This window comes from Petromyzon marinus, chromosome 54, assembly GCF_048934315.1.
Source record: "Petromyzon marinus isolate PM22_M1 ecotype Great Lakes invasive population chromosome 54, UKy_Petmar_22M1.pri1.0, whole genome shotgun sequence".
Taxonomy (NCBI): Eukaryota; Metazoa; Chordata; class Hyperoartia; order Petromyzontiformes; family Petromyzontidae; genus Petromyzon; species Petromyzon marinus.
In genome coordinates, this window is record NC_133720.1 from 1,383,646 (window position 1) to 1,455,734 (window position 72,089).

The following is a 72,089-nucleotide window of genomic DNA, read 5'->3' on the forward strand; positions in this document are numbered from 1 at the left end:
CATAGAGATACACACTCATAGAGATCCAGAGATGAGACCTCGTCGAGATACGTAGAGATATATTAGAGACAAGCCAGAGTTGGGCGACTGTGACCACCCAACCCAAACGATGGGCCCTGTAGTGAACCCACTGTGGTGATCTGTGCTCCTTCAACGGAGGAGGAAGAGCGGACACGAACTCTCTCTCTCTCTCTGCTGAAGCCCTATCGTCGTGGCCACCAGCAGACCTCGCCACTGGCATTTAGCTCCTGAACGTATTTCCATAATGCGTAAAAACAGAATATATATACATGACTACCATTGGATCAGTGCATTATCTTTACATTTTTACAAAAATATTCCATGAAGATTTAATACAGTTGATGAGTGAAGCTGAAGTGGATGTCGATTGATATGAATGCACGACATTGATAAATATGTAATTTCATTCAAGAAAACAAATAGTTTATAATAGCGGTGGATTTAAGAAAACACATATTTTAGCTGCTAATTAAGTTTCACCTACCGAGAAGTGTTTTTAATTCCCTATCGGCATTAGGGTTCTGCCGTGCTCTCTTGATATCTGTAATTGAATTGTTATCAGTAATTTGCCTCCGCATATCGGGGAATCTTTCTCTTGATAGCAACACATTGCTGGAGAGTCTGAAATTAACGATGTGTTCCAGGTAGCAGACTAACGCTCGCGTTCTCAAGTCGAGAATTCACTTGAGCGCTGCAAGTTTAATTACTTGGAACGCTGCAGAGAAGATTCGTGAACGTCGTCGGGGCGACGAGGCCACGCGTGCGGTGCTGAAGGAGGACACCTCACTCAGCCAGGCGCGGCACGCAGCCAGAGGTCGGCACGCCAAGGAGAGGCCCAGAGGCAGGGCCATGGGACCACGTGAGCCGGCGGCTCTTCACATTTTACTGCAGCCTTGCACCCCTTTGGTTTCTAAATCGTAATATTTTTAAAAAAAATAATAATGTGAATAAATGCATCGGGGTTTGATGAAACAAAGCCGTTATTACGAACGTGCCCGTGATTACTTTGTGTTTTCGATTATTTACCTTCTAAAAAAAACCTGGCCGCGTCTCGCACCCCCAGAAAGGGCATCTCGCAACCCCAGGGTGTGCGTGCACCCCGGGTTAAGAACCACTCCTCTGTCGCTTGGGACCACGAATTGATTCTCACGCGCCCCGTCTCCGCGTTGGACGTGACTTGGCAGTGGTCACTCCTTTGGCTGCCATTCCGTCGTTGGTCTCGACCAGGGTCCGCCGTCTTGACGGTCCCATGGCAAGCCATGGGTTCGGCGACTCGACTCATCATCGGATGACTCGAAAGCAGACGGGCAAGTAACAACGTCAGCTCCGTCTCCACGTGTGCCGCTGGACGTGCGGTGATGGACGGAGCTTCGTGCCATCTCTGGCGTCCTCAGATGCGTGGCGCCGGGCATGGCTTACTGGGGGGTTTCCAGTCTTCGCGTCGACAGTGGGCGGCCACGATTTTTAAAGGGGCTCCTCTGGGAATCCCGACTCGAAAGAGAGCGGGCGATGATGATCTTTTGCCGACTGTTCGGCTCAATCACCGGAGCTCTGGAGGAGACCGACAGCCAGAGAGGGAAAGGAAGGGAGGGAGCGACCTTTTCTCCGGGGATGGCAACCGCAAATCGAGCAGAAGGAAGTGACGGCAAAAGGCGCGGCGGTGGCAGAGACAACGCCTCTGGTGTCAACACCGGCAAAGACGTCGCTTTTTTTTCGCATGGGGGAAAAAAAACCCCCACACAAAAATCTAAATCTGCACGCTGCCATTATCGAGGTTTGCGTTTTGGGGGTGTGACCTTGCGTCTCTGCCGGCAACCTGGCCGCCAATTGGCCCCTGCTCATTAAGGCGTGCGGGGAATGGCTGTGATCCGTATCGCAAGGAGAAATAACGCCCGGCAGAACATCAACGGCGGCGGCCACCGTTCTCCGCGCTACTCGCCTGCAGGTGTTGCGGCTTCAGATGGCTGCGCCGCCTTCAAAGTTGGCACGAGAGTCCCTCGCAGTGTTCACGTGGGCAAGGTTTACGCAATTAAATACCGCGTTAGCGCAGTGTTCGCGCGTGTTGGTCCAGTGTGTATGCGTTATTGTGTGATCGTTTCTCTGATCGTCTGTGGTCAATCCACTGCTGGATGAAGGTCTTCCAAGAAGGAGGGTCAGTACCTGAAACGTCACCTAATTTATATATTTTTCCTGACTTCAGTGCAGTTTTGAGTTTTACTTTTTCATTAGGCCTACAACGCGACTATCACTCTCTGAACCTGTCCCGAGCGTTCCCTAGGTTAACTCAACCTGAAACGCGCACACACCTGGTGCAGTGTGTCAAGATGAACCCTGAACGGGCAAGAACAACCGCACGTAGTGCCGATGATGCTTACACCACACATGTGTACGCGCCTTAATAGGCGCTCGCTAACAGAACTTGGCTCAAGAGTCTGCACGAATACATTGAGATTGTATGCATTTTATACTATACCTAGGGCGAGCGTTTGCGCAGCCGTAAGCACACCACACTATGAACCCAGTGAGCCGAGTTCATTCCTCCGGTTCGGGCGAAAACACCAGTGGCAAGTAGAATCTGAATCGATCCTGCTCCGCCCATCCTCCTTCCCACAGATTACCAACCCACACTCACCGGCACGATGAAGGGCGGTGAAATGAGCTCGCACGACCAAACGTATCCTCTAAAGGCCATCAGCCGCGTGCTCTGTGGCAACGCTGCACGTTACTGCTGCCTGTGATCGAGCGGCGTGGAGGCAGCAGAAGCGAGGGGTTGGTGAATCGCACACAGACGGGCTGTGAAACTCCCTTTCCCTGGAGCGTCGAGGAGGAGCCGTGCCCTGGCTCTGTTACGAGAAGTCGGCACAGCAAAAAGTGTGGACTCCACCTGTTCCGTCCGAATGGGATCGAGTGTTTCCCCCCTCGCACGCGTGGGTTTGTCTCCTGGTGCTCCGGTTTGCTCCCACGCGTAAACGCCCATTAATTGGCCGAGAACACCTTCATATAGAGAGGGCCGCAGAGCTTGGGCAATTGTTGGCGCCGGCTGATCGCGCGGCTGCCTTCGCGTTTTGCCCGTGGTTCCTGGTGCCCCGAGTTGTTCACTCTCCACGAGAGCGAGCGAACACTGATGCCACGCATTACAAGTTGACTCGGCAGCGAGATGTTAACTACCTCGCCTGGTTACAGGAGGTCGTGGATTCTGACGCCTGCTGCTGTATATTCGGAGTTTGCGTGTCTCTCTCCCCGTGGATTTTGCCCCGGGTCCTCCGGTTTTTAAATCCACCTCTAGAAATGCGCGTTTGGAGTGTTTGGCTGCTATTAATGTCCACGTGATGATGATGATGATCCACTGCGTCGAGCAATCGCTTGTGGCCAGGTCGCTTCTGAAAAAAGAGCTATAGCTCAGTGGGCCTTATCTGGTAAAATAAAAAAAGAGTTTATATTTTTTTATAAAACAAAGATTTGTAGCATTATTATTCAACAGTGGATTGACAAATGGCTGTAAACAAGTCTCAAATACTCTCCGCCACGTGTATATATGGTGATTGCTGAATATCCTTTTGAAAAACGTCCGTGTAACATTACGATTATTCATCGCATGCAGGCTGCACGTTACGCGTTTATGGGACGGCTTAGGATGTGGAATTCTAATAAATAACAATCACGTTTAAGTGGCAGGGAGAGTCGTGGTAAATCTCGGGTATTTTACCAACTTGCCCATTATCTCTCAACCAAATTATACAGCACAACGCCGACCACGGCTCACGATTGAGTGCTGCTGTGTGGAATTTTCTGACAGTCCTTGTACATTTAATTAAGCCGGGGATATCTTCTAAGGTATGTATGTCACGTTACTACGAGTCATGCGTGGCACTCAACTGCAGTCCAACATTTGATTGCGCAATCTTTTAAAATGTGTGTTTAATTCTGTAATTCGCCCTGTTGATCTGTTTGAGAGCTGCGCGTGCAGACGACGTCTCCACTGCAGACCAAACAGGGACGTGCGCTCTCAGTCGGCACGCGGTCTGCAGTCAAGGACACCACAGTACCACGCGATGGAGTTGAACAACAGCAACAGCGCTACCAGATGTCGGCACAATTCAATTCCTGCCACCCGAACGCAAAGCTGTCTGGGTTAGACTCGGACATGGTGGCAACCCCGACCGCACGCAATAGACAACAACACCAACAACAGGCTCTGACAATTGTTTATTTATCTCCGCAATGTGTTTCGCCTGCGTGGCTTTGCCTCGTCGCGTCGCTGGCGTGACGAGACGCGGCCACGGACCTCGCCGTCCAAACGCCTTCGGGGGAAGGGGGGCTATGGAGTGCGGGGGGGGGCTACAGAGAGCGGGGGGGGCTATGGAATGCGGGGGGGGGGGCTACAGAGAGCGGGGGGGGGCTACGGAGAGCGGGGGAGGGGGGCACGAGACGCCAGGACCATCACAGCTGCCACACGCCATGGCCACTCGTTAGGGGAGACGAGGAAAGAGAAGTTAAATAAATAAATAAGCCGGCGGTGCCCTTTGGCAAACTCACAGAATGATTTCCAGGTGATTATTCCGCCATAAATGAGACAACGTGATCCCCACGGGGCGTCTGAGTCACTGTGCTGGTGGTAAATGAACAATTACGCGTGAGAGTACGCTTTAAATATGTTTTGTTTATGCTAGTTATTTATTTATTTTGCGGTCTTCCAAATGTTTCGTTTTTGCATTTCATTTTCCGAGACGGGGACCATTAGCGGAGAGGTGGCACAGGGCACTACGGCCCCAGGAAACCCCATGGCGATTCCCGACCACGGCGAGCATCAGTGGCGAGTGATATCAGAAACACACACAGATACACACACACAAAGACCCCCCTATAGAGCCCATATGAAGGCCGGAACGGTACACGAGGGGGTGGGTGGCCAGCACAACGCCCGACCGCCTTTGTCTCTCCAGTGGCGATGTTTACACACCACACCAGGTACTTATTTGAGGCTGAATGGACCTAGGGGAGGCCCAGTACCGGTTCCGAAAATTGTCACTGGTTTTGGCCGTTAGCGGGAGTCGAATCCGGGTCGCCAGGTTCATAGCGCAGCGCGCTAACAGCTCCCCACACACATACAGACACACACACACAGACACACACACACAAACACACACACACACGGGGACACACAGACACACACACACAGACACACAGACACACACAGACACACAGACACACACAGACACACAGACACACACACACAGACACACACAGACACACACAATCCGGGTGTTCTCTCTCTCCGTGGTGGTCGCGTGGATTTTTCTTCGGGTACCTCCCGTTCTGCCCCCCCCCCTCTATATTTAGAATCAAGACACGTTTACATGATTTGGCTGCGACCATAAATTCCAACATGTGATGATATTAACCAGATCGCCTCTGCAAAAGAGCTAATAGCTCAGCGCGCTTTGCCTGGTCAAATAAAAACAATAAAAACGTAACGATCCACTTAGCATCTCACACTTGCGCCGATCTCATTGCTGTGTCTCCCCGGCCGAAGTCCGCTCGGGGCGACGTTCCCCTCCGTTGGCTGCCTGCTCTGTCGCCGCTCCCGACTCTCATCCGCGATGTCGCCTCGCGAGGCGTCCTGCCCGTTTGAAAAACCTAAAACGTCGGGACAGGTCCGTCCATAGCAGGGGAGGGGGAGAGGGCGAGGATGCGGGGGCCCGGGGCAGCTCACACCACGTGTCCACCGACCCAAGAGCGTGGGGCCCAGGGCGGTCGCCACGATTCGCTGCACTCTGGGGACCACGACTCCGTGCGGGGATGTGAGCTGAGGGGGTTCATCACAACGCGGTCTCGTCCCAGCGGAAGTGAGATGATTACTTTTTGAAACGTGCAGGAATTATCCCACGATCTGTCCCGAGTGACGTGGTCGTTGGACGTTGAGACAGTAACATGTTGTGTGGTAAGCCCTCTTCCACCCGACACGGGAACAAACGTGGCCCATGTCATGATGCTTCGGCAGCTACACCAGGTCACGTGTGGAGAGCGTTACACACCGTGGCCTGCGTCGTTCCTGATTCATTCATTCCTTTTGGTTCTTTCGGTAAAGTCACATAGGTAGAAATACAATAAAATATTCATTAATTGCCAGTGTCGGGGTGGAGGAGGGCGGACGACACTCGTTTTACTCACGCGGTGATCTGATCCCAAAAGTCAATAATTAATCAGCAAACCGTATCGGTTGCGAGGGCCTACGCCGCCTTACTTTCACATTGAGAAAGTTACGAGTTCAATTTGCAGCTTGGGGCTTGACTCAACTCAATCGCTCCCTTTAAATTGCTCAATTTTGTTGAAGTATTCCTTTTTATATATGTATATAAATATATATTTATTATATATATTTATACATATGTATTTATATACAAAGGAATACTTCAACAAAATTGAGGAATACTTCAACACATATATGCATATTTTTAAAATGATTATTCCTTCCTCCGCACGAACGCGGATGTCGTATTATTTTTTTTTTATTAAGCACAGAAATGTAAGCAAATATTCAAGCGTTGAACAAACCGTGGGCTTGAGATGACCCCGGGAACTCCAATTAATGTGGTCGCACGCGTGCCTCCTTCGAGACGCTGTCACCGCCATCAATCGACTCTCTCCCCCCCCCTCCACCGCCCCCCACAACCGTTCATTTGCGACATATCGACCGCTATCGTTCCACATCCTTCGCGGCCACGTGGCCAACAGCTGATCAACATCCACAGCCTCCAGTGGAAATCTAAATAATAATAAAAACATTGAAATTGCTCCAGGAATAACCCCGCTATCGATCCCGTGCGCCCGCTCTATCTCCACCGGGTCAGAGGCCTGCTCCTCCTGCTGCCGCTGATTTCTTATCAGCTGCGCACCGCTCCACTTTGTGAATCTCCTCTCATGTCGTCTCTCCACTCGCGGCGTCAGGAGAGAGAAGGCCAACATATAAACGATTTGAACTGAACTATTTTTTGTTTGTTTAATTTCACCAGGTAAGGCTCGCTGAGCTATATTGCTCTTTTTTGTTGTTGTCAGAAGCGACCTGGCTATCACAAGTGAAGTGGCTTATCGTCGTCCTCCTGTGGAAATTTACAGCAGCAGCCAGATCGACTCGACACGCCTGCTGACGTCGATTCTCAATGTGCAGGGAAAAAACCGGAGGACCCGGAGAAAAGTCCACGCCACAACAACAACAACCGCAATTTGCCACTAAGTGGCGGTGACGTCGCCACGGCGCTTGTGCCAGGCCATGTGCACCTTGAGGCCACGTGAAGTGCCGAACGCCCGCTGGTAGGAGGTCACGGGACAGGCCCAGGTGGCACGGGTCGACTGACTGAGATGGCTGGCCGCGAGAGAGAAACACCGCAAACTCCAAGTATACAGTAGCAAGCGTCAGGGTCGTGATCGAGCTCACGACCTCTAGCACACCAGGCGAGGTAGTTAACATCTCCTAGCCACCGTGATGATGATGAGAGAGAGGGAGACACGCAAACTTCAAATATACAGCAGCAGGCGCCAGGGTCGGGATCGAACCTACGACCTCCTGCATACCAGGCGAGGGAGTTAATATCTCCTAGCCACCGTGATGATGAGAGAGACACGCAAACTTCACATATAAACAGCAGCAGGCGTCAGGGTCGGGAACGAACCCACGACCTCCTGCATACCAGGCGAGGTAGTTAACATCTCCTAGCCACCGTTATGATGATGGGAGAGACACCGCGAACTCCAAATATACAGCAGCAGGCGTCAGGGTCGGGATCGAACCCACGACCTCCTGCATACCAGGCGAGGTAGTTAACATCTCCTAGCCACCGTTATGATGATGAGAGAGACACCGCAAACTCCAAATATACAGCAGCAGGTGTCAGGGTCGGGATCGAACCCACGACCTCCTGCATACCAGGCGAGGTAGTTAACATCTCCTAGCCACGGCGACGCGCCGAATCCTCTGGACGGCTCTCGCGGGTCGTGGAGGCCGTGCCACTGCCGTGCCACTACCGTGCCACTGCCGTGCCACTACCGTGCCACACGGCAGTGGCACGGGCTGCACCTTGACCCGTGTGTTTATTTGCACCGCCGTCCCCCCAACCCCACACCACCAATCTGAAAAACAAAACCACCCATACGATGAATTTGTTTCATTTTCAAAACTGGAAGTAACCGCCGGCTCGCGGACCGCTCCCCGAGCAAATTATTTATTCATTAAAGGAAAAAAAAGCCATGCTCAGTCTGGGCCCGTTCTCGCGCGACTGGCGGCGAAGAGAGATGCCCCCGCGGATTTTACTTTGTCGCCGCTGGAGCCGTCCGGGTGACAGCTGCGGGGGTGATGACGGTGACACGTGACGGCCGTTAGGACGGTGACACGTGGCAGTGGGGCGCGTTGTCAGCCTCGGCCCAGTCATTGTCACGTGGAGCAGACTCACTTCGCGCGTGGACAATGCCCATTGCAGCTGGGGAAGGGGACTGACCATTGTGTTCGTTCATCAAATGAGCATTCACGAACCCAGTCGATGTGGAACGTCGTTGGTCCGACGGTTCCCACCACGTGCTTAACGTTGGCCGAACGTTGGCATGGTTACTGGGTAGATACTAATTTAAGGCCGAGCTGACCGAGGAGAAACCTAGCACTGTACTACACAAAGGATGACACAAAAAAACCCGGCTGTTGGTGACAAGTTGGTGTGAGCGAGCGGCTTTGAAGGCCGGCACGGAACACGAGGGGGTGGGTGGCCAGCACCACGCCCCGAGTGGCGATGATGACACACCTCACCGGGTACTCATTTGAGGCTGAGTCGACCTAAGGGGAAGCCGAGGACCTGTTCAGATACTCGTCACCGATGGTGGCCGTGAGCGGGTGATTGATCTTAGGTTGCCGGGTTCGTCGCACAGCGCGCTAACCGCTACAACGCTATACTGCTCCCCACGTTACATTTAGCAGTGTATACACACACAACACAAGTATCAATCGGAATATTATTATTTTTTATTATTCTTTTCACTGAAAATACAAGGAGAATCATAACCTGGTGTAACATACTACGTTTTCAATTTATAATTTAATGCGTTTTCCTATGTATTGTTACTTGTTTATTGAAACCACAAGTATTCTATTATGCTTTTTTTCCCTGTGTCTTTAGCAAAACACTACGATTGGTGGGTGGGTGGGAAGGGGGCTTTAACCTGCCCAGAGATGTAATATTCTTTAATCAGAGCACGGTGAACCCAGTCCAAACACATTTCCCCACTAATGAAACGGAAATATCGCAAGGCACACGCACGATGCAAGGACCGCCCTTCACAAGCCGAGGTTGCTTTAACATTTGCTCACTCAAGGATTTTCAGGCGTACGGAGCAACATCACTCGCGGTCAGATGAATGAGTGAAAAATATATTTATATAAAAACATGAAATAATGTATAATAAATACAACTATCTGGGATGATATTGCTTTGTGAATCTCTCCCCCACCCCCCATCTATACCTCCGACTGCAAATCAATTCAATCAAGTTTCTGGCTTTCTTAAATCTGTTTGCGTTTTAGATATCCCATCGCTGATTCCTTCCAATGCTGTTTGCAGTGGATTTTTTTTTTTAAAAAAGTCATTTTATAGTTATCCATGTGTAGTGTTTGTTGGTTGTTATACGGGAAGGCTTTCCAGACTTTGCTTCCTTACTTCCATCACCAACGGAGGCTTGAGAGGGGATGCGATGCTATTATCCGGGAGACACGTACGCTCACTTCCCATAGGATTTTGAGCAAAACAAAACAACAACCACGAAATGAAAAGCAAACTCGGATATTTTTCAACAGGGAGTGGGGTAGCACCCACTTCATCCACCGCTCCGCCATCCCTCCCCTACAGGACGCCGCTTCCACCGGATTCTGCTTGAATTCTAAACGTACGTCATCGTTCGGTGGTTGAAATTGCTTGCAGTTTTAATTCAACGTAACGGCGTCGATGTATTTACTAGGCTGTAACGTCCAATCGCATTGCCTCCACCGCACATCCAAAGGCAGTTTCCGGGGCCTGCGTGGCTGCCTCCCGATGATTCCTTACCCACCGGTCGACATTGCAATGGCTTGAGACGCAGTAGGCTTTCGCGACCAATACTGTCCATTTTTTGAGTTAGATAGCGTAAAGATCTAAATGTGTCGGTAATACCCGGCACCACACGACACAGTCAATTATTAAGGTCTGTCGCGTAAACAAAACGTGCGAATTCCTTACTGATACAGCACACCGGTAGTGTGTTGGAGAGTAAGCCCACAATGTTGTGAATTTACAATGTTGTGGATGTTCTTTGGGTCTTTCGGTAGTCACGGAAGCTTTAAGTCAAGATTTAATGTTGTAGATGCTGTGTATTTACTTTACTAACTGTCTGTGTCGGGTTGGTGGTGGGTTTCGCGACGTATTTATATTCACGCGTTATAACACCCCCCACCCCCCCAAACAAAAAAAACCTCGATTGCGGATTGCAGTGGCCGCAACCGTTTGCCATCTAAGCACGCGGTGTTCATGCTAATAACGTTGAAGAGACGACGATGAATCCCCGTGTACAAGATTCCCCTGGCGTACTCCGCGCTCTTCTCAGCCTCGTGCCTTCTCCCGTGTCAGCCGTTCACGTCCACCAGCGCTGGGCAAACGCCTCTCCCCCATCGCTGTCCTCCACTCTTCACGATCTCTCGCCACGTCACATCCAGCGCGCTCCTCCAAATGTCGGGATTACAGCAGCAGCAGTAGCAACAGCAGCAGTAGCAACAGCAGCAATAGCAACAACAGCAGCACCAGCAGCAACAGCAGTAGCAACAGCAGCAGTAGCAACAACAGAAGCAGCAATAGCAACAGCAGTAGCAACAGCAGCAGTAGCAACAGCAGTAGCAACAGCAGCAGCAACAGCAGCAGAAGCAACAGCAGAAGTAACAACAGCAGCAGCAGTAGCAACAGCAACAGCAGCAGTAACAGCAGCAACAACAGCAACAGCAGCAGTAACAACAGCAGCAGCAACAGCAGTAACAGCAGCAGTAACAGCAGCAACAGCAGCAGCAACAGCAACAGTAACAGCAGCAGTAACAACAGCAACAGCAGCAGTAACAACAGCAGCAGTAGCAGCAGCAACAGCAGCAGTAACAACAGCAGCAGCAACAGCAGCAACAGCAGCAGCAACAGCAGCAGTAACAGCAGCAGTAACAACAGCAACAGCAGCAGTAACAACAGCAGCAGTAGCAGCAGCAGTAACAGCAGCATCAACAGCAGCAACAGCAGCAGTAACAGCAGCAACAGCAGCAGTAACAGCAGCAACAGCAGCAGTAGCAACAGCAGCCGCAACAACAGTAGTAGCAGCAGCAACAGCAGCAGTAACAGCAGCAACAGCAGCAGTAGCAACAGCAGCAGCAACAACAGCAGTAGCAGCAGCAACAGCAGCAGTAACAGCAGCAACAGCAGCAGTAGCAACAGCAGCAGCAACAACAGCAGTAGCAGCAGCAACAGCAGCAGTAACAGCAGCAACAGCAGCAGCAACAGTAACAGCAGCAACAGCAGCAGCAACAGCAGCAGCAACAGTATCGCTCACTACTGCGACGAACGTGGCCAGGGCCCTCCTGTAAAAGAGCCCAGAGACTCACCGGGACTTTCCTGGGGTGAACAAGCGTCATAATAACAACAATAGTGAATTTGCAATCACCTATTACTGCCGGCTCGCGGACGTTTTTCGTGTTGCTGTCCATGCATTGGCCGCGGCGCGCTGTGGCGACCGTGGGAGCGCTCGACTCTAGCGCGAGATGCAACGAGGCCCTCTCGAAGGTGGGCGGGAGGCGCGAATCACGGTTGGCCACGTACGGTGCGAAAGAAGTTCAACATATATACACACATATATACAAACTCAGGCCTCATCACACACACACACACAACACACACAAAACAACAACAACAACCGCCATTCGCCACTAAGTGGCGGTGACGTCACCACGACGCTTGTGCCAGGCTATGTGCACCGTGAGGCCACGTGAAGTGTCGAACGCCCGCTGGCAGGAGGTCACTGGGCAGACCCAGGTGCCACGGGTCGACTGACTGAGATGACTGGCTGATGCACCACCTGTGCCCCCTACTGTGCCAACCTGCTGTGCTTTAGCCACCCGGCGCTCCGCTCGTTGTTGTGAGCGTCGCTCCTCCGCCCTCCGTTGTTGTTGGAGGGCGACTGCCTGCAACTGCCCAGTAGCATCCTTCACGAGCCTCCTCCACAGAGGCCGATCTTGACACCGCTGGTACCAGTCATCGGCAAGTCCACTCAGCTCCACGTCCTCCTGTACCACATCACTCCATCTCTTCTCTAGCCCGTGCCGCGCCCGCTTAGCCCCCTCAATCCGGCCAAACAAAAGCTGTTTCGGCATGCGGTGGCTGGGCATGCGGGCTACATGACCCAGCCATCGCAGCCTTGCCTGCCGGAGGAGCTCACCGATGGGACCCTGCCCAGATCTTTCAAGGATTTGTGAGCTCCTCACACAATCCAGTCTGGTTAAACCCAGGATGGATCGTAGGCAGGCCAGCCTAAATGTTTCTAACCGGCGAAGATGTTCCATTAGGGGGGTCCACGTTTCGCAAGCGTAGAGAAGGGAGGGAATGACCGTGACCGAGAAGACCTGAAGCTTAGTGCGGAGCGACAGACCAGGTAGCTTCCACACAGCGTTACGCAACCGATGAAAAGATATTGCCGCTCGACTGATTCGGAGTAAGACCTCTGCTGTTAAACTGGAGCCAGTCATAAGCACACTGCCCAGGTATGGGAAACTCTTCACTCTCTCCACAACTGCCCCATCACCGATTGGGAGTTGTGGGGGTGGAGTGTCCGATGGTACAAAATACCCAGGCAGGTGCTTAGTTTTGGTGGGGCTGATGGTAAGGCCCCACCTCTTAGTGGCACGCTCCAGTCTCAGCAGCAGCGTCTCCAACTCCTCCTCTGACTGAGCAGCTATTACCAAATCATCAGCATACATAACGTGGTTGAGCAATAGGGAGCCATCCCTTGACCGCACCCGGGCATCGATTAGCCTCCCATTATATCTGTACCAAATGGAGATTCCCCCGGTACAGCTATTGAAGGCTTCACGAACTACGTGGTCAAAATAGATGTTAAATAATGTGGGAGCCAGAGGACATCCCTGTCGCACCCCAAGGTGTACAGGGAATGGCTCTGACTCCCGGCCACGTAGTTTTACCCGGGCCCGCTCACCATCATGAAGGTCCTTAATGATCGTGAGCAGAGGGTCAGGTACTCCAAAAGCACGAAGAACGACCCAGGGCCCAGGCCTACTGATGGTATCATAGGCCTTGACCAGGTCAATAAAGCAGAGATGTAGGTCTTGTTGGAATTCCCTACACCTCTGCTGTAGCAGACGGACAGAAAATATGGCATCTGTGCAGGACCGCCCTTTCCTGAAACCGCATTGGGGCTCCACAAGCCTCTCCTCAGCGTGCCTGGCAAGGCGATGCTGAATAATTTTTGCCAGGACCTTTCCCGGCACACTGAGGAGTGAGATGCCCCTGTAGTTGTTACAGTCTGTGCGGTCCCCCTTCCACCAGGGCATCCTTCCAATCCTGCGGAACCCGTCCAGTGGTCCAGACTGTTGTTATGATGTCATATAGGGCAGTCTGTGCACAAACGCCACCCTCCCTCAGCATTTCGCTTGGGAGATCATCTCTGCCCGCTGCCTTTCCTGGTCTCAGACTCCGGATCGCCTTCAATACTTCCTCAGTAGATGGCACCTCAGCCAGCCACTCACAGGGGGTGACTTCTTCCAATATTTGAGGCACACAAAACACACACTCCCTCGCACGCTACTTGGCCCATGTCTCCCACGTGCCTACCACCAGCCTCGCCTTTAAATTACGAAATCTAGTTTCACATCAGAGCCCTTTTTGGTAATTTAATACTCGGGAAAGTTTCCTGGAGGGGGGGGCTGCCTGCATTTGCCCTCTAACGTGGTGCCGGCGAAAAGTTCCGGAGCAAAGATGAACAACTTTTCAATTGGAAGTCAGCCCTTTTAAGGGAGGGCGGCTTTCAACAGAACAATACCAACTCGGGCGGAACTTCGCAGCCAGTGGGTCATTGAAACGAGGCCCCTGCCACGGGGTTGCGGTGGCAGGGGCCTCCTCTCTCGGCGGGCACGGTGATTGACAACGCGCGGACGATCACACGGCGAGGCGGGAGGCCCGCCACGATGTCCCGTCATCGTCTTCCTCCAAACGCTCGCGAGCCCACGAGATTTTTCCCATTTCTCTTGTTTTGTTGTCGCTCAAAAGCGAACCGGGCTTCTGCGCGCCGTGCGACGTGGCGCCTCTCTCATCATGGCGTGCGCGCTGAGCCCTCTTTGGTACGCCGCGGTGCCGTGCTCGTTTGTTTGTAGGGCTCAGTGAGGCCGAGGTGAGCCGTCATCTCACGTGCTGCTGGTGCTGCTGCTGCTGCTGGTGGTGCTGGTGTTGGTGGTGTTGCTGGTGCTGCTGGTGTTGCTGGTGTTGGTGGTGCTGCTGGTGTTGGTGGTGTTGGTGTTGCTGGTGTTGGTGGTGTTGGTGGTGCTGCTGGTGCTGCTGGTGTTGGTGGTGTTGGTGGTGCTGCTGGTGCTGCTGGTGGTGCTGGTGTTGGTGGTGTTGCTGGTGCTGCTGGTGTTGCTGGTGCTGCTGGTGTTGCTGGTGTTGGTGGTGTTGCTGCTGTTGGTGGTGCTGCTGGTGCTGCTGGTGGTGCTGCTGGTGCTGGTGTTGGTGGTGCTGCTGGTGTTGGTGGTGCTGCTGGTGGTGCTGCTGCTGCTGGTGTTGGTGGTGCTGCTGGTGGTGCTGCTGGTGTTGCTGGTGTTGCTGGTGTTGCTGGTGTTGCTGGTGCCGCTGCTGTTGCTGGTGCTGCTGCTGGTGTTGGTGGTGTTGCTGGTGCTGCTGGTGTTGGTGGTGCTGCTGCTGGTGTTGCTGCTGCTGCTGGTGTTGGTGGTGCTGCTGGTGCTGTTGGTGTTGCTGGTGCTGCTGGTACTGCTGGTGTTGCTGGTGCTGCTGGTGTTGCTGGTGCTGTTGGTGTTGCTGGTGCTGCTGGTGTTGCTGGTGCTGTTGGTATTGCTGGTGCTGTTGCTACACGGTGACACGCCATGCTCGCCAGTGCATTTAATACCCAGTTGTTCTGACGTGAGTGGCGAGTTATATCTGAATAGCTCCTCCCCCACTGACCCACCCACCTGTGTGGTGAGGGATGGTCAAAGGACCCCCCCCCCCGTCCCCCCAAGACAGACACGGAGTGAGGGGGAGACATGAATCTTCTCCCCGGGGTGAGCAAAATGAACGAATGAATACCAGCTGGTGAGTGGGGGCTGCATCGCTTGGCACGTGCAAGTCAACAGTGGGAGCGTCTGGGAAATTCGTTCATCCGATAATGTGCATCCTTTTCAAGGCTCGTGGCTTGCAGTGGAGGGGTTTCCCACCTTCGGGATACATGGTTGTCGGGGCGTACCCCAGTTTTAAAGGGTCCCAAGTAACTAAACACAGAACGTGCCAGGGAAGTGGCGCGTATCGCTGGGGAGTTAATTATCGGCGGATATGTGAGCAGGTCAGACGCGCGACCGTCTACAGAAAATCACGGTCAACACCACGCACGCAAACACTGGGTGCGAGTTGGTGATTCATCGAGCAGGGCAGACACGCGACACTTCACCGTAGGTAGATTGCAACGTTGGGTCGACCAACCCACGCAATGGACCGAGCTACGCGACGTGCGGACTCGTCGTCGACAGGGGAGAGTGCCGCTTCTCTCGAACGCCGAGGAGTGGGGAAGGGGGGGGGGGAAATTGTCTAAGAAGCACACCAAGGGCCAATTCTGGATCACCCCCCACCCCACCCCCGCTACGATCGCCAATCGACCACGAGGCGACATCAGCAGCAGCAGCAGCCCGAGCGGTGCAAACCGTTTGGACATTAAAACGCGAAGGGGTAAATCACCGCGTAAAGCGAGCGACGTTAAAAGGGGCCACGGGTAAAGCCGCGGATAAGGGATAAGGGATTTGCATCCGCGTTCATTTTCATGTCGTCTTTTGTCAAGCGGCGACGAGGAAAGACTCTCGACCGAGCGGCGGGATCGCGCTTGGCGTGGCTTCCAGACGATACAATAAATCGAGATCATGCTAATTTATGATGGAGCCCAAAAGGGCATCGCGTTTATCTCTAGAAATTTAACCTTTGAGAGCGAGCGAGCGTGCGATGAAGCAAAACATACAACGCGCCCAACTCTTAACCCTGCCACCCAGAAACCCACCCCCTCCTCCCCCGGCAAAACAAAACATAAACACGCGAACAGCGCTGTCGTGCCACGTCATTGGCGTCTCGTTATCTAAAAGACAGCCGTGGGGAGGCGAGGACTGTCGGCCAGATGTGAGAGCGGTTTTTGGCGAGCGTGGTCTCGTCTCTCATTAGCCAGCCTGTTTAGCTTCCCGTCCCATGTTCTCGAGCGGCGATGGTGAATGAAAAAAAAAGATAATGCAGCCACCGCTGCCTCTCTAAACGAGCCGGCCAAACTTCAGAAGATCCACACTTTTCAGAACTTATTTTCTCGTGTTTCCCTTGTAGGCCCCGTTAATTGCCTCTGCGAACATTTCTAGGCGATCGCCATCGCCCTCCCACATCTTCCGTGCCGCCTCATTAAAGTCCCAACTAGATCACTGAAGTAAAATCAAACCATCGGGAGATGTGTCGTCATGCTCGCTTCAAATTTATCGCGTATATGGAAATGCCACGCGTGGGCCGTTAAAGAGAAATGAGAGCAGCAATTATAAGTATCGTTTAAAAAACAAAAGCCGTTAGTTTTTCATTCGATTCAGTGATGGGGGAAAAAGTAAAGCTGATTAAAAAAAAACAATTAATGTCGTATTGGTTCAATTTGCATCTTAGCGGTTTTTGTTCGGTTCGGTAAGCCGCAGGTTTGGTAACATTGACTATCGTGATGAGCCAAGAATTTCCGTGTGTCCCGCGCGTGACGTCTCTCCACGTCGGCCAGCCCCCCTCATTAATAATCATGAAGAGGTTACGTCCTCCACATGGACATCTCCCTCATTAATAATCATGAGCAGGTGACGTCACTCCACATCGAACAGCCCCCCTCATTAATAATCATGAAGAGGTGACATCTTCGAAATGAACACCCCCCCCCCCCGCCATTGATAATTGGCGAGTGACGTCACTCCACATGGGGGGGGGGGCGCCTCCTCCCCCGCCCTCGGCGTCAACCTACAACCTTCACGACACAGGCAGAGCCCTCACGTCACGTGATCTCCGTAACGCTGTTGAGACATCAAAGTAAAAAGGACGTCATGATGAACAAGGGGTAATAACCTGTAAATGAAATAAGTCTGCGTCACCGCGGCCTTACAAACTGCACACGAATTGATGCAATGAATATCACGTCACGGTCTGCTTTTCGCTTGCAAGGTTCAGATTTACTGCAATGCACCCGTCCTTGGACGGGCAAAAGGCGAGTATTTATTATTTACACACGCATTAGGAGCTGGGATATTCAACGATTGAAATCAATCGGAGACACCTCGGAGGAAAACCCCACCACGTGAAAAAGAGCTTTATAGCTCATCCGATTCCTCCAGTATAAATCAATATTCTGATTGTGAGTGGTGGCACGCAGCACCGCCATCTCTTGGGCGCCTTGCAGCCTCACATCAGCAACAGAAACAACAGCAGCAAGCAAGCAAGCACCCTAGCGATTCCTGGCCACGAGATTTCCAATCAGATTTGATAAAGGGCAGCCTGCCCTGTTTTCCATCACGGAGCCTTCAGCTAAAACAATAATGGGTACCACTGCAGTAGAGGGTTCAGTTTAAAACGAAAACAAAAATCCCTCCCCCCCCAAAAAAAAATAGAGGGATGCTCGTTTAAGGGCAAGCGAGCCTTCTCTCAATCTCTGCGCAGGCCACTGACATTTCGTCAACCACGGGCGGAAGAAATCCCGTGGAATCCAATATAACTGTTAACCTTCTCCTGAGTGGCAAGCCCGAAGCACGGGGTTTGAGTTTGGCTTCCAAGAGGCCACAGGACAGCGGATTCTGACTTGCGCCTTATTGCAGCGCGTGTTGTACGCGGAGTGGCGGCGTAACGGTTGTCGTGCCGTACGATGAACGCCGAGGCCCGAGTTCGATTCCCGCTCAGGGCCAACACGGGTGCAGGTTATCTGAGCCGGTCGCGAGCCTCTCTGAACAGGACAGGTTGCACGGCTCTGGGAGGATTCTGGGATGGAATTCGTCATGACAGCAAGAGCACAATCGGGATGCAATTCGTGGAAACTTAAAAAAAAATCAAGAAAAGGTTTAACGCATGCTAGGTTTAGCTTACACCAAACTAATATTTATTATTGTATTAATCCAACCTGGGCACAAACCCTGGGTAACAAAAAGCTCAACGCACTCATCAACAACACTGTGACCTTAAAATGATGTGTAGCAGAATAAAATAAATATATATTTGGCAACGTTTTTGTATCAGGGTCTCTCGTTCATAGCGCATGAACAGAGGCCAGAGGGACAGAGTGAACGGCGCTTGGAGTCAGCACTTAACGCAATGGAGCCTGATGAGAATCTAATTAAAAAAATATTAAGCAGCTCTTGAGTACCGAACGATGTACGCAGGTCGAACTTCTTTCGCACCATACCTAACCGACCGCGCTAATCGGAGATGCGGCAAACCCTTCCAATCAAAACGCATGATGAGACAACTTAATTTATATTCAGTCAAAATTTTCGTTATCCATATATACAAATGTTTGCTGGCACGATGCATTGGGTAGCAGAGACGTGGCTACTGGCGTGGTTCCGCGCAATGAAAGCAACGGGGAGCGGACGCGTGGGCGTTCATTGGCACGCAGGGGCGCGACTGTTCATGTTTCTCTTGTTCAATGTTTTTTTGTTTGTTGCGGTTGCACGCGATTCAAGAGCCGAATGGCTCACAGGGCTATACCTAATAAATGAAACTATGAAACTATAAATGAACTATGACTGCCGCTCCTCGCCATATCCCAGAGGGCATCTCATAAACCGCGGTTGCAGGCAGCAGGCCGCCACGAACTCAACAACTCCCACGGTGGCTGTAGCGCGTGGGTGCGTAGAACGACGTCGACCATGACAACACAGTCGATACCGCCACCATCTTCGAACCGCAGTCCACCACACGTCTCCTCCCTCGCTCTGTGCGGCATCTCCGCTGGACTTAGGGGCCGTCCATAAATGACGTCACGCACCTAAAGGGGGGGGGGGCGCAGACATGTGTGACGGGGGAGGTGGGGGGTTGAGAAATATGACGTCACATCAAAATGCTCAACTTTAAATAAATATAGACAACACGTTCTACTTATATTCTTGGTTCTTTCGGTAAAGTCACGTAGAAGGGAAACAATAAAATAATAAAAATATAAAACAATATTATTTTATTGTCTCCCTTCTACGTGGTGACTTTACCGAAAGAACCAAGAATATGAATCCCTGCAGTCACGAAAGCTTTAAATCAAAACGTTCTGCTTAATTAAATAGACTTTTTAATAAATGTTTTCTCCTATAACATCAGAGTGCAGCGCCACATTAAATACGCACTACAATGACAATAGTTTAAAGCGATTTGAAGCATGTTTTATTTTTTTATTGGGGGGGCAGAGCTTTGTGACGTCATATTTGAGGGGAGGGGGTCTGACTTTTTGTGACGCCGTGTGACGAAGGGGGGGGGGGTTCAAAAATCGTCAAAAATCGCGTGACGTCATTTATGGACGGCCCCTTAGAGCCGGGCATTGCTGAGCTGGTAACGGCTGCCTGTTTAGAAGGATGGGCCGAGCTATTGAGCGCGCAGGCGGCGCAACTGCGTCGGGAAGCCACCGGCCAGAATAACCTAGGATATAAAGTGGCGGGGGGGGGGGGAGTCGCATGCAAAGGAGACCCAGGCACTCACACAGGACCCACGCGCGTAGCGTGTCGAGTGCGGGCTGCGGTGCAGCTGCACGGAGCGCCTCGGGCGCAGAGGTGCGACTCGGAGGAGTAATTGGACACTGGGGCCCCGATTCCGTTCCGTGCAGCTCATGCCAACTCCGCGATGGCCAGGACCCCTGTGGCAGCACGCGATCGTGGCTAGGTCGCTTCTGAACATAAAAGTTCATGCCTCTGTGGACTTTACCTGGAAAGATACAAACGAAAAAGTTGAGTTTCGATGTGTATATTTTTAAATGAGTTTTTGGTTTACTATTCGTATGCTTTGCGCTCCTGGGCGTCTGGCGAAAAAGAGCTGAATAGCGCATCGCATTTACCTGCAGAAGACATATTCTGATTCTGAAGGTCGGACAGACTGGCATTGTTTATATGTATGCGATCAAACCCCTAAACATGTCTATTCTGGATGGTAGTGGTCGCGAGTGGTTGTTTTCTCGTCGAGAGATTGGCCCTGCTGTAGACATACATTTAGAAATTAATACAACTGGCTCAATTATCACCAATAACAATGATCCCTATGCATTGAGCTTTGAGGGGGGGGGCGGTTATTTGAAGTCGATGTCTCTCACGATGTAGATTGTTTTTCTTGTTACAATCGAGAGGGATGTGCCGCCGTTTCGATCTACCAGCGCGCCAGTTAAAACCCTGGGGCAACGTTTCGTAGAATCGCTGCCCACTGCCTCTGTCCACCCGCGGCAGGGCAACACGTGGATGCTGCACAGTTGGTCGATGGGCAGGTCGGCGTGGTGGGGTGAAGTGTGGGTACCTTCCACCTCTCTCAAGACGTCCGGTCAGGGGGAACAATTCATTCAGAAATACTCAGAGGCCTTCCGCCAGCAGTGGCGTGAGCAAGCTGTTGCAGGGCTGTAGTTCTACGGGCTGCGTGAGGAAGAGCCATTGCTCGAAACGTCGCCGATTACGTTTTTATTTTATGGCCACAGTGTTGTTGTTGTTGACGAGTGAGTTGTTGTTGTTGTTGACGAGTGAGTTGTTGTTGTTGTTGGTTGTGCATCATTGCCAACGCGGCAACAACACGGTAGGAAGATATTAATAACGTCGCCTGGTTCACAGGAGGTCGTGGGTTCGATCCCGACCCTGACGCCTGCTGTATACTTGGAGTTTGCGTGTCTCTCTCTCTCCGTGGTCGCGTAGATGTTTCTCCGGGTCCTCCGGTTTTTTCCATCCACACGCGTGATGCTGATTCTAAAGAATCAACATCACTCGTTTAGAGTATTTGGTTGCTGCTATAAATGTACACATGATGATAAGCCACTTGATTGAAATATAATTTGTGGCCACGTCGCTTCTAAAATAAATGTCGACATAAATCAGTGGGCCTTACCTTTTAAATAAAACAAATAGTTTAGTAACAGCGGCAGTGGCATCCCCAAATAATTAGCTTTAAAAAAGTTATATATTGTTGTTATTTCCAGAAACCTCCGTAAAAACTTCCGCTTCTCCGTGAGAGTAGTTGCTGCAGTACTAAGAAGTACTGCGTCGTATCTCTGCCCCTGGTGCATTGGTTGGCGAGTTTCGGATCGACAGACACGTGGCGAGATGAGACAATTCGCACAGTGTGTGTTACAGAGAGGCCGAGATTGCCTTCTTCAAGGAATTAATTCAGAAAGCTTAAACAAACAAGCGCCGTGCTTATGCCGTTGCCTTGAATGTAATCACAGGAAGACTTTTGGGCTGTGCAAGCTATATCCAGGGCCAAAAGTTCTGTGCTGCAATAAAATGTGTAACTCCTCTATATAAGAACAAACACCTCAAAGTTGATGAAATTATAGTTTTTTTCCCCGTTTTCTCTTTTAAGGCAATCGGATAAGGGGGTGGTAGCAGCCCTGTGATGAAATGTAGCTGGACGGACGTTCTATCCACAAAGGCTTTTTCATTGCAGAAAAAAATCCACGCAATGTGCCCTCAAGGAAGCCGTGTAAATTCCACATTCCCGTGGCAGGGACTATATCCATAGACCAAGCACTGTTGACTCCCGCAAAGCTGTGCTAATTTTATCGACCCCACCCTAGAGCATGATGGGTTGAACCAACCTGCAAGCAGGAGTTGTGCTCCCAGCCTCCAAGTGGAGGCTGGGAATGGGCTCCTGGACGGCCACGCGAGGGGAGATTCACAACGTTTACGTGACCCACCAACCCCCGCCTCAGTGCTGGTGATGCCCCAGCCACTGCCCGGCTACCAAATATGCAGAAGCAAAGGCACGGAATTAGTCATCAGCGTCGTTGTGGAGAATACTCGTGCATGAGCTAAAAAAAAAACGGGCTAACATTGTGGCTGCATTATTTGACTCCAGCCTCCATGCACTGTTATATCTTATGAGGCGTTATAACGTGTGTATATTAAAAAAAAACTAAAATCGTCTTTGTCTACGCTCGCTGCCTGAGCAGAAATAGAGCGAGAGACAGAGACGGGAGATGGAGAAAAAAAGAATACAACGGAAAACAGCTCCGAGTTTAGCATTCAGGGATAGCGACGCCTCACAGCGGGCCAGCGAATTGAGGCTACTTATTATCCTCGGGCCTCGCAAGAGGCCCTGCGCGCATTGCCGCCCGCCTCTCTGTCCCGTGGATATCAGTCGCACCACTCAATCCTGTCCCTGCAATTACGCGTGCCCTAACAAGGCCCTCTGCGCAATGCGCTCCAATATGGAGCCCCGTAATGGCTCTCTTATTTAACGCTTTTAATGACCACGGGCCGCCTAAGTAGAGGGCTTATCAGTGTGAGACGCAGTAAATATTGTCCCCCTTAGCCATTTAAATGTGCACACGGATACAGCAACGCAAAGGCGATTTGGAGTGCGTGACGTTAATGACGCGCGCACACTGGGTCGTGGTAAAGGTACAGCCCTGCAAGTGCCCGCTGACGCCACCGCTGCCTGAAGATGCCACCACTGCAGTGAGCTCTAGGGAAATCTTCTAGAGGGTGGGTATCTTTGGCCTACTCTTCTCTGCGGGCCGGACGTCTTGGAAGCGGTGGAGAGCACCCACACTCAACTCAGTACACGCGGCCTGCCGATCGACTCCATTGTATGTGCCACACGTATAGTCGTGTAGAAATATACCGTACATGATGTGTCTACATGTGGGGAGCGGTGATGCAGTGGTTATCGCAATGCGCCGTTAGACTCCAGGCCATCATCAGCGGTGATTATCTGAACCTGTCATGCCGGGCCGGCCCTAGGGCGACTCAGCCTTAAATGTGTATCTCGTGGGGTGTGTGTGGGTGTGTCAACAGCAGTACTGCTGGGGAGCGGTGGTGTGGCGGTTAGCGCACTACGCTTCGCTGTGACCCGAGATCGATTCCCGCTCACGACCAACACCAAGTGACGAATATATCTGAACCGGTCCTGGGTCTCCCCTAGTTCGACTCAGCCTCAAATTAGTACCTGGTGCGGTGTGAAAACATGGCCATTGGGGAGACAAAGGCGATCGGGCGTGGTGCTGGCCACCCATCCCCGCGTGTACCGTTCATAGGTGCTGGCTAACAGCACTTGCCCCTACAGTCTGTTAAGGCTACACGGGGGATCTTTGTATTTTTAAACATCAGTGTATGGAGAGACAAAGGGCACGATGGATCCGACCACACCACTCACTCACTCCGTTGCTGGCCATGTCGGCTCTTCATAGACGTGGCACCAACAGTCCGTGTCGGGTACACGAGGGAAACTTTGTCTTCGTGTCTAAATGCGCACAGTCTAGATACCACCCCCGTTATTAAGTTGTGCATATTGCTCAGACGCGCGCTTCTTTGCGAGTTCCTATTAAGGCCGAGGGGGGTGGTGGTGGTGTTGGAGTAAGCGCGTCGTTGTCTTCCCAAGTGCTGCTGACGCTCACAAAATGCAAGCGCGGTGCCCAATTCGGACCGAGTTCACCAGGGGAATGATGCGCAATGCTTGGAGGCTCCGATGTCATCCGTCACTGGCGTTGCATCGTGCAGTGTGGAAATGCCCCTGGCTTTGATACGAACGCATCGCTCTCTGTGTGTACCGCTGTCCGTGGAACAATATTGCGGAAACTTGCTGTTAACGTGAAACTACTTTTTTTTGGTTTACTGAAATTTAACATTTTATGTTGGCAATATATTTTCTGATTTACAGAATAAAAACAAAACAACAACAACAACCCCCCTCCCAGCACGAATGAAGCACAATTGCGAAACAAAAACAGCATGAAATAACGATCCGATCAGCGCGCGCGGTGTTAACCTTGTTATATCTGTCGCGCCGCTACTTTGCGACCAATGCAGCATAGGGCAATGAGCGTGTCTCTGCTCAATCGTTGAGCTCTGGTCCAGGCGATGGGCGCTCCGCATCCCTAATGGCAGATGTGCATTGTCTACACAGGACACCTCCGATTAACACGGTTGGCTACGTACGGTGCAAAATAAGTTCAACATAGATAGATTATTGAGAGTTACTGGTTAAGGTTCCGCGCTTGCATTTGTGACCTGATGCCACTACGGGCAGGAGAGCCCTGGCTAGGACCAGCGCTATGGAGTCCCTCTCGACCTGACAGGGGATGCTTGGCCTACTCTTCCACGCCGGCCAGCCATCTCTGCAAGAGGTGTAAGTGCCCGCGCTTGACCCCACCACACGCCACGTGCCTCTGCACGAGTCGCAGGGAGGCTGCTAGGAGTTTTATGAAACGTGTTCATCGTGTTAACTGCGCCGCAGGAGATCGAATCGGACCGTGCAGCTGAGGATTGCAAGTCCCGTGCGCTAACAATTGCGTGCCAATCCCTTGCAATATATAGCACACTTCATAATAATAATAACACAATGTATTATTATGTCAATCATTATATCACTATACCGGGGGAAGAATCAATTAATAAAGCAGGCGCCATACCAAATGTCTCCCGCTAACGTCCGCACAACCACATACGGATGTATAACAATAGCTGTTACCCTCTCTGGCAATACAAGAGGTGTTGCGATGTTAAAACAACCAACATGTTTCTGTTTGCTGCGCTAACATATTAACACGTGCTGTTCTTATAGTTTTATACCGGCATGAAAGTTTCCATGACGTGCGCACGCGTCACGCGAACAAAACATTCGCACCCCCCCGCCCGCCCGATTTTGCAGAATGGTCGAGTCCGCTCCGAGTGCGCGCCGCCGCAGAGGGAGGGGGCCGTGCCAAGGCGCGTGCGGCGGGGGGGGGGGTGAGTTAGGGTGCTCACCCCACTTTGTATTTGTGCTGCGCCCGCGATGTCTCAGCCGAGCTCGGCCTGGCTCAAGACGCAGAGAGGGCGGCCGCCGCCATCCACAGCGCGGCCGATTGTTCGCCACTTGCGCGCGATGGGTGCGAGCGACTAATGGGGCCACACAGCCGCGATTGGCATGGTCGCTGATAATTGGCATTCGCTAGAGCGGTCGTATTCCGCGTTAGTTTATGCTCGTTTGTTATTTTGCAATGCAAATAGAGCAATAACAATGTTTTTGTTCATAATCATTAACAAGTTAGCAGGTCGGCCTGCCAATTGGAGTGTGCATTATTAATTTGCGGATTTGTTTACATGAGACGTTCGCCAAAATGTGCAAATGCGATGATGATATTTCATTTGCGATGTTGGAGACCTGTTGTCATCAACTCGCTTGGACGCTGGAAATTATAGATGCCTAATGTAGTGCGGTTGCTCGGGAGAGGAGCGGTGGTGCAGCGATTCGCACACTGCACTCATATAACCACACACACACACCCCGTGAATTGAGCGAAAATAAATAATTCCCAGTCACGGCTAACACCACCAGTGGCCAGAGCCGTCCCTAGGGTACGGCGAATCGGGGCGACTGCCCTGGGCCCCAAGTTTTTTTTTTGGGGGGGGGGGAGATACATGGTGGGATTGGCCCCGCCCCCCACCACAATTTCCAACCCTGTCCTGGTGTGTCCTCTTGACCAACGTGAACTGGACCACCCCATGACCGACGTAGCATGGGGAGACATTCATCCAACAGTAGACTGACACAATGTTCCACATTACGGCAACAATTTGTATTTGTTCAAAGTTGTTGCGGTGTGCTTTTTTTACATTCACGCAATTACTTATAATATATACACTCGTCAAGTAAGTGTTCATTTCAAATTACAAGGGGAGAGTTGTCGAGGTGGTAACAAATCCTTGGCTTGCAAGGTGAAGACGGAATGGACAAATGGGGATCAAGGTACAGATGCACATGCTGCGAAATGGTGGGATATGGGGACATGGACACAACAGTGCAGCTGTTGCATGCGCCGGTCGGTTGTGGGCCGTTAATCGGTGAGTGTGGATATGCGACGCTGTATTCTGTCAGCGCGTGTCCTCGAACATGCTGGGCACGAGACAGAGGCGGACGGGCGTGGTGCTGGCCAGCCACTCCTCTAGTGTGCCGTGCCGGCCTTCATAGGTGCCACGCGCTAACAGCACCTGCCCCGACAGTCTGTTGAGCCTTTACGGGGGACATTTGTCTTTAGCGCATGCCCCGATGTGGCCCCCGCGTTCGTGTCGGGTGAGCACGTGTGTGAGTGTGGGAGGTTGGTGGAATCGGTCTGGGTTTGTGTTGAACCCCCCCCCGCCCCCAAGGTAATACACAAATTGCCCCGTGACATACAATTTGGCAAAGTGACCGTTACGCTTTAGCCGAGGTCTCGTGCTGCTCGACTCGATTTACCTTCACCCAGCCGTGCTAAGGTGCTCTGAGCCGTGCTAAGTCGTGGAACATGTCATTGGTTAACATTTCTCTCCAGGGAAATTCATAGCCGAGGTTTATGCGGGGAAAGCATACTTAACAACAGCGTTTCTTATCCTTACATTTTTTTAATTATATACATTTGCAATACGTTGAGACGTAATTGACTAATTTCCAACATCTTTCACGATCATTTATCCACAGTCAGTCGGCAGGCGTTCGCATCGCAGGGATAGGTCCCGGGGAATGACGACACAGAGCTACTGTGTGACGTCACGCCGGTAGCCTGTGTCGCCCCCACACCGAAGCAGTATACTCTGAAGCACGTGCATCGCACTCCAATCATCCAGTAACATACCGAGCGCGATCACGTCTCTCCCGGGACACCCTGCAACAACACAAATACAACGAGATGTTGATTTTTGCAAAGGTTTGCTGTTCGAGCCACGGTGGCAACCCTGGTTAACACTGCCGGTGTATTAAACCATGAATATCACGCGCCGTCTGCGTCGCAGTGGACTTGGAAAGATCCTTGTGATGTCATTAAAAAAACGTTAACGGGCCATGTGTCTTCAATGTTCGCAATGTTCCTCTGGGAGCAGCATCGGACACTGATCGCCGTGCGAGTCCGTGAGTCCTAACGAGGACTCGACCAGGCCACAGTCGTCTGTCGGGATAGCCACGTGGTCTCGACTCTTTCAGTTGGTGGCCTGAACGACGAAAATGGCCCTACAGTTCTTTTGAATTGGTGGTCTAGCGAAGCGTTTGTATACGCAACGCTGCACATCTTCGTGTGCCGTTACATCTCCTCGTTGTCTCAATCCCATTGTGGAATGTGACTTATGGCAATTCTTATCTTACACAATTTCTTGAGATTCCTAAGCCGTCCTGAAACTCAGCAACCCTGGCCAGAACATAATGTTGCTGTATACATAATAATACAATAATTACTCATTCACATCCACTGCTGGGGAAAGGCGTCCCCCAGGCACCTTGGTCACGCGGACTGTTCGACCATACTTCACCACACTGCTCGGAAGTGATCAGTCGCCGCTGACGTTAGCCGTGGTCAAAGAATCGAACTCAGGATTCCAGGGGTCATGGTACAGTGAGCTAACCACTGCACTACCTCCTCATACCGTTTGTGAAATCCGTCTTGGCGAAAAAATAATGATTTTATGGGTGGTATAATCTAGAAATGATTAAATTGTACATACTTGGTTGCATACGACATCATCCCTTCATCTCACACAGTAAATTATGCACAATATATTTTTCTTGGAAACTCCAGTTTCCCCCCCCCCTCCCCCTTCAAATTAATACAAGTCGTCATGAACGCATCTTTGCAGTTAGAATTTACATATTTCAACGGTGCTCTATGTTCATCTTACGTCTCGATAGCAATCGCATTCTTGTTAGTTTACTGAACGTCATGGCCGAGTTTATCCTTTCCTTCATGAAATAATTACAGGACTTGTTTTCAGATTTCATCATCATCATCATCAGCTGTGATCGATCTACTAATCACGAAGCAGCAGCTAAGGCACGGAACGCGACTCTGATGGCACCTCCACGCGGGAGATGGAACGGCGATTAACTCAGCTGCCCGTGTGTGCGGCAGGTGGCTCGGATGGATTGTCCAATTGCAGGATCGTGAGTGGTGGCTGCGGCATGGGCAGGGAGGACTTCATCCAGCAGTGGATTGACCACGTCGGCTGCTTGATGCCCAACTTTAAACCGTTTTAAGTTATAGCGCTCCACAGCCCAATAGCTGTCACGTTGTTTAACTCTGTGCAGCATCATCATGCTCAGCCATGATCAATCAACTGCCGGATGCAGGCGTCCACCAAGCCCCACGCCACCTCTCACGCTTGCAACATTCCCCTCGCAAGGTGCACACGGAGCCGATTCCATCGCTCCGTCTCCGTGGCGGGGGTGGATCGCTTCTCCGGAGCGGTCGATCCGTTGGCTGCCACTGTCTAGGCTTGGTCTGGAGCTCGGAGCGTCGTCCCTCCCTTCTCAGGGACGCGTCGCGCCCAAGCCCAACTTCAGTTTCGTATGGAACTTTTGTGGCCTTAAAAAGAAGACGTTATCGGTAAATAGCCCCTCTTCGTGTTTGTTGTTGTTGTGTTGTCTTGCACAGCGTCGTGAGCTGCAGTTTTGCATGAACGACGTTATATATGTGTATGTGAAAATAATTATATTATAGTATTATAATACACATTAAAACAGGGGCATGTGTCCATAACGTCGCCTATTTTGTATTTTTCCTTTGAAGGCCACAGTGTTAGAAAGTAATGTTTTAAATTGTTGTTGTTTGTTAGTTTGTGTTTGTGCACCAATGCAGCAGCATCGCCGAAAGTTATTTGTCGAAGTTTTGTCAACATGCACATTTATTCAACCAACTTAGGGGCGAGAAATAAGTAGTAAATAATCATTAAATCGGCTCCTTTTCGTTGCTCAGTCAGGAACACAACAAATACCTTTTTTTGTCCCTAGATTTGTGAAATGTTTCGTTCTAAAACACGCGCTTTGTTTAAATAATAATGAGAGGCTGTGAGCTTAAACCGAACCGGAAGGAAGAGATGTGTCTGGGAACAGAGCAGCAAAGGCATCATTAATCCGCGATGGTGGAAGCTCAACATTAGGCCTTGAACCCGCCAGCCAAAATAAAAGTGTCAAGGGGGAGTAGAGGGTTCCAAATGTAATACAAATTTACAATTTTGGTGACTTTTCTACCCCAACACTGAAACTTTCTTCTATAAAAAAATAATGATGATGATGATGGTAACAATAATTATTATATTAGTTCACATTCTTATGCGAGCATCCCACTCCCCCTCCCTCCTTCATTAATTGCAACATGTAGTGGCCAGCGTTGTTAAGGGTCGGGTTGTGGTGACCTTTTGTCTAGACATAGTTGTACAAAGACAAAACAATCTTTGTTTTTTTAATTACAGCATATAACACATGTCTAACGAGTCCCTCCTTAAGGCGTGCAACCTTCGTAATCAAGAGCTAATACTTCATTGCTATACTGCAAGGGAATTGTCATAGGAATTCGGAAGGAAAGTCAAAATTGGCAGACGCACAGCGTTTGAAGGTGATGCTCCCGCGTAGTTTGTGTGTGTAAGAATGTGCCAGATGCCACCGTGATGTGACGCTGAACACACCGGATTGGCAATGCAGAGGGCCTCCGTTCGCTCTCCCGACACGGCATATTAAACAATGGTCCAATTGTCGCCTAAACCGCCCTTGCCTGATTCTGTTCACCCAGCAGGATGCTCAGGTTGCGTGTGGTGGGGTAAAGCGCTGGGTAACCTCCAACCTAAATTTTGATTTAAAGCTTTCGTGACTGCAAGCATTCATCTTCTTTGGTTCTTTCGGTAAAGTCACGTAGAATGAGAATAAAATAATACATTGATAAAATTAAATAACACAATAATATTCTCACGACGTTTCGGCCACAACACAAGCGGCCTTGCCGAAACGTCGTGAGAATATTATTGTGTTATTTTAGTTTATCAATTTATTATTTTATTCTCATTCTACGTGACTTTACCGAAAGAACCAAAGAAGATGAACCTCCAACCTGTTCCGATATATCCGGGCCAGCGTAGAAACTTTGGGTCAAAATCGGCTCAAGGGGAGGCTCCCGTCTGCCAGCGGTGACGTGGGCAAGCAATTGCGGGTGCTGCTCCTCTACCTTGGACGATCGTGCACGTGGCGCCTGCGTGCTAAAGGTCACCGCGGATGTACCAACCTGCAGACGCCGAACGGGAAACTACAGATTTTCTTTTTTAATTACCAAAACTTATTCCTGAAACAAAGCTTTTGGCTTGAACTGCGAGGGCAGTAATTGTTGTGCGCAGGCCACTGATGAGAGAGAGCAATGTAATACAGCGGTGCTTTATGTAACGATACGACATAGAGCCATGCCACGGGAACATATAATGAGGGTTAGGCAAGGAACAAGCATACAATTCTATAAATACTGCAGACTATGAGACAATATTGGTGGTGATTGTGAATACACGTATACACACGCCAACAAAGACACAGATCTCCCCCGCACACAGAGCGTTGGGGGAAGTGCTGTTAGCGAGCACCCATGAAGGCCGGCACGGCACATTTGTGGCTGAGTCGACCTAGGGGAGACCCAGGACCGATTCAGATCATTATCACTGTTGGCTGTGAGCGGGAATCGAACTCGGGTAGCCGGGTTCGGAGCGCAGCGCCCTGACCTCGACACTATCGCTCCCCACACACGCACACATGTACACACACGTACACACACGCGTACAAAGACAAAGATTCCCCGTATAGCCTTAACAGACTGTAGGGGCAAGTGCTGTTAGCGAGCACCTATGAAGGCCGGAACGGTACACGAGGGGGTGGGTGGCCAGCACCACGCCCGACCGCCTTTTTTCCCCAGTGGCGATGTTTACACCGCACCAGGTACTAATTTCAGGCTGAGTCGACCTAGGGGAGGCCCAGGACCGGTTCGGATAACCGTCACTGGTGTTGGCCGTGAGCGGGAATCGAGCCCGGGTCGCCAGGTTCATAGCGCATCGCGCTAACCTCTACACTACCGCTCCCCACATGTACACACACACACGTACACACACATGTACACACACGCGTACACAAAGACATGTACACACACGTGCACCAGGCCACCAGGGACCGCCAGCGGCCCGCGGGCCTTGCAGCAGTGAGCAGCACTGATCTCCAGGAGCCTGCCAAGGCGAGTGTGAATCCTCGTGTTCGGCGCCGTGGCAAGGCCTCGGCCACGCCGCTGCAGATCATCGGCGGTGAGGCCTCGACTCGCGAGGGCGCTTCCCCGGAGTGAGCGCGCAGACGACAGAGTGGATCGCCCGCCTCGCTACGGCACCAGAGGCGGGGATTCAGCCGGAGCTGTCCGGGGCTGAGCTGCAGGAGTCGGGTCCCGGTTAGGAGTCGCCTCGGGGATACGCTGCATGAGCAATGAGGCCCGGGCTGTAATTGTATTCAATCTACGCATCCCCCTTCCCCCACTGGCTATGAGGCGTACAATAAATCACTCTAATCTGAGCTCCTTCAAGGGAGGAGGAATAGCAAATCTGCACCAACTCTGACTCCCGAAGCCCTCTCGCCGTGGCCAGCAGGCCTAGAGATTGTAATTTAGCGCTCTGAACTAATTGCAATCGCACGCAAGAGTTGTCAAGAATCTCGTGGCTACGACCAACTTGACTCCTTGCTGACTCTGCCTGCTCGTGCACTGTCGTGGACGCGCAAAGGTTTCGCCATCAGCGTGGATGCCACCTCGGTGATGGGGGCCACAACCGACGAACTGACCACGACAGCGGTGCAGTGGTCGGCACGCACGCTGGACACGCAATCCAATCCAGACGATGCCGAATCGGTTCGATCTTCCCAGCGCGGCGGCAGCTGAAACAATGGCGCAAGTCCCTTGAAGTCTGTCGACGTGCTTTGCACTTTGGACCACGTGCCGTTCGCCACGAATGTCCGACGTTTCGCTCCGCGTGCTGGGAGCTTCTTCGACGGCGGGACCCACGTGTCCGGGCGCCGTGATGGTGACGTCGTCGCGTGTCACGAATGACGCGGCCGGACACGTGCGCATCCTCTTCTGGGCAGCCAGCACCGGCAGAGCAGCAATCGGCAGCACCCTTGCCAGCAGTGACAGATTATAAGACGGCTTTAAAAAAAATTATTCATAAAAATGCAAAACATAATAACGTCATAAAAACATAATTAGTTTTTGGAAAGCTGCGGAGAAAGACCTTCAGCCCATCTGGCCTGCCCCTTTTTTTTACGTCTAGCATCTCCCCGTTAGACGTCCCGTGGGATGTACACACGCACCACCTGCATTCCCCAAACCATCCGACTCAGAACCCAATCAGCACCGGTGAATTCCTCTACCCCCCCCCCCACGGCCCCTTGCATACTGATGCGTTCCTTCCACTTGTGACGCAATCGTGTTACAGTCGCCCTATCTCCTTGGGAGCCGTCCATAAATGACGTCACGCGATTTTGGACGATTTTTGACCCCCCCCCCCCCTCGTCATACGGCGTCACAAAAAGTCAGACCCCTCTCAAAATATGACGTCACAAAGCTCTGCCCCCCCCCCCAAAAAAAATATAAAACATGCTTCAAATCGCTTTAAGCTATTGTAATTGTAGTGCGTATTTAATGTGGCGCTGCTCTCTGATGTTGTTGGAGTAAACATTTATTAATAAGTCTATTTAATTAAGTAGAACGTGTTGTCTATATTTATTGAAAGTTGCCGACATCACATTTCTCAACCCCCCCCCCCCCCTCGTCACACATCGTCACAAATGTCTGACCCCCCCCCCCCCCCGCTAGCTGCATGACGTCATTTATGGACGGCCCCTTGGGTTCCAGAGTCTCCGTGGCATAACTCGCCGAGCGATCTGCCCTCGGCGGCTCCACAGTGGCTGGGAGATGTTAACTACCTCGCCTGGTATACGGGAGGTCGGGCTTCGATCCGGACTCTGTTGCCTGCTGCTGTATATTTGGAGTTTGCATGTCTCTCTCTCTCATCATCATCACGGTGGCTAGGAGATGTTAACTACCTCGCCTGGTATACGGGAGGTCGGGCTTCGATCCGGACCCTGTTGCCTGCTGCTGTATATTTGGAGTTTGCATCTCTCTCTCTCATCATCATCACGGTGGCTAGGAGATGTTAACTACCTCGCTTGGTATACGGGAGGTCGGGCTTCGATCCGGACCCTGTTGCCTGCTGCTGTATATTTGGAGTTTGCGTGTTTCTCTCTCATCATCATCATCATCATGGTGGCTAGGAGATGTTAACTACCTCGCCTGGTATACGGGAGGTTGGGCTTCGATCCGGACCCTGATGCCTGCTGCTGTATATTTGGAGTTTGCGTGTTTCTCTCTCCCCGTGGGAGCGTGGACATTTCTGCGGGTCCTACGGTTTTTGCCCTCCACACTGAGAGTGAACATCCACACGTTTAGATTATTTCACTGCTCTACATTTTCACACGATAAGCCACTTCATGGAGCTATCATGTATGGACAGGTCGCTTCTGAAAACGAGCTTGAGACCTCGGTGGGCATTATCTGCTAAAATAAAAAAAATAGTTCAGTTTACTTTAATAGCGGTCTATCATGTGACAAAAATTACTGTCATATGCCGAGTGGGTGGGGGAAGTGCTTCCCTCTCTGTTGTGTGTGGACCAGAGATCACTTGAAGGGAGTTCAGACGTAGCTCCGTGATGTCCGCTTCCGTGGGCCGTTGTCGAACGCTAAGAAGGGTCGCAACTGCACTGCGAGAGATCCCAATGGAGTCTCCGTCTGATGTCGTGATGCCGATAGCACAATCGGATTAGCATTGGAATACAGCAGCAGTAGCAACAAACAGATGTCTATCTGTTCTTATTCTGTAGTGATATAACAATGTGTGGTGCTACACAACACGAGTACAACGAAGCGATGGGCATCGCGGGCTTCGCTCGTACACGCTGTAAGCACGAGATCTCAGAAGGCAGTCACTCATTCTGCTCTCGCCATCATTGCCATTTGTGTAGAGTTCGCTCAACGCCGACTGTGCCCCCCCACCACCCCTGCCCTGTTTGTTTGTTTGTGTCTGCAGCCCCTACCCGCCGTGTACAAGGCCACGCAGTGGGGCTTACCCACGTGGCCGTTGGGCAGTATGGAAATAACCACGTGCTGATCTTCACTCACCCACCACAGCCACCCCTGCTCTTCAGGAATTTATCACCGGAAGGCAATTACTTCAACCCTCTACGCCCGGGTGAATTACAGGTGTCCTTAGATATAAATGACAGATGTCTTCTGGTATAAATTAGAGGTATCTTCTGATATAAATTAAAGGTATCTTCTGGTATAAATTACAGATATTTACTGGTATAAATTACAGGTGTATTCGGGTATAAATTACAGGTGTCTTCTGGTATAAATTACAGGTGTCTACTGGTGTAAATTACAAGTATCTTCTGGTATCAATTACAGGTATCTTCTGGTGCAAATTACAGGTATCTTCTGGTATAAATTACAGGTGTCTTGTGGTATAGATTACAGGTGTCTTCTGGTGTAAATTACAGGTATCTTCTGGTATAACATACAGGTGCCTACTGGTATAAATTACAGATGTCTTTTGGTATAGATTACAGGTGTCTACTGGTATAAATTACAGATGTCTTCTGGTATAGATTACAGGTGTCTTCTGGTATAAATTACAGGTATCTTCTGGTATAAATTACAGGTGCCTTCTGGTATAAATACAGGTGTCTTCTGGTGTAAATTACACATGTCTTCTGGTATAAATTACAGGTATCTTCTAGGATAAATTACAGCTATCTTCTGGTGTAAATTACAGGTGTCTACTGGTATAAATTACAGGTGTCTTCTGGTATAGATTACAGGTGTCTTCTGGTATAAATAACAGGTGTCTTCTGGTGTAAATTACAGGTGTCTTCTGGTATAAATTACAGGTGTCTACTGGCATAAATTACAGGTATCTTCTGGTATAAATTACAGGTGTCTTCTGGTATAAATTACAGATGTCTTCTGGTATAAATTACAGGTGTCTTCTGGTATAAATTACAGATGTCTTCTGGTATAAATTACAGATGTCTTCTGGTATAAATTACAGGTAGCTTCTGGTATAAATTACAGGTGTCTACTGGTATAAATTACAGGTGTCTACTGGTATAAATTACAGGTATCTTTTGGTATAAATTACAGGTGTCTTCTGGTATAAATTACAGGTGTCTTCTGGTATAAATTACAGGTATCTTCTGATATAAATTACAGGTATCTTCTGGTATAAATTACAGGTATCTTCGGGTATAAATTACAGGTATCTTCAGGTATAAATTACAGGTATCTTCTGGTATAAATTACAGGTATCTTCTGATATATATTACAGATGTCTTCTGGTATAGATTACAGGTGTCTTCTGGTATAAATTACAGGTGTCTTTTGGTATAAATTACAGGTGCCTTCTGGTATAAATTACAGGTGTCTACTGGTATAAATTACAGGTGTCTTCTGGTTTACATTACAGATGTCTTCTGGTATAAAATTACAGCTATCTTCTGGTATAAATTACAGGTGTCTTCTGGTATAAATTACAGGTGTCTTGTGGTATAGATTACACGTGTCTTCTGGTGTAAATTACAGGTATCTTCTGGTATAAAATACAGGTGCCTACTGGTATAAATTACAGATGTCTTTTGGTATAGATTACAGGTGTCTACTGGTATAAATTACAGATGTCTTCTGGTATAGATTACAGGTGTCTTCGGGTATAAATTACAGGTATCTTCTGGTATAAATTACAGGTGCCTTCTGGTATAAATACAGGTGTCTTCAGGTGTAAATTACACATGTCTTCTGGTATAAATTACAGGTATCTTCTGGTATAGATTACAGGTGTCTTCTGGTGTAAATTACAGGTGTCTTCTGGTATAAATTACAGGTGTCTACTGGCATAAATTACAGGTATCTTCTGGTATAAATAACAGGTGTCTTCTGGTATAAATTACAGATGTCTTCTGGTATAAATTACAGGTGTCTTCTGGTATAAATTACACATGTCTTCTGGTATAAATTACAGATGTCTTCTGGTATAAATTACAGGTATCTTCTGGTATAAATTACAGGTGTCTACTGGTATAAATTACAGGTGTCTACTGGTATAAATTACAGGTATCTTTTGGTATAAATTACAGGTGTCTTCTGGTATAAATTACAGGTGTCTTCTGGTATAAATTACAGGGAGCTTCTGATATAAATTACAGGTGTCTTCTGGTTTACATTACAGATGTCTTCTGGTATAAATTACAGCTATCTTCTGGTATAAATTACAGGTGTCTTCTGGTATAAATTACAGGTGTCTTGTGGTATAGATTACAGGTGTCTTCTGGTGTAAATTACAGGTATCTTCTGGTATAAAATACAGGTGCCTACTGGTATAAATTACAGATGTCTTTTGGTATAGATTACAGGTGTCTATTGGTATAAATTACAGATGTCTTCTGGTATAGATTACAGGTGTCTTCTGGTATAAATTACAGGTATCTTCTGGTATAAATTACAGGTGCCTTCTGGTATAAATACAGGTGTCTTCAGGTGTAAATTACAGGTGCCTTCTGGTATAAATACAGGTGTCTTCTGGTATAGATTACAGGTGTCTTCTGGTGTAAATTACAGGTGTCTTCTGGTATAAATTACAGGTGTCTACTGGCATAAATTACAGGTATCTTCTGGTATAAATAACAGGTGTCTTCTGGTATAAATTACAGATGTCTTCTGGTATAAATTACAGGTGTCTTTTGGTATAAATTACAGGTATCTTTTGGTATAAATTACAGGTGTCTTCTGGTATAAGTTACAGGTATCTTTTGGTATAAATTACAGATGTCTTCTGGTATAAATTACAGGTATCTTCTGGTATAAATTACAGGTGTCTTCTGGTATAAATTACAGGTATCTTCTGATATAAATTACAGGTGTCTTCTGGTATAATTTACAGGTATCTTCTGGTATAAATTACAGGTATCTTCTGGTATAAATAACAGGTATCTTCTGGTATAAATTACAGGTATCTTCTGATATAAATTACAGATGTCTTCTGGTATAGATTACAGGTGTCTTCTGGTATAGATTACAGGTGTCTTCTGGTGTAAATTACAGGTATCTTCTGGTATAAATTACAGGTGCCTACTGGTATAAATTACAGGTGTCTTCTGGTGTAAATTACTGGTGTCTACTGGTATAAATTACAGATGTCTCCTGGTATAAATTACAGGTGTCTTCTGGTATAAATTACAGGTATCTTCTGGTATAAATTACAGGTGTCTTCTGGTATAAATACAGGTGTCTTCTGGTGTAAATTACACATGTCTTCTGGTATACATTACAGGTATCTTCTGGTATAAATTACAGGTGTCTTCTGGTGTAAATTACAGGTGTCTACTGGTATAAATTACAGATGTCTTCTGGTATAGATTACAGGTGTCTTCTGGTATAAATTACAGGTATCTTCTAGTATAAATTACAGGTGTCTTCTGGTGTAAATTACAGGTATCTTTTGGTATAAATTACAGATGTTTTCTGGTATAAATTACAGGTATCTTCTGGTATAAATTACAGATGTCTTCTGGTATAAATTACAGTTGTCTTCTGGTATAAATTACAGGTATCTTCTGGTATAAATTACAGGTATCTTCTGGTATGAATGACAGGTGTCTTCTGGTATAAATTACAGGTGTCTTCTGGTATAAATTACAGGTATCTTCTGGTATAAATGACAGGTGTCTTCTGGTATAAATTACAGGTGTCTTCTGGTATAAATTACAGGTATTTTCTGGTATAAATTACAGGTGTCGTCTGGTATAATAGATGCGCTGTCCAGGAAGCGCATGAATTATTTAGCTCGACGGACCTGGGTCTGCCCGTGGATCGCTTCTGATTGCTCGAGCATCGATCGCCCTGTTTTAGACGCCGCCCCGTGCGCATGCACGCACGCACGGCTCGGGTTGTGCAGGTTCGAGATTTTGCACAGAGTGGAATATTACAAACCCTCTCCCGGCAGTGTGCAGGCACTGTGGTCACCACCAGAACAGAACCGTGGAGCGTGTCACGTGGACTCAATGCCCGATTCGCAAACATGAAGGAGGAGACCGGATCGTCATCATCACGGCAGAGATTCATCACTCCGTTACTCCTAACGCAATCATCCGGCTCAACCACCTCAGTGTATAAATAATAGCTGTGGCTCTAACATCAACAATGCCAACCATAGGAAAAATAAGGTCAGAGCTGGGGCAATCCAATTAATTATTTAAGCCATCGTTTGCTCTGCCGATCAGAGTACACGTACGGATGGCGTGAATATAGCTGGGGAAAAAGAGCCCCACGTATGCCGCTGGACAGGCTGGTGATGGGCCGATGTAAAACTAAACTATAAAACTTTATTTTTTTTATTTTAGCAGGTAAGGCCCACTGAGCTATGTAGCTCTTTTTCAGAAGCGGCCAGGCCACAAATGACAGCTCCAGGAAGTGGCTCATCATCATCATGTGGAAATGTATAGCAGCCAAATACTCAAAATACATGTTTCTAAATGTGAAGGGATGAACCGGAGGAACCGGAGAAAATTCCACGTGACCGCGGAGAGAACAAGCAAGCTTCAAACGGAGAGTCTATTCTACTTATGAACGAGTTAGGTTCCCGAGGTCTGTTCGTAAGTCCATTTGTTCGTAAGTCCAACTTTACTCCTGTAGATTCAAAACGTGTTGTACGGCATGTACACTAAACACGGGGAATGGATTTAAAAGTTGTGTTATCTCCTGTCGATGTAGATGCCACTGATTCTTCACGTTATGCAGATGTAGATGCAACCGCCGCCATCGATTGCACGGTGGTTGAACTTACGCCTCTCGATCCGAGCAGGCTGCTGGTTTGTTCGTATCTCTGAAATTTCGTCAGTTGAGTGTTTGTAAGCGGAGGAGTCCCTTATAAAGGTGCGAGGGTCGGGATCGAACCAACGACCTCCTGTATTCCAGGCGAGGTATTTAACATCTCCTAGCAAGTTGACTAAATGTGGTGCCCTCATTCATACTGTTGGATGGACAGAGGCGTTGGGGGTGAGGGTTGGGGTGTGAGGAACGTAATGGGCATAGAACAAACAAATAATAAGCAATTAAAACATTTGGGCGAAACCTTTTAAGATCCATAAGTATGTAATACATCAGAATGTGATGCTGAAATTAAGCACATTAATCAATTATGATTCCAAATGTGGACTCGGATGGTTATCGGGCGTATCACGAGAGAACCAATCGCAATGATCTCTTGCATCGTTGTTGTCATTTTTTCTCTCTCTCTCAATGTTACTCCGACTTTTGCGATGCGTGTCGTGTCAAGAGGCCCAGCATCCATTCGGGTCTCTCGCAGAGCAGCCCAGCCCTTCATTGGCCCACGGAAGCGGATATCGAAGAGGTACCTCCGAATGACCGTCAAGTGACACTCTGCTCCACACACAGTAGAGGGCAGCACCTTCCCACCCGCGCTGCATATGAGAGTGATGGTTGTCACGTGACATTCAAACCCGATATTTTCATTGTCAGAGGTGGAATTCAGCCACGTTTAAATTCGAAACCAAATTTCATGTTATGGGGTTGTCTGTGTGTTTGTGTGTGTGGTGTGTGTGGTGTGTGTGTGGTGTGTGTGTGGTGGGTGTGTGTGGTGTGTGTGGTGGGTGTGGTGTGTGTGGTGTGTGTGTGGTGTGTGTGGTGTGTGTGGTGTGTGTGTGGTGTGTGTGTGTGGTGGGTGTGTGTAGTGTGTGTGGTGTGTGTGGTGTGGTGTGTGTGGTGTGTGTGTGGTGTGTGTGGTGTGTGTGGTGTGTGTGGGTGGTGTGTGTGTGGTGTGTGTAGTGTGTGGTGTAGTGTGTGTGTGGTGTGTGTGGTGTGTGTGTGGTGTGTGTGTGTGGTGTGTGTGTGGTGTGTGTGTGGTGTGTATGTGTAGTGTGTGTGGTGTGTGTGTGTGTGGTGTGTATGTGTAGTGTGTGGTGTGTGTGTGGTGTGTATGTGTAGTGTGTGTGGTGTAGTGTGTGGTGTAGTGTGTGTGTGGTGTGTGTGGTGTGTGTGTGGTGTGTGTGTGGTGTGTATGTGTAGTGTGTGTGGTGTGTGTGTGTGTGGTGTGTGTGTGGTGTGTGTGTGGTGTGTATGTGTAGTGTGTGGTGTGTGTGTGGTGTGTATGTGTAGTGTGTGTGGTGTGTGTGTGGTGTGTAGTGTGTGTGTAGTGTGTGTGTGTAGTGTGTGGTGTGTGTGGTGTGTGTGGTGTGTGTGTGGTGTGGTGTGTGTGGTGTGTGTGTGGTGTATGTGGTGTGTATGTGTAGTGTGTGTGTGTGGTGTGTGTAGTGTGTTGTGTGGTGTGTGTGGTGTGTGTGTGGTGTGGTGTGTGTGGTGTGTGTGTGGTGTGTGTGTGGTGTGTGGTGTGTATGTGTAGTGTGTGTGGTGTGTGTGTGGTGTGTGTGTGTAGTGTATGTGTAGTGTGTGGTGTGTGTATAGTGTATGTGTGTGGTGTGTGTGTGGTGTGTGGTGTGTGTGGTGTATGTGTAGTGTATGTGTAGTGTATGTGTAGTGTGTGGTGTGTGTATGTATGTGTGTGTGGTGACCGGGATGAGACCGTCAACTCGCTGCCCTTGAGACCCCTGTTGAATCACAGGGCGTGGCTGGCTACCTGGGCTTGAACTCAGCTACCTGGGCTTGAACTCAGCTACCTGGGCTTGAACTCAGCTACCTGGGCTTGAACTCAGCTACCTGGGCTTGAACTCAGCTACCTGGGCTTGAATTCAGCTACCTGGGCTTGAACTCAGGTGCCTGGGTTCGAACCCAGGTGTCAGTGGCGCCGGTTTCGGCCCTCTGATCGGCCCCGTCGGGTCCCTTGAGACGGCTGAGCGAAGTTGACGACCCACAGGAGGCGCTCTTCCTGTTCTGTGTTCAAATTGTGTTTGTCGCGGTTGCACCCGACTTAAGAGCCGCATGGCTCACAGGGCTATACCTAATACATGAAACTTGAAACCCACACTCCTGCACACAGGGGGGGGCGAAGTGGCGCCTGCACACCCCCTCAGTATCCTGCGACTTCCCAGCGGATTCCTCTAATCCCCTCCGTCTCCTCCTTTACACAAATCCAGTCCCTTGGCCTCTTGCTCCACCTCTCATTCTGACCCTCCTCCCCTCTGCCTCCTTTCTCTGCCCCCACCCCCCTCCTCCCAGTCATCAGCCAATCCGTTGCCGCCTTCTGCCCGGCCGTGTTGGAGGCGCAGTTAATTATTTATTTAGTGACGTTGCAAGCTACCTTGGCTTGACACCACCCGAACGTGTCCTTAGTGCCACCTTTAACACTTGGGAGGAGTCTGTAATGGCTTCTCAGATTGTCAGGTGCAGTTCGCGCTTCTCAAATGAGCTTCCTACTCCTGGTTAGATCACGTGACGCAATGACGACACGTGGACATGGGTTACCTCGATCGCGTAAAATGACATCACGGGATAATTTATCAAATGACATCACAGGATAATTCAACAAATTACATCACGGGATAATTGAACAAATGACATCACAGAATAATTAATCAAATTACATTACGGGACAATTCAACAAATGACATCACAGGATAATTAATCAAATGACATCACAGAATAATTCAACAAATTACACCACGGGATAATTCAACAAATGACATCACAGAATAATTCAACAAATGAAATCACAGGATAATTCAACAAATTTCATCACGGGATAATTCAACAAATGACATCACAGAATAATTAATCAAATGACATCACAGAATAATTCAACAAATTACATCACGGGATAATTCAACAAATGACATCACAGAATAATTCAACAAATGACATCACAGGATAATTCAACAAATTACATCACGGGATAATTCAACAAATGACATCACGGAATAATTAATCAAATTACATCACGGGATAATTAATCAAATGACATCACAGGACAATCAGCGGCGGTGTGGTGTGTTCGCGCTGTGCCACATGAGGTCGATTCCCGACTACGGTACAGCTAACATCAGCGGCATGTAAGGGGCCGTCCATAAATGACGTCACGCGATTTTGGGCGATTTTTGACCCCCCCCCCTCCGTCGTCACACGGCGTCACAAAAAGTCAGACCCCCCCCCCCTCAAATATGACGTCACAAAAATATAAAACATGCTTCAAATCGCTTTAAACTATTGTCATTGTAGTGCGTATTTAATGTGGCGCTACACTCTGATGTTGTAGGAGAAAACATTTATTAAAAAGTATATTTATTTAAGTAGAACGTGTTGTCTGTATTTATTTAAAAATCCGTGGAGGGAGCTGAAGGTTCGAGTTGCCAAACGTCAGCCTCGAAACCTTAATAACTTGGAGAAGATCTGCAAAGAGGAGTGGGACAAAATCCCTCCTGAGATGTGTGCAAACCTGGTGGCCAACTACAAGAAACGTCTGACCTCTGTGATTGCCAACAAGGGTTTTGCCACCAAGTATTAAGTCATGTTTTGCACATGGGTCAAATACTTATTTCCCTCATTAAAATGCAAATCAATTCATAACATTTTTGACGTGCGTTTTTCTGGATTTTTGTTGTTGTTATTCTGTCTCTCACTGTTCAAATGAACCCACCATTAAAAGTATAGACGGATCATTTCTTTGTCAGTGGGCAAACGTACAAAATCAGCAGGGGATCAAATACTTTTTTTCCCCTCACTGTAACATCTCCTAACCACCGTGACACCCACGGTGGCTAGGAGATGTAGCGTTGCCAACCGTCCCGGATTGGCCGGGAATCTCTACTGAAATTGGCGTCGATCTTCCTGTGACCATTGAAAGCAAACCGGAAGGTTTGAATCATAGGATATTTTAAGAAAATAAATCGAGACTATTTTTTGTAAAAAAAAATAATTCCGGGGAGAGACTTCAGTCGGAGTTGTAATGTTGGAGAGAGAGAGAAAATAAACGACACTTGGTGAACGCGGCACGGGAAGACCTTTCTCAATGGGTGGATTGAGCGAGCGAGCGAGAGAGCGTGCGAGAATGTGTGAAAAACATTTTTTAATGGTTACATAGGGAACACCGCTCTCAATGGGGTTCGCGCTAATGCAATATAGCGCGTAAGCAAACCGGTGAGGCGACGTCAGTTACACAACGGGCGTTCAGGAGTCGTGAATGTCAGCGGCTTGTGTGGACAGTCAGAGGGCACACTGTAAGAAGAGAGGAATCCACCTCAACAGGACCACGTCAAGAACGAAGACGCCGGGATGGTGGCGTCGTGTGTCAGTGAAGTGTGTCAGTGAAGTGTGTCAGTGAAGTGTGTCAGTGAAGTGTGTCGTGTGTCAGTGAAGTGTGTTAGTGAAGTGTGTCAATGAAGTGTGTCAGTGAAGTGTGTCAGTGAAGTGTGTCGTGTGTCAGTGAAGTGTGTTAGTGAAGTGTGTCAATGAAGTGTGTGGTGTGTCAGTGAAATGTGTCGTGTGTCAGTGAAGTGTTTCAGTGAAGTGTGTCAGTGAAGTGTGTCAGTGAAGTGTGTCGTGTGTCAGTGAAGTGTGTCGTGTGTCAGTGAAGTGTGTCAGTGAAGTGTGTCAGTGAAGTGTGTCGTGTGTCAGTGAAGTGTGTCAATGAAGTGTGTCAGTGAAGTGTGTCAGTGAAGTGTGTCGTGTGTCAGTGAAGTGTGTCAGTGCCGTGTGTTAGTGTGTCAGTGTCGTGTGTTAGTGAAGTGTGTCGTGTGTCAGTGAAGTGTGTTGTGTGTCAGTGAAGTGTGTCAGTGAAGTGTGTCGTGTGTCAGTGAAGTGTGTCAGTGAAGTGTGTCAGTGAAGTGTGTCACGTGTCAGTGAAGTGTGTCAGTGAAGTGTGTCAGTGAAGTGTGTCAGTGAAGTGTGTAATGTTCGCAGTGAATCCAAAGAGGGGCGGGGGCGAGGGTGGCCATTTGACTCTTTTGTAAAGGACTGCTTCTGGGAGTTCTGTCCACATTTGTGGAGATGGAGCGATACAATAACACAGAAGCGCTCGTCAGAGTTGTTACATCGCTGGGTGGTGAGAGATGGCGAGACGGCATGCAGAGGCCTTCAACCAGCAGTGGATTGATGATGGCTGCTGCTGATGATGATCATTCCGAATGGGTTCACGTATGGTTGGATCGATGACGTGTAGGAATTATGAATCTCAGTCGCATTAAACCTGCTAAATGAAGCGCATGCATCACAATACCATGGCACGGTCACATGAAGGGCACTAACACAATAGGGATACACTTGATTCAGTATTTTGTTTTAATATTTGTAAGGTTCCACATAGTGAACATTTCAAAATATATATTTATCTCAATGGCATTAATTTCCCCCGATGATTTTGCTGATAGTAAGAAGTAATCTAATTGGGCTCTCCGAAGGTTAAAGGGCAATGGGAGAGTGAATCTGGCTGGCCACTTAGCTGGTTAAATAAGGGTCGTGAAGAGTTATGAATGGGAATTGGCTGCCGGGATGGGTTAAATAAAGGACGTGCGTGCATAATTAATACCAGTGGGCTTTCGCCTGGTAAAATACAGAATGTGGCAAAATAATTAAGCTCGATCGGGTCTAACTTAGTTAAATAGCCTGAATATAAAACACAATCGAACGGGCCCTCTCTCTGCTAGTAAGGTACAATTAGGGGGTCACGGTGCAGGTTTTGCATTGCATCGCTCAATCACCCACCCACGGCTGGAGTGAGGGCCTCTCCAAGGCTCTTGTCGTGCCCCCCTCTCTCGTCCACGCCTCACAGACGTTCTCGGAAGAGGCGGGAGCTCCCTCCACACTTTACCACAACAACCACCGTTACCAAAAACAAAGATCCCCCCTTCCCCGGTATAGCCTCAACAGACTGTTGGGGCAAGTGCTGTTAGCGAGTAGCAGCATCCTATGAAGGCAGGCACGGCCAGCACCACGCCCGGCCGCCTTTGTCTCCCCAGCGGCGATGATTACACACCGCGCCGGGTACCCATTTGGGCACCGAATGAGACGTGTGATTTTGAAATCTGTGCAATTGAATAATTGGACATTCAAAGTGCGGACAATGCGAAAGACGTTGAGTTGTCGCAGTGGCGTGCAATGGTTATCAGCACACCGGACTTGCAATCCATATGCAGCCAGATGAATTGCATCATCTCGGCGCGGCAGTTGAAAGAATGTGGGCACGTTTCTTAAATCCCCAGCCCCTACCCACCACCACTACCACCTATGTGTATCCAGTTGGCCAGCTGGTCGTGTGGTGGTGGGGTAAAGTGTGGGTACTCCCACCTCTTATAAGAAGTCTGGGCAGCATGGAAGAGTAGGCCAGCTGTCCTCCACTAGAGGGGATCTCTAGGGTTCCCTGCAGTGGAAGCCGTTTCCCTCAGCAGTGGTATGAGCAAGCAATTGCAGGGCTGCGCCTTTACCATTTTAACTTTTCTATGAAAGATCAACATTTTGTATTTGAGCTTCAGATCGCACGATGGCTGAAAATGAATAAATGATAACTGATGTTTTCGTGCTGTGTTCATGCACCCGTTAAACATAACACCAAACGGGGATAAAAAAAAATACCTTGGAAGGAGAGAATATGAACGGAAGAGTTGTGTTTTATTTTGCTGCTGCTGCTGCTGGATAGATAGGTTTCCTTACAACTTACAAATATTAGGGGTCACAAATATATTTCAGAGTCCACAAGTGGAAATAACCGGCTGTGCGGGAAAACCGACGATTACAAAATCCATTTTGCACCGAGGAGTCCAAGCTAAAGGAACCAATTTACGGGGCTGCCATCACGCTTCGTGTGCCAATCAGCCGCCTATCCGTCTCCGTTGCACGTGCATCTCAAAGTCATTCTAATAATACAATCGCGTTATTTATATATCCACGTGAGCACTTAGCTGTTCAAGGCAATGCAAGACTGCGCCATAGCCGATCCACCCAAATGTTGCCGATCGTGGTGGCGGTGACCCCAATGGCTTCGCTGTCAGTGTGCATAGCCGGGCGACTCCTGACATCCTGGGTTCGAATCCAGGCTTCAATCACCCACCACTATAACTGAGCTCTACGGTGTTTTGAGTTTAGAGTCTCAGCCTATTCACCAATGATTGCACGAGATTTTTTTTTTTTAAAAACACCCCGCCACCATTTTACTTTATATTTTCACTTTGGCAAGATTCCAGCTCTGAGATTGACGTTGAATTTTTGGATGACTGCCTTGTGACGAACACTTCTCTGTTCGCGGGGTAGGCGTGGCAAGTTGCATCGTTGCCCCGTGTGTCAATTAACGATGTCACTTGAACAACAACAAAGAACATTTCTCGGCAGTAGTTCTGCGATGTCTTCTTTCGCGGGGCAATTTTCGAACGCGGGGGGGGCGATGCACTCCGTCTCGCGCCGCGATGCCGACAGCAAAGTTGGGAGACACAAAGAGACCCAGCATCTATAGGGACGCAGCGATGTGTGTGTGTGTATTTTTCCTTTCTCCTCTTCCCATACAAGGCGCGCATTGCCATTCCAGTCACGGGTGCTTTAGCCGTGGGCATTCTGGTGTTAACCCAGAAGTGGTGAGTGATTCTCTCCTCGTTGAAACGCGCCGTTTCAACTCGCCATGTCGGTAAATTACCGCGGCGCTCACAACCCAAGGCCAGTTTGAAGATCCATAGAAATATCTCCGAACAAAGATCGCCCTCCTGAGAAATTGCATGCTGCTGCCTTTTTAAAAAGAAGAAAAAAACAATGCAATGCAGTTATTGAGGACATCGTTTCTCACCGAAACCGCGTTTGGGCACCCCCACGCGTTAAACAGAAGCAGAATCTTCAGTTAGTCTGGAGGAATCCGATGAGCTACAGTGAGGGAAAAAAGTATTTGATCCCCTGCTGATTTTGTACGTTTGCCCACTGACAAAGAAATGATCAGTCTATAATTTTAATGGTAGGTTTATTTGAACAATGAGAGACAGAATAACAACAAGAAAATCCAGAAAAACGCACGTTCAAAGATGTTATAAATTGATTTGCATTTTAATGAGGGAAATAAGTATTTGACCCCCTCTCAATCAGAAAGATTTCTAGCTCCCAGGTGTCTTTTTTACAGGTAACGAGCTGAGATTAGGAGCACACTATTAAAGGGAGTGCTCTTAATCTCAGCTTGTTACCTGTATAAAAGACACCTGTCTACAGAAGCAATCAGGCAATCAGATTCCAAACTTGTCAGGGACAAGATTGTAGACCTACACAAGGCTGGAATGGGCTACAAGACCATTGCCAAGCAGCTTAGTGAGAAGGTGACAACAGTTGGTGCGATTATTCGCAAATGGAAGAAACACTAAAGAACTGTCAATCTCCCTCGGCCTGGGGCTCCATGCAAGATCTCACCTCGTGGAGTTGCAATGATCATGAGAACGGTGAGGAATCAGCCTATAACTACACGGGAGGATCTTGTCAATGATCTCAAGGCAGCTGGGACCATAGCCACCAAGAAAACAATTGGTAACACACTACGCCGTGAAGGACTGAAATCCTGCAGCGCCCGCAAGGTCCCCTTGCTCAAGAAAGCACATATACATGCCCGTCTGAAGTTTGCCAATGAACATCTGAATGATTCAGAGGACAACTGGGTGATAGTGTTGTGGTCAGATGAGACCAAAATTGAGCTTTTTGGCATCAACTCAACTCGCCGTGTTTAGAGGAGGAGGAATGCTGCCTATGACCCCAAGAACACCATCCCCACTGTCAAACATGGAGGTGGAAACATTATGCTTTGGAGGTGTTTTTTCTGCTAAGGGGACAGGACAACTTCACCGCATCAAAGGGACGATGGATGGGGCCATGTACCGTCAAATCTTGGGTGAGAACCTCCTTCCCTCAGCCAGGGCATTGAAAATGGGTCGTGGATGGGTATTCCAGCATGACAATGACCCAAAACACACGGCCAAGGCAACAAAGGAGTGGCTTAAGAAGAAGCACATTAAGGTCCTGGAGTGGCCTAGCCAGTCTCCAGACCTTAATCCCATATAAAATCTGTGGAGGGAGCTGAAGGTTCAAGTTGCCAAACGTCAGCCTCGAAACCTTAATGACTTGGAGAAGATCTGCAAAGAGGAGTGGGACAAAATCCCTCCTGAGATGTGTGCAAACGTGGTGGCCAACTACAAGAAACGTCTGACCTCTGTGATTACCAACAAGGGGTTTTGCCACCAAGTACTAAGTCATGTTTTGCAGAGGGGTCAAATACTTATTTCCCTCATTAAAATGCAAATCAATTTATAACATTATTGACATGCGTTATTCTGGATTTTTTGTTGTTGTTATTCTGTCTCTCGCTGTTCAAATAAACCTACCATTAAAATTATAGACTGATCATTTATTTGTCAGTGGGCAAACGTACAAAATCAGCAGGGGATCAAATACTTTTTTCCCTCACTGTATGAAGTTATTTTCTTTTTTTCTTCCCCCCACAGATGCCCAGCAAACGCGGTCGCAGATCCTCTCGTTCCTCCGTTTGAAAAGGGAAACCATGGTCCGTCTCGCTCACCTCGTTTGTCATCCACGGGGGTTATATTCTGAGCTATTTCCTCTCTCTGCTCTCTCTCTCTCCCCCTCCACTCTCCTCTCTCTCCCCTCTCACTCCCCTCTCTCCCCCCCTCTCTCTCTTCTTTTCGCTGTCTTTCGAATTCCCCTTCCTACGTCAACCTTTAGCTCCCCCCCCCAACATCCCCTTTCATTTCCGCTCGTCGCGTCTCGTTAATTGAAAAGGAGCGTGAATTGAGCGGCCCTGTTCCCTGCCGCTGTCTGACGAGGCATCCGCTTAGCCGATCGTTATCACCGCGCGCGGACACCAAATCTATGCCATGGGGCTCTGATATTCAGAATTTAAATTTTCCTCCCCCCCCCGCCCGATTACCGCCACCACCACCACCATCGCAGCCAGTCAGACAGGTTTTGTTTAATCGAGGCCTCAAGTGGTGAGAGGTGAAGCTGGCTCGCTGAGCAGGCAGTCTACAGACAGCCTGTTGCATCTCCAGCCACGACACAATCTACACAATCTACAGAGTCAGAGCGGTAGTCTCTTGTCACGCGAAAAACAGGCAGGTTTGTCATTTTGTCTTTACTGAAAACTATTAAAATAAACTTTATAGTTTTAACCAAGTAAGGTCCACTGAGCTACGCAGCTCTTTTCCAGAAGCTACCTGGCCACCACAAATGATAGATCAACGAAGTTGGCTAATCATCATCACGTGGAAGTGTATTGCAGACAAATACTCTGAACGCGTGACGTGGAATCTAAATGTGGAGGGGAAAAAAACGGAGGACCCGCAGAAAAATCCACGCGACCACGGGGAGAGAGAGAGACACGCGGACCCCAAATATAGCGCTTGAAAATATAAGACTAGGTTTGACCCTTTCTGGCAACAAAACAGTTGCGTTAAGGTCTGCAGCAGCAGGCGTCAGGGTCGGGATCGAAATCGCGACCTCCTGGATACTAGGCGAGGTTGTCAACATCACGCCACCCTGGCGTCTACAATACTTACTGTGGGTTCGATCGCAGGGCGCGGCGGTTAGCAAATGGTGCGAGTTTCTTAAACCTCCACCCCCCCCAGCGACGACACTCCCCAATGGCGACTGCTTCGACAGCTTGCACGTGGTCATGGCGAACGGCGACTACTCGCACATCTCTCACGACGATGCATTGGCATGCGTGAAAGAGTAGGCCAATTACCCCGCGGGTAGCGCGGCTCTCTCTGGAGCTCCCTCTTAGCGGAGGCCCCGTCCGACAGCAGCGGCGTGACCGAGCAATTGCGGGGGGCGATGGCGTCAGGCCGGCCGCGGCCACGACTCATCGAGCCACAACGAACGCGCGTTGGCGGGTGGACCCGCGGCGGCTCGGGCGTTCGGGTGTCGTGAACCTACCGTCAGCAAACTCCCGAGGTCGTGGGGAGAAGGCCCGAAGGGGAGAGACGCGAGATCGGCCAGAGGCACGTGCGGCAAAGAAGCAGCACTTTTTGTTGTTGTTTGGTGTGGAGGGCAATTTGAAGGTCCGCGTGGTTATTCACCAATGATTTGACGAGGGCCGACGCCCACCGTGGAATGAGTGGAGGTGCATTCCCTGGCGACTGCTTTGCGTGTCGCGACGTCAATGACACAATAGGCGATGGTGAAAGCGCAGCCCCTGCAAGTGCCCGCTGACGCCACAAACTGGCAGGACCACCGCTACACCGCGTTCTTGAGATCCTCTGAAGGGCGGCTTGGCCAACTCTGCATCAAATCAGCGGGAAGAGGAGGAAGAAGGAGAGGAAGAAGAAGAGGAGGAAGAAGAAGAGGAAACTCTGCAATTGATTGAATCATGGGAAAGTGTCGTCTCAAAATTGACGCTGCGCATAGTGGAAGTCCATGAGAGCGGTGTGAATCGTGATGTCTCGTTTGTCTTCAAGGTACATCGCCTCTGACAGGGGAAAGCGCGAGAAGGAATCGAAAACACTCGACGCACTTGTCTGAAGACATGCGGATTCGTTTCATTTCAACCCACGCTATATCGCAGGCCCTAAACTACTGCATTTGTTTTGATAGAATCACAATTGTGTCCGCGATGGCCTTTGTTTGCGTTTAAGCGCTCCCTCGGCACGACTGCCACCCGCGGAGTGTCGCGGCTGTTTCCAGCGGCCGCTCCTTCGGAGCGAGCCGTGGGGCCGTCCGGGAGGGGTTGTGGACACCCCCGTGAGCCATCGTGTTCACGGACACCCAACAGCATTTTGGATTAAACAAAAAAATGTAATCAACTAATGGTGTTCTTAAGTCTGCGTTTTGTGTGCCCCAACCCCCCGCATTTTTTTAAATTTAACACTGAACGAATCCGATAAGCTATGAAGCCCTTTAAATGGGCGGCAGCGCGCGAACCGTCGGCTCGCGATTTGACCAGTCGCGCGGCTTTAATGTGACTGGTGAGCACTTTAAATTTCGTTGTACTGGTGACAATGACAATAAAGGATCTATCTAATATAATCATCGTACGGGCAGTTTAAAAACAAAACGTCAGTTTAGATACAAATATGTTACACAGGCTGTGTCGGGGGGATGTGCGTAGCGTGCCGGGGGTAATTAATGACAGCATTCGCCCGAAGAAGGAGGTGTTTAATCAGCGCCGACTACCTGCGACGACATATGGTTCGGAAACGCGGCCATTAGCGGAAAAGTACTGAGATTAAAATGTCACGGTGACGCTGCCGAGAGATGCGTGCCGGGGAGTACAACGGGAGAGAAGGGAAGCGAGGAGGCACACAGGATGATGACAACCGCGTGCGTCTAACCACATCCTTCCCCTGGCCCTCCACCGTGCTCTTCAATGAGCCCCACCAGACCTCTTGCCCCCCCCCCCCCCTAGCACCCTTCACCTACCCTCGTCCATGCCCAGCCACAGCACCGATCTATCTTGACGCTTCACGCGTCTGGGCCCCATACCCCGCCGTCTCTCGTTCACGTTGCGCCCATCTGTCACCCTCATTCACCACCACACTCCACGTTAACGCCTTTCCCAGGCCCTGTGCCTCCTTCATCCCCTCCGTCACCTCCCTCACTGACAGCCCTTCCACCCCCCCCACCGCCCTCTCCCGTTGCTCCCCTTCTGCCCCGATGTGTACCGCCGTCGGTTCGCGGTGTAAAGCTTCCTGCAAAGGGCGCGAATGATGGCAAGGAACGATTGGCAAGGAACGATGACAAAGAAGGAAGGACGAGTTCGCGAGGTGCAGTTGCATCCATGGACTTGGCCACGATGGCATCTTAATCCTGGAAATTCCACATTCCCATGGCAGATTGAAATTCTGTGAGGTTGACCGCTGTTGACTCTCCGCAAGTTTACATCCCGAATGAAATAATAATGAGCGAAGTTGACCCATGACCAGGATGTGTAAAATGCAGTGGCCTACACACCCCTCCAGGTAAAATCAAGAATCCTGGCAGCATTATAGATTATTTAATTTAATTATGAGGGTGAAGGCGCAGATGCCCTGCGATGTCTCTTGCTCGGGCCACCGTCTTTGTCTCCCCAATAGCTGACGATGTTCACAGGCCACACCATGCACTGTGCTCACAAATATTCGCCGCCTCAATTGGCTGGGTTCGCCACGCAGTGCGCCAACCACCACGCCACCGCTCCCCGCAAAGTACTCACGTGTCAACGAAGACACCCCCACCCCCCCGCCTCCCTCCGCATAGCTTTGACAGACTGCTTGGGAAAGTGCTGTTAGCGAGCACCTATGAAGGGGGCGGGGTCGCCAGCACCACACCCGACCGCCTTTGTCTTCCCAGTGGCGATGTTTTTACACACCGCACCAGGTACTTAATCGAGGCCGAGTCGACCTAGAGGAGGCCCAGAACCGGCTCAGATAATCGTCACCGGTGTTGGCCTTGAGCGGGAATTGAACTCGCCGGGTTCGTAGTGCAGCGCATAATTACTACGCATATAAGCAGCTTAAAAATACATGAGTTGTACGAATGAAATTGAAGACGTTTATTTTACTAAGTTGTGACTGAATGACATGCGGGGAGATGGGGAGTCCGATTTGTATTAATTGGGAGATGAGAGACTTCGATTTGTATTAATTGGGAGTTGGGAGAGTCCGGTTTGTATTAATTGGGAGATGTGAGAGTCTGGTTTGTATTAATTGGGAGTTGGGAGAGTCCGGTTTGTATTAATTGGGAGATAGAAGAGTCTGGTTTGTATTAATTTGGAGTTGGGAGAGTCCGGTTTGTATTAATTGGGAGATGTGAGAGTCTGGTTTGTATTAATTGGGAGTTGGGAGAGTCCGGTTTGTATTAATTGGAAGATAGAAGAGTCTGGTTTGTATTAATTGGGAGTTGGGAGAGTCCGGTTTGTATTAATTGGGAGATAGAAGAGTCTGGTTTGTATTAATTGGGAGATGAGAGAGTCTGGTTTGTATTAATTGGGAGATAGAAGAGTCTGGTTTGTATTAATTGGGAGATGAGAGAGTCTGGTTTGTATTAATTGGGAGATGAGAGAGTCTGGTTTGTATTAATTGGGAGTTGGGAGAGTCCGGTTTGTATTAATTGGGAGATAGAAGAGTCTGGTTTGTATTAATTGGGAGATGAGAGAGTCTGGTTTGTATTAATTGGGAGATGAGAGAGTCTGGTTTGTATTAATTGAGAGATGAGAGAGTCTGGTTTGTATTAATTGGGAGATGGGAGAGTCTGGTTTGTATTAATTGGGAGTTGGGAGAGTCTGGTTTGTATTAATTGGGAGATGAGAGAGTCTGGTTTGTATTAATTGGGAGATGAGAGAGTCTGGTTTGTATTAATTGAGAGATGAGAGAGTCTGGTTTGTATTGATTGGGAGATAGAAGAGTCTGGTTTGTATTAATTGGGAGTTGGGAGAGTCCGGTTTGTATTAATTGGGAGATAGAAGAGTCTGGTTTGTATTAATTGGGAGATGAGAGAGTCTGGTTTGTATTAATTGGGAGATGAGAGAGTCTGGTTTGTATTAATTGGAAGATAGAAGAGTCTGGTTTGTATTAATTTGGAGATTAGAGAGTCTGGTTTGTATTAATTGGGAGATGGGAGAGTCTGGTTTGTATTAATTGAGAGATGAGAGAGTCTGGTTTGTATTAATTGGGAGATGGGAGAGTCTGGTTTGTATTAATTGGGAGATGGGAGAGTCTGGTTTGTATTAATTGAGAGATGAGAGAGTCTGGTTTGTATTAATTGGGAGATGAGAGAGTCTGGTTTGTATTCATTGGGAGTTGGGAGAGTCTGGTTTGTATTAATTGGGAGATGAGAGAGTCTGGTTTGTATTAATTGGGAGATGAGAGAGTCTGGTTTGTATTAATTGAGAGATGAGAGAGTCTGGTTTGTATTGATTGGGAGATAGAAGAGTCTGGTTTGTATTAATTGGGAGTTGGGAGAGTCCGGTTTGTATTAATTGGGAGATAGAAGAGTCTGGTTTGTATTAATTGGGAGATGAGAGAGTCTGGTTTGTATTAATTGGGAGATGAGAGAGTCTGGTTTGTATTAATTGGAAGATAGAAGAGTCTGGTTTGTATTAATTTGGAGATGAGAGAGTCTGGTTTGTATTAATTGGGAGATGGGAGAGTCTGGTTTGTATTAATTGAGAGATGAGAGAGTCTGGTTTGTATTAATTGGGAGATGGGAGAGTCTGGTTTGTATTAATTGGGAGATGGGAGAGTCTGGTTTGTATTAATTGGGAGATGGGAGAGTCTGGTTTGTACTAATTGGGAGATGAGAGAGTCTGGTTTGTATTAATTGGAGGATGGGAGAGTCTGGTTTGTATTAATTTGGAGATGGGAGAGTCTGGTTTGTATTAATTGGGAGATGAGAGAGTCTGGTTTGTATTAATTGGGAGATGAGAGAGTCTGGTTTGTATTAATTGGGAGATGAGAGAGTCTGGTTTGTATTGATTGGGAGATAGAAGAGTCTGGTTTGTATTAATTGGGAGATAGAAGAGTCTGGTTTGTATTAATTGGGAGATAGAAGAGTCTGGTTTGTATTAATTGGGAGATAGAAGAGTCTGGTTTGTATTAATTGGGAGTTGGGAGAGTCTGGTTTGTATTAATTGGGAGATGAGAGAGTCTGGTTTGTATTAATTGGGAGATAGAAGAGTCTGGTTTGTATTAATTGGGAGATGAGAGAGTCTGGTTTGTATTAATTGGGAGATAGAAGAGTCTGGTTTGTATTAATTGGGGGATGAGAGAGTCTGGTTTGTATTAATTGGAAGATAGAAGAGTTTGGTTTGTATTAATTGTGAGATGAGAGAGTCTGGTTTGTATTAATTGGGAGATAGAAGAGTCTGGTTTGTATTAATTGGGAGATGAGAGAGTCTGGTTCGTATTAATTTGGAGATGAGAGAGTCTGGTTTGTATTAATTGGGAGATGGGAGAGTCTGGTTTGTATTAATTGAGAGATGAGAGAGTCTGGTTTGTATTGATTGGGAGATAGAAGAGTCTGGTTTGTATTAATTGGGAGATAGAAGAGTCTGGTTTGTATTAATTGGGAGATAGAAGAGTCTGGTTTGTATTAATTGGGAGTTGGGAGAGTCTGGTTTGTATTAATTGGGAGATGAGAGAGTCTGGTTTGTATTAATTGGGAGATGAGAGAGTCTGGTTTGTATTAATTGGGAGATGAGAGAGTCTGGTTTGTATTAATTGGGAGATAGAAGAGTCTGGTTTGTATTAATTGGGAGATGAGAGAGTCTGGTTTGTATTAATTGGGAGATGAGAGAGTCTGGTTTGTATTAATTGGGAGATAGAAGAGTCTGGTTTGTATTAATTGGGAGATGAGAGAGTCTGGTTTGTATTAATTGGGAGATGGGAGAGTCTGGTTTGTATTAATTGGGAGATAGAAGAGTCTGGTTTGTATTAATTGGGAGATGAGAGAGTCTGGTTTGTATTAATTGGAAGATAGAAGAGTCTGGTTTGTATCAATTGGGAGATGAGAGAGTCTGTTTTGTATTAATTGGGAGATAGAAGAGTCTGGTTTGTATTAATTGGGAGTTGGGAGAGTCTGGTTTGTATTAATTTGGAGATGGGAGAGTCTGGTTTGTATTAATTGGGAGATAGAAGAGTCTGGTTTGTATTAATTGGGAGATGGAAGAGTCTGGTTTGTATTCATTGGGAGTTGGGAGAGTCTGGTTTGTATTAATTGGGAGATGGAAGAGTCTGGTTTGTATTAATTGGGAGTTGGGAGAGTCTGGTTTGTATTAATTGGGAGATGGGGGAGTCTGGTTTGTATTAATTGGGAGATGGGAAGTCTGGTTTGTATTAATTGGGAAGCCGAGCGGAGAGAATGTGAGAGATGGATTCTCCCAGAATGAGGTCTGCATGCAATTACCCCCTATGAATAATAACGGCCAAAGTAAGTGGTTGCATCACTTCACAGTCACCCTTTGGTTATATGTAAAGATTAATGCAACATGCACAGGTAATTATAAATCTCTAACTCTCAGCGCTGCTAAATTACAGCATTTCAAATTACTTTAAGAAATCATCTCAAATTAGTTCAATTGAGCCTCTGCGCATACCCTGGAATGCCTAAATGGTGTTTTATTCGGGGATAATGCTCTGAGGGTAGTGTCAGGCAGTCCGCCGCACAGCGGCGACATGATTCAAAGGATCCTCCTTAAAACTTCGGCGTCCACTTCACGTGCAGGAGAAATATTTCTTAGAGCACCATTAATTAGTCCTTAATTTTATTTTGTCCCTGAGCAGAATTATAAGTGCTATTGTTCGTCTTATAGGATAATGTCTCTCCCCCCCCCTCCCCTGCTATGAAATGCCCCTTTGGAAATTGATGGGCAAAAAAAGTAATTACTTGTTCCTGCATTTTTAATGGCCGGTCGTTATTTTTACTGATTTCTCTCCGTACGACTCTTTAATTGGATCGTTACGTTATGGGATAGAGGCCCGCATTCCCATCCCTTTAACCTGAGGCTGTGCGAGATATTTCCTTTAGCTGCGCTTCGCCTGTTCGGCAAATGCGAAACAACAACAACAACAAATTGGTCCTGGGCTGATTTGTACGAAAGCTAAATTTTTTTAAGGCTGCGTTTCTTTTCTCTTTTTTTCAATATTCGTCGTTTTGCGGCGTTTGCTGCGGCTTCACGGCACGCCGCCCTCTGTAAGCGTGCGGTGGCGGCTTCACCGCGGAGGGGCCTCGGGGCCGCACGCCTTCGAGCGTCGAACATTTCCCCGGGATCGACGCGAACGTCGTGGGCGGCAGCCGGCGCGTTACAGGGTTAACGAAACGGTTGGAATGCTGCTCCGTGACATCCAGGAAATGTTTTTCCAATTTAAATGCAAGGGGATTTTTTTTTACATGTATATCTTTGTATATATATAGTTTTGCAAAGAATATATGCGTGACACGTAGAATTATTTACCAGTATATATATTTTTTTATACTTGTATGAAACCGATCTCACGCTTGAATATGTTTGACTAATCTTTTCAAGATTTTTCGACAAGTGTGGTTCACTTTAAGGCCAGCCTCGCTTCAAGCAAGTTGGTTACAGTCAGTGTGAGCAGTTGGAGGCTCATTTGAGACACAACCATCGCACCTCCTGGCTTTGACCTACTGCTCGCTGGTTCAGCAATTCCACTGCTGGATTATTTTTTCCGCCTGAGAACGACCGCTTGTGTTGCGATCGAAACGTCGTGATATTTTTTTCGATTTAAAGCTTTCGTGACTGCAAGGATTCATCTTCTTTGATTCTTTCGGTAAAGTCACGTAGAATGAGAATAAAATAATAAAATAACACAATAAAATTCTCACGACGTTTCGGCCACAACGCAAGTGGCCGCCTACAGGTGAAAGGTACAGACCTGTCGGGACGACAGAGCTTCAATGTCTGTACCTTTCACCTGAAGACGGCCGCTTGCGTTGTGGCCGAAACGTCGTGAGAATTTCATTGTGTTATTTTATTATTTTATTCTCATTCTACGTGACTTTACCGAAAGAACCAAATAAGATTTTATTTTTTGTTTTATTTTATTTTTATACCTACGTGACTTTACCGAAGTAACTAAAGGGTATGGATTCATGCAGTCACGAAAGCTTCAAATCAAGATTGGACTTATTATTATTATTACTACTTCGGCCCTTCTCTCCCCTTGCGCTCCTCCACTGGAAACAACTTCCTCTGTGCATTGCGCAGCCCCACTCCTCAACCCCCTTCCGTTCCTCTCTCGAAGCCTCGCCGCCACTTCTCCCTCGACCATTCCCTTCCCCTGCCCTCCCCTCGCCCCTCCACTCCTTCGCGTCCCTCCCCTGCCCCCCTCTGTTGCGGTCACTCACTTCCTCAACCCTTGTCGCACGCCCACCCTGACGTCTGAATCAGCCCACTCCGTCACCGCTTTAATTGTGTCAAGCGCCTTGAGTGAAGGTGCTCCGTGAATGTAAAACGTGATGAAATAATTATTATTATTACGAGTGCCACAGCTCTGCCACGATCTTTGTTGAAATGTAGACTCTATCACAATAGAGGCTTATACCCGGCGTGTAAGTGTTGTGTTCCATCAAGTCTGGTACATTGAGCATTCGAAATTGGCCCAGCACCGGTTACCATTTAAAGACGTCTACGGTTAATTAATGCCCCGACTGAAACACAATTTCCCTTTGTTTCTTCTCGCTATAGAGTAATGAATTTATACCTTTAAGTGTAACACCGTTCGCCACCCATTACTTACGATTCCAGAAAGCGCTTAGTTGGAAGCGTAAACCGCGCTGTTCACGGGAATACAAATTACATTTAACGGCGGTGATCACATCCGATGGCAGCGTTGGAAGACGCGCACGCGATACCCTCTGCAGAGGAGGGGGAGGGGTTACCAGGCGTTTATTTTCCGCTATCTTATTTAATATCAAGTTGCAAACATGACCCTTAAAACAAGGAGCCGACGGCACCTTATGCGGTGTTATTTAGACTTTGTATGAATGTAAATGTCAGCGATGGCAGGGTAATATTTGGTGATTTGCAGCATTACACGATTTTTATAAATTACAGCCCAGCTGCACCCGTAATCGCCATTTAAAATAAAATGCTGCGAGTGGTTTTTGCGAAAATAAAGAAGAATTAATGACTTTTCACAAATTTTTACGTGTTTTTTTATTTTAACGCGGCAGTGAAATGTGACAATTATAGCCGATATGAGCTGCGCGTTTTTTCCTTCGCATTCTCGCATGAGCTAAACAAGTTGTTTTTATAGATTCTGTGAGTGTTGGCGATAGTTAAGGGTCGTCCGTGTAGACCTCGAGCCAGACGAAGCGAATCGCTTTCCGTTTCATCACCATGACACCCGTAGCGATTGACCCCCCCTGTCCCCGTTAGGAATTTACAAACTGCAGGTGTGGCCCCGATTTACAACGATTCGTGATTACACACTGCATGCATGGTCCAGATTAATGACGATCCATGATTATGAGCTGCAGGCGCGATCCCGATTTACGACGATTCGCTACGACGATCTGCAGATGCTGTCTCGATTTACGGCAATTCGTTTTCACGAACTGCACGTGTGACCCCGATTTACGACGATTCGGTATTGCGAACTGCAGGTGTGGTCCCGATTTACGACGATTCGTTATTACGTCCATCAAATTGACGCTTTTAATTTTTCGTTTTCATTGGTTTCATTATATATGTAACAAAAATTAGAGATTGTATTTTTTGGGGTAGAGAAAATAATCTTAATATGTACCTAAAGTGAATGTCGTTTGTCCGTGTATACTGTCCCTCTGCCGTTTTGCCTGGTCAAGCCGCGTAGTTCAAACTACCGTATTGTATTATGTTGTATGTATATCGTATGTATGTTAAACTTCTTTCGCACCGTACATAACCAACCGTGCCAATGGGAGTTGCGGGGAAGGGCAATAAACTAAACACAAAACACAAAAAGCAGTTCTAAAGAAATTCGTTTTCAATCGAGATGACTTGAAAGTGCATCATAGCTCCCAGTGGCTAATATCGGAAGGAAGAGCGTTCCAGACGGCCACAGAAGCGCATCTGAAAGCGCCGCGGGATGATGCGGTGACCGCCGCCTTTGTTCGACGGTCAGCCAAAAGATGCTGCGAGGATGATCGGAGTTTGCGTGATGGTGGTTCATGTTCCTGGACGAGATCAGCGAGCTATTGTGGTTCGCTTTGCGGCAAGCACTTTTATATATATACAATACCGTATGCAAGTTACACAAATGCACATACTCGAGGCAATTCTTTGATGCGCAAATTCCGTGGGTCTATAGCACGGTTAAGCGATTAATCATCAGGTGGCGAGCAGATGCTGGCATCGCTCCGACGATGCGAGACGACTCCGTGGCCGAACCGCAGGTGTTAAATATCTGCGGGTTGTGCAGAATTTTCCGAGCGCGCAAATGAGCGAATCCTGCGAGTTACCACGGCCTAAGTGAGCTGCGTCTTAGGTTAACTCGGCCTGAAAACCAAGCACACATTGTAGCCCCTCCGGCGAAGACGAGACGGAGTAAGGCAGCAAGTGACGAAGCGCCACCTGTATCTTGTAAACCGGGAGTGTTGCGCGTCCCATTCCGTAAATAAATCACGTGGGTGCACTGCTTTATTATTATTAGCAGTAGTATTATTATTTTGACTGCATCTGCATTTGAATTGATTCGATGACAGTCGTGAAATGGGTTTTTTGTTGTTGTCTTTTTGGACTTGCCTTGGGGGGAGGATAAGGAATTCGGTTTGGCAAAGTAGTGGCTCGAGGTTACACCGACGGTGATTTTCACGCGAAATCTGCTGGGATTAGCGGGTGCCACTCTGTATAGCGGCGCTGGGAGAAACCCCGTTTGACAGCGCACAACACTTGGCGTTTTCGTCTTATTCCTTCTGCATCTCATTCCATCCGTTCATTATTATTGTTGGCATGAGGCTTAAATGTGGTGACCTTCACAAACAACATATACGACACGCTGTGAAAAGCATCGCTACCTGTGCAATTAACTGTTGATGCAATTAAGTGCTGCGTTCATTACACGCTCGACAAGAATGAATAGTGGAGTAAGGTAGTTAATGTAATATATATCCAGCATCAACCTTTCCCAAGAGAAGGAGTGATAATTGCAAGACAGCAGCTGTTGATGTACAGCAGAGGAATTCAGAGCAAAGAATCACTGCCTATTCCCCAGCACCCACAAGTATCATTGTCATATATCAGACTTTTGTATTACAATAAATGCTTTTTATTTTATTTATTTGACGTTTTCTTATCCCCCCCCCCCCCCCCTTTCACGATACTGCCGTGAAATGGCTCGCACACCGTGCTTGCAATGCAGAGTTCGCGGCAGTTGAAACAATGGTGTAAGTATTAAACAATGGTGTAAGTATTAAACAATGGTGTAAGTATTAAACAATGGTGTAAGTATTAAACAATGGTGTAAGTATTAAACAATGGTGTAAGTATTAAACAATGGTGTAAGTATTAAACAATGGTGTAAATATTAAACAATGGTGTAAGTATTAAACAATGGTGTAAGTATTAAACAATGGTGTAAGTATTAAACAATGGTGTAAGTATTAAACAATGGTGTAAGTATTAAACAATAGTGTAAGTATTAAACAATGGTGTAAGTATTAAACAATGGTTTAAGTATTGAACAATGGTGTAAGTATTCTTGGTTCTTTCGGTAAAGTCACGTAGAAGGGAAACAATAAAATAATAAAAATATGAAACAATAAAATTTTTTACGACGTTTCGACTGCAACACAAGGAATGATCATCAGGTGTGAAAACCACAGCAAGAACATTTGAAAAAAATGGCGTTTTTTTCTTAATGTTAGCACCACGGACAGCGATTTGGCAGTTATTCAGATGGACGAGTCCATCTATGTTCGGAAAAGAGGAGGGGGGAGAGGAAGAGAATGGAATGCGGTCTGAAATTCACCGTAAGCGTGAACACAATCAATTAAAACCCGAAATGGTTTAACATATCCTTCCAATGATTGCTAAGCCAGAATCCATCTTCTCGGTTGAAATTGTCTCTGTGTTTGTATATATGGATAGCCTCATGAACGAATCTCTCATGGTAGCCAGATGGCTTGCTGAGAACCTCTGTCTTGGAGAAGTCAATGTCATGTGAGCCTACTGAATTATAACAGTGATCTGCCACGGCCGAGGTGTTGGTCCTACCGTGTTTTAGGTCTGCTTTGTGTTCACGGATACGATCCGAGAAATGTCGCATTAAATAATGGTGTAAGAATTAAACAATGGTGTAAGTATTAAACAATGGTGTAAGTATTAAACAATGGTGTAAGTATTAAAACAAAAAAAACTCCCACCTCGTTTCACCCACGGTCAATCGACAGTTCGCGTGGAAGAGTAGGCCAAATACCCTCTATTGGGACTCTCGAGAACTTCCAACAGTTGAGGTCGCACTCGTTACACACAACGTTCTTGCCACAAATGAACCAGAGTACCTTGCTGATCTCGCCATTGAGCATAAACCCTCATCACGCGGCTTTTGGCGAACCGGCGCACAAAGACAGCGGTGGTCATCGCACCGCGTGGCGCTTTCAGATGCGCTTCTGTGGTCGTCTGGAACGCTCTTTTTCTTCTGGTATTAAGGAAGCCCCTGGAGCTATGAACGTTTAAATCATGTAGAGTGAAAACTCATTTCATTAGAACTGCTTTTTGTGTTTAGTTTGTTTTCCTTCCCCCGCATCTCCAATTAACGCGGTTGGCTACGTACGGTGCGAAAGAAGTTCTACGTGTATACATATTGTACAGACCCTGCCGTCTTGCAGTGTCAAGGGCTGAACGATTGGAATCCAACACCTCCTGTAAATGATGAGACGATGACAGCGGGGACCACCGAGGCCGCGACCACCACGCGGCGTGATGGGAGTCGTGACGAAGTCCTGCTGCGTGTGAGCTTGCCGTCGTGGCCAGTTCGTGTCAGCGGCGCCGCAACGTCCACCGACTGGGTGAATTTGTGGAAAGGTCGGATTTGGGGTGAACGTCTCGAGAACAGGACAACGCAAATGTTCAATTACTGAAACTGGGTGAACTCGGTCAGTGGGTCGGGACGGATATGCGAGGTTGTACTGAATTGCTAAGTGCATACTCTGACGAGTTTTATCCACCCCACAATACATTGACCCGACCAACCATTGCCCGGGATTTATTTCTCTTTTCACTTGCGTTGCGTGCAGTGCTTAGACGGGGTGCTCACCGTTCAGGAAAGGTCACGCATTCAATTCTCAATTGAGGGCCCATTCGGAGCAGGGGCTATTGCAGAGTCATTAAATAACTCGACAATCTCTGGTAGCCAGTTCATCATTAGGGACAACATTTTTTTAGGTTTTGCACCGTTGGAAAAAAAATGTCGATCTTGGCGGTCCGCAAGACTCCCACGTGACCGTCCCCGCTCTAGGCTTTTAATCACCGTCTGCCGAGGGGGACTCTGACAAGAGTTCATCGAACACAATTATTGGGCAGTGAACTCTGCTTTGTGCCATTAGGTGTCCCTTGCCACAGGTTAAAAAGAGTAACCGTTAGTACAACATATTCCTCGGGGGTCTGCACTGTGCCTTTTCGTTTCAGGTGTCAGATCCCTCCCTCCCTCCCCTCGCTCCCTCCCTTCCTCCCTCTCTCTTCAGATGTTTATTTTGTGTTCTCGAATAAGGAAGCACGGTTGCTGTTACCGTTCTTCTGTCACATCCCTTCAGATGTCCTGCTTTGCGAGCAGGTGTGAATGATGAGAGGGTGCGGTGCAGGGGAGTTGGGTGTCAGCCCCTTTCACAAAGCCCTCTTTGCGCCCTGTCCCGTGGCCCACGGGGAACATCAGTGGACCCCGATACCATCTACAGCAAAATCGTTTCTTTTTTAAAATATTTTATTTACCAAATGTGCCAAACCTTGCTTCCTCTCTCTTTGTGTTGCAAAGTAGTCGCAATCGAGCACCTCTCCACGCATCTTCGTGCACGTTGCAGATTTGTGTTCTCACGGGGTTTTTTTGGCAGGCATTTAGTAAACAGTGCAATGCCTGATTAATAAGACTGCTAAATAATTCCCTTTTTTGTTTGTTTTATAACGCAAGCATCGTGAACGACTCCTCTGCTCTGAGATGTACACGGGTCGGCTCGCCACCCCACTTGTTGTCGAATTGAAGTTAACCCCGCAGCGAGGGCTTCGTCATAATTGCCGATGCCTCGTTGCCGACGAACATCCCTGGCACGCGCGCACTTTTAGATCCGGTAACAGATAGCCGTGGCGGAGGCTGCCAACTGAATGGCAGCCCGATGAGAAAAAAAAAATACCACGCACGGGGAGGGCTGCTCACCGATACTTTTTTTGGCACGGCTGGCTACGCACGGTGCGAAAGAAGTTCAACAAAACGTGACGCGCAAATCGCCCGCAGCTCATGGTGCGGCCTGAACCGCCCGGGCCGCTGTTGCGTCGCCAGACCGCCGGAGATGAGGGCGGCTTGGGGAAGCCTTCATCCAGCAGTGGATTTGAACGCGGCTGCTGACGATGACGACGGCGGCGGCGGTTAGACATCAGCACTGCGGAGCGCGTGCCCCCGCAACGATGACGTCCAAGCAGTTCGCGGCTCGTTCTCGCAGAGGTTTTCGCGGTTTTAATCTAAGCGGCCGCCCCGGTTATCACCGCGGTGCCGTCTGCGTATCAACCGTGAATAAAAATACAGCGCTAGGCGCCGCCTGGTTCACAGCGGACGTTAAGGATGCCGTGGCGTCGTTCAGCAAGAGGAGGCCATTGTGTACCCGGGGGCCTCGTGGTGAACGTTTGATAAATTTGTAGAGAGAAAAATGACACCGGAAAATGAGACAATTTTGGATTGCACGCGGCAATCCTTGCCCCCTGCTGCGTGACGTACGGGAGGCTTGAGCCGTGAATATTTGTGCGCATGCATCACGTGCACTGCCATACATTTACACTTTACAATTTACTGCACACGAGGAGTTTTACGGTTACGCGAGCGCGCGTAACTCCCGCGATGATATTCTGCACGGCCATTTGTTCAGTTGGTAACAAGACAAAACATTCATTTACATTTTGACTTTATTTTTTTACAACTGGCCTTTCGACCGATTTTGACATCAATTTTCCCAAAAAACTTTCTGAGCAACCCAGGATGGCAAGCCATCACGTGTCTGATCCGTCACACTGGCCCAGCAGCGTGGGTGCAGTGTGCGTGCCTCTGTGTGTGCGTGCGTGCCTCTGTGAGTGCCTGCGTGCCTCTGTGTGTGCGTGCGTGCATGTGTGTGTGCGGTCGTGCATGTGTGTGCGTGTCTGCGTGTGGGGAGCGGTAGCGTAGCGGTTAGCGCGCTGAGCTACGAACCTGGCGATACGGGTTCGATTCCCGCTCACGGCCAACACCAGTGGCGATTATCTGAACCGGTCCTGGGCCTCCCCTAAGTCAACTCAGACTCAAATGAGTACCTGGTGCGGTGTGAAAACATCGCCACTGGCGAGACAAAGGCGGCCGGGCGTAGTGCTGGCCACCCACCACCTCGTGTGCCATGCCGGCCTTCATAGGTGCACGCTAACAGCACTTGCCCCAATACTCTCTTCAGACTATACGGGGGATCTTTGTCTTTGTGTGTGTGTGCGTGCGTGATTGGCTGCCTAACAGGGGCTTGGTAGTTGCTGAGAAAATTGGCCTCAAGATTCATTGACCCGTTCGCGGTGATGTCACAAGGGCAGCAGCAGCAGAAGCAGCAGCAGCAACAGCATTACAATGAAAAATAAAAATCTGAGATCTTAACCAGCACTTGGTTGTTGATGTTATTATTATTATATTTTAAGATATCAAGGCAATCTTGCAACCACGTCACAACTCCTCGTGTATTTTTTTTGCATTGAGATGGTTCATCAATGATAGTTGGCAAAACAACGAATATCCTTGCACAGTGTGACCACACCAGATTAGTTTGTATTACAGAGGTGTTGAAGATCAAGGCAGGGGTGGGTGCCATGGTGGAGAGATGTTAACTACCTCGCCCGGTATACAGGAGGTCGTGGGTTTCCATCCCGAGCCTGACGCCTGCTGCTGCTGTATATTTGGAGTTTGCGTGTCTCTCTCTCCCCGTGGTCGCGTGGATTTGTATCAGGCTCCTCCGGGGTTTCTTTCCCCTCCACATCCAGAATCACAATGACGAGTTGAGAGCATTTTGGCTGCGATACGTTTCAACGCAACGACAAACCACTTGGTCCAGCTGTCATTTGTGACAGGCAGGTCGCTTCTGAACCAACAACAACAACAGCTTCACAGCTTCAGCGGGGCCTTACCTGCTCAAATAAATAAACGAAGTTAAATAAAAATGCGCAGCCGTGCAATATTATGTCTCGCAGCACTGCTGTCTGAAGCTGCTGCTGCTGCTGCTGCCTCCAGCGAGAGGGAGTTTTGTAGAACGCCGTTGTGAGGACGCGAGTAGGGCCCAGACATCCACGGTGGTGGGGCCAGGACCACCGTGGAGGTGTTGGGACGCCAGTCACTGGAACAATAAGAACAGCCGTGGCCTCGGCTGTTTATCAGCTAAAGGCGAAAAAAAAGGATAAAATTTTGGCGGGGGGACGGGGGTGGGACATACATTTCGAAACCATACGTTGACAAATGCATCTTTATGTCTACCTCGAGATGGCCCAACATTTGTTGGCATTCAGAACTAATTTCCTTCCCAGGATGTGGCAAAAAATAATATATGTAATTATGATAATAACATATAAACATGGATGTGTGTGTGTAGTGGCTTCGGTAAAATTAATCGAGCGACGGGAGTCAAATATTGGCTTCTTTTATGCCGCAGCCAATTAGCGGGGGGGGGGGGATGGCCTGGACACGGTGAGGGGGGCGGGTAGGGGGGTGAGGAGGGGTGGGGGGCGGGGTGAGAAAGGGTGGGGGGCGGGGTGAGGAGGGGTGGGGTGCGGGGGAGGGGAGGGGGCCAGTCAGCCCTTGCCCGAACCAGACGGCGTGACAGCCACTAACGAAGCGAGCCCTCGCCTCCCGCCGCTGACCTTAAGCGCAAAGCGAGAGACACCCTCCCACAGACGGTGGTCACAATTAACAACTTGGGGAAGGGGGGTTTACACATTTCAGCGCCAAATTGGATTTTTTTTAAGTCAATTAATTTGTTTTGCCCGCCTTAAGTTGGTTGTCGTGGCCGTTGCGGCGGCTGGCTGCAGACAAATGCCGTCTAATTAAAATGAACATGCGATCTGTCGATGGGTAATCCTCGTCATGGGACCGCGCGTATTCATGAAGCCCAACTTTAGCTCTTGCACCTTTAGGCGAGGACAAAACGAAACGGGCATCGCTCTCTCGTGGCTTGACTCACCGCCGCCTCGATGGTGTTTTTTTGTGGCCACCCAGCGAGTGGCCACCCAGCGAGTGGCCACCTATGAAGTGGCCACCTATGAAGTGGCCACCCAGTGCGTGGCCACCCAAAAAGTGGCCACCCAGTGAGTGGCCACCCATGAAGTGGCCACCCAGTGAGTGGCCACCCATGAAGTGGCCACCCAGCGAGTGGCCACCCAGCGAGGGACGTCTGTGGACGTCTGGCCAGAGATGCAATCGGACAGAGAGAGAGGAAAGGAGAGGCGTTGTCGACGAAGCTGCACACTTCGCTATTTAACTTCCGTGAATCGAAAGGACGAGGCGCTTGTTGTGTGCGTGCTGTTGTTGTTCGGTGCACGGAATACTGCAATCCAAAGCCGCTAGCACAGACAATATAGTTAACAATAACGGGCGCTAATGGAATGCATTTTTTCGTCTTCCTGCATATGTTTTATTTATGAAGTAGAGTACCGTGCATATACTGTGGTGGAGTGGTGGCACAGTGGTTAGCACGCTTCGCTACGAACCCAACCCAATGTGTTTGATATGCAGTCCACGGCTCACATCAGAAGCGAGCAATGTTTAAGCCAGTCCTGCTTCACTCCGCTTCAACCAACCCGCAACTGACAAGTTTGGTGAAGTATGGTCAAACATTTGTAGCCAAGGAGCGTCAACTTCTGACCGGGAAGCAAAAATGTGTTCCGAGGCAATGCTTTCCAAAACGGGCCCTGCCTCGTCACCATTGTACATTTGGGATGCACACAGCCTTTCCTCATTAACCCGCACGTGGAATCATGTATCTATGCAGGCCCTGGCCGTATCGTCATGGGCTGCAAAGCGTTCACCAACTATGGACAGCTGAAGGGCGCCATGCCATTCCTTAAAGGACGCATCCATCCATCCCTGGCTGGCTGGCCATTACAAATGTCCTCGTCTTCTGTCACCTCCACCGCTGAGCTTCGTGCAGAAGGCTTTGGCCTTCTCGCTCAGGAAAGGGCCACTTGCTGGGTGGCCACTCTCTGGGTGGCCACTTGCTGGGTGGCCACTCTCTGGGTGGCCACTCCCTGGTGGCCACTTCATGAGAAGGAAGCACAGACGAGCGGGAGGTCGCTGAGCCGGCACAAACGATTGCCCAAGCTCTGCGGTCCTCTACATACGAAATTCCTATCAGGTAAATTAACGAACGTTTGCATGCGCATGGGAGGAAACCATAGGGCTCAGAGAAAACGTGCGAGGGGGAAACACTCTAGCCCATGCCCGAAATGTCGCTCATGATATATTTGTTTCCTTCTCTTTCAAGGCCCAACACGGTGCTGTTAACGAACGCGTTGAGTCTCTTTTGCTTAATTGTGTTTGTCCACCACTGCCAACACAGCAGCATCAGCAACTAATTTGTTTAATGGATAAGTGCAGTGGATGGCTGTCAACTCGCTCCAGGCGCGAAAATAACTTTAAACAAATTCGCGTTCCCTTGGGCGATTGTGTTCGCTTCTCTGCTGTCATTTTCTCCACTTTGTAGAGGCGGCATTATTCCGGAGTGATATTTCCAAGAGCAGTAATATCCCCACTTGGAGGGGAATATTCCCAATGATTTGCAATTCAAAGCAGACGGCGTGAGATGCTGTTTCGAGAGACAACGCCCGCAGGTTTCTTCGATGCGATTCGCTTAACCAGTTGAGCAGTCACGCTCAGCTGTAGCACTTGGGAGAGGGCGCAACGTGAGACATCGAGAGTTCTAGTCGATTATTCGGCTTTAATCGATTATTTGAATCGATTATTCGGCAGCTTTAAATGTCCACGCGATGAGCCACTTCGTTGAGATGTCATTTGTGGCCAGGTCGCTTCTGAAAGACGACGAATGGCTTCGTGGACTTTAGCTGTTAAAATAAAAGACACTGTTTCGTTTTTTTATAAATGTTTTGATGATTTGCTTACCGAATCGATACTTTGCACTCCTGTCACGTGTTTTGGTGTTGTATTGTTGATGTTGTTGTTGTTACTTTCTGATCCGCCCCGAATGGATATCCGTGATTAAGAGCCTCACAGCTCATCGCATTTCTCCAGGATAAATGAAGATTCTGATTCTGATAATATCACAGTTCTCATTACAATTCCACTGTATGATACGAACAATAATAGTCGTCATTCAAGGTCACGGGCAAATCGATACCAAGAATCACTTAAACGGTGCGAATTTGTCTGACGCATTACCGCAAAAATATGAACATTTTGACTTGTGAAACATAAATGTGTATATGCAGTGCTATGAGATTGTACTCTTGACAAAAAGGAACCTCTGAAACTAGAAAGTTATTTTGATCTTGATTTAAAGCTTTCGTGACTGCAGTAATTCATATTCTTAGCTCTTTCGGTAAAGTCACGTTGAAGGGAAACAATAAAATAATAATATATACAAAACAATAAAAATTCTCACGACGTTTCGACCATAACACAAACGGTCGTCATCAGGTGTGATCGTTTTGAAAGCAAATAGAAATGATTATGGAGAGACAAATTAGTTTTTTTTCACAAATGCAAAAGCATTTATAATACAAGTTTTTTTGGGGGTTGGATCGCGTACATATAAATGTGTCGTTAAGCCTGACACCACCCGATTGTGAATGTTGTGGATTTGCTTTCCAACACACCGGTGTGCTGTACTAGCAACAAATTGGCCACGTTTTGTTTACGGGACAAACCTTACTAATTGGCTGTGTCGGGTGGTGGCGGGTTTAACAACCCATTTATATTTACGCAATCATCATCAATACAATTATTGATTGTGACGTGCGAAGGCTCCTCTGTATCTCATCGTAAGGCAAAAAGCAAGTCACGTGAGGCAGTGAGAATATGATACTCAATAAAAACTCCGGTTTTCTATATCGCCATTCACACAAAGGCATCAAAGGGCTTCACGTGAATAATGAGTTGTGGATAAAATATTGTTGTACACACAGGTGAGTTTGAAGACGAGATTTTATTTTTAAGCGTAACAGACTCGGATTCTCTAATGTACCGAGGAGGAAGGGAATTCTACAAGGGCGGAGCCGTGGCCACAGAGGCTCCTACGGGAGAATTATGGGGGACTCTGGCACATCGAGTGATGTTGTCTGGGTGTGGTGGGGGAGGCTCCACCCCTTCAGATTGCCAGGTGAGTCAGTGGTAGAGCGAGCCAGTGGTATAGACTCCTTGCCAGGTGAGTCAGTGGTAGAGTGAGCCAGTGGTGTAGACTCCTTGCCAGGTGAGTCAGTGGTAGAGTGAGCCAGTGGTATAGACTCCTTGCCAGGTGAGTCAGTGGAAGAGTGAGCCAGTGGTGTAGACTCCTTGCCAGGTGAGTCAGTGGTAGAGTGAGCCAGTGGTATAGACTCCTTGCCAGGTGAGTCAGTGGAAGAGCGAGCCAGTGGTGTAGACTCCTTGCCAGGTGAGTCAGTGGTAGAGCGAGCCAGTGGTGTAGACTCCCCTGACAGGTGAATCAGTGGTAGAGTGAGCCAGTGGTGTAGACTCCTTGCCAGGTGAGTCAGTGGTAGAGTGAGCCAGTGGTATAGACTCCTTGCCAGGTGAGTCAGTGGTAGAGCGAGTCAGTGGTATAGACTCCCTGCCAGGTGAGTCAGTGGTAGAGTGAGCCAGTAGTGTGCCAGGTGAGTCAGTGGTAGAGCGAGCCAGTGGTGTAGACTCCTTGCCAGGTGAGTCAGTGGTAGAGTGAGCCAGTGGTATAGACTCCTTGCCAGGTGAGTCAGTGGTAGAGCGAGCCAGTGGTATAGACTCCTTGCCAGGTGAGTCAGTGGTAGAGCGAGCCAGTAGTGTGCCAGGTGAGTCAGTGGTAGAACGAGCCAGTGGTGTAGACTCCTTGCCAGGTGAGTCAGTGGTAGAGTGAGCCAGTGGTATAGACTCCTTGCCAGGTGAGTCAGTGGTAGAGTGAGCCAGTGGTGTAGACTCCCTGCCAGGTGAGTCAGTGGTAGAGTGAGCCAGTGGCATAAACTCCCTGCCAGGTGAGTCAGTGGTAGAGCGAGCCAGTAGTGTGCCAGGTGAGTCAGTGGTAGAGTGAGCCAGTGGTATAGACTCCCTGCCAGGTGAGTCAGTGGTAGAGCGAGCCAGTGGTGTAGACTCCCTGACAGGTGAGTCAGTGGTAGAGCGAGCCAGTGGTATAGACTTCTTGCCAGGTGAGTCAGTGGTAGGGCGAGCCAGTGGTATAGACTCCTTGCTAGGTGAGTCATTGGTAGAGTGAGCCAGTGGTATAGACTCCTTGCCAGGTGAGTCAGTGGTAGAGTGAGCCAGTGGTGTAGACTCCTTGCCAGGTGAGTCAGTGGTAGAGCGAGCCAGTGGTATAGACTCCTTGCCAGGTGAGTCAGTGGTAGAGCGAGCCAGTGGTGTAGACTCCCTGACAGGTGAGTCAGTGGTAGAGCGAGCCAGTGGTATAGACTCCTTGCCAGGTGAGTCAGTGGTAGAGCGAGCCAGTGGTGTAGACGCCCCTGACAGGTGAATCAGTGGTAGAGTGAGCCAGTGGTATAGACTCCTTGCCAGGTGAGTCAGTGGTAGAGTGAGCCAGTGGTGTAGACTCCCTGCCAGGTGAGTCAGTGGTAGAGCGAGCCAGTGGTGTAGACTCCTTGCCAGGTGAGTCAGTGGTAGAGCGAGCCAGTGGTGTAGACTCCCTGACAGGTGAGTCAGTGGTAGAGCGAGCCAGTGGTATAGACTCCTTGCCAGGTGAGTCAGTGGTAGAGTGAGCCAGTGGTGTAGACTCCCTGACAGGTGAGTCAGTGGTAGAGTGAGCCAGTGGTGTAGACTCCCTGACAGGTGAGTCAGTGGTAGAGTGAGCCAGTGGTATAGACTCCTTGCCAGGTGAGTCAGTGGTAGAGCGAGCCAGTGGTATAGACTCCTTGCCAGGTGAATCAGTGGTAGAGCGAGCGGCTCGCAATCTCAAGGATGCGATGCGTTCAAAGCCTCTTTGGTTGTTGACTCGGCCCATCATCC

The 72,089-nt window shown here is 48.7% G+C and overlaps 1 long non-coding RNA gene across 1 annotated transcript; it reads right to left on the reverse strand.

The window, feature by feature from the left end:
• Positions 1 to 18,388: 18,388 nt before the first annotated feature.
• LOC116954142 (uncharacterized) lies at positions 18,389 to 23,363 on the reverse strand. The gene is made up of 3 exons (XR_004404700.2): positions 22,093 to 23,363; positions 20,007 to 20,228; positions 18,389 to 19,308 (listed from the first exon to the last, which is right to left on the reverse strand). It is a non-coding gene; the product is annotated as an uncharacterized LOC116954142 (long non-coding RNA).
• Positions 23,364 to 72,089: the final 48,726 nt, after the last annotated feature.